Source organism: Emydura macquarii, unplaced genomic scaffold, assembly GCF_026122565.2.
Source record: "Emydura macquarii macquarii isolate MOO-44397 ecotype Brisbane River unplaced genomic scaffold, CSIRO-AGI_Emac_v2 contig_1933, whole genome shotgun sequence".
Lineage (NCBI taxonomy): Eukaryota > Metazoa > Chordata > Testudines > Chelidae > Emydura > Emydura macquarii.
Genome location: NW_027132070.1, coordinates 16,452 through 74,624, shown reverse-complemented (window position 1 = coordinate 74,624; position 58,173 = coordinate 16,452). Strand labels below are relative to the sequence as shown.

Sequence of the window (58,173 nt, the reverse complement as noted above, 5' to 3'; positions counted from 1 at the left end):
TTGCTGTCACCTCTTCTGCTAATTAGCCTCACTAGTTAATGACCTTATCTCCTCTATTCCTTCTTTATGTCCTGACAGTTCAGGTGACACCCCACACGACCCCTCTTGTTTCTGGGAGGAATTTGGGGAGCTGACAGCCTATTTGTATTTTACCTGCCACCTTTGTCTGAAGGAGTTTCTCTACCTGCTCTTTGCTTTGACATTCCACTCCTGGGTCTGCAGCAGATAGTGTCTGAGCTCTTGCTGTAGCCCCAGCACTTATTTGACCCACTCTGCCATTCTCAGGGGGTTGATAGCCCCTATCTTTATGTCCTTATCTAGGGATTTTACTAGTAGGTCATTATCCCCCATTTCCCCTTCCTGCCCTCCTATGTGCTGCTCCCTCTTCTGGTTCCAGAGAATCTACCCTTTTCTTTTTCCTTGCTTGTATCTGGCCTTCCTCAGTGCTTTCCCTAGCCTCCTACTGTAGCCTGGCTTCAGTTTCCTTTCTCTCTTCCATCTCCCCGTGCCTAGCCAGCAGTCCCTCTCTCACAGCCCAAAATCACTGCTGAGACAGCCTCTCTTGAGCCACCAAACACTACCCCTGGACTTATATAGGGTCAGGGAGCCAATCAGGGATCACTAAGACCACCGTCTGTCAGATCACTTAAGGCAGAACAGCCCCTGCTGTTCAACCACTGCAGATTGTGTGTTAGTTGGTGTAGTCAAAACATGAGTGGCTGTGGGGGCATGTGGGTGGCTTGCTTACCCTATAGACCTGGGTTCAACTCCCCACTTGCCTTATATTACTCTTCTTAATGCTGTTCCCCACCCCAGTGCCTCTGTGAGTGTTATTATGTGCTTAGCTGATACGAGAATCTTGTCTTTAAAATCCAGCATAACAGCCACCCACAGACATTCTGAAGATGTTAGGGGGATGAGGGGCTCCTCTTCAGTAACTGACTAGATAAAAGGACAGGAGACTATGGGGCTTGAGGATGCACATCAGCTGATTGTGGTGAGGGTCAGGAGCATTCCCCTTTTTGGAACAGGGCAATGGATGCGTTGGTCTGGGCTCCCGGCTAATAGGTGGTGGTAAAATTAAAGTGTGTGAACAACGGGGCCATCAAAGCTGTCTTTGGTTCAGCACCTTTGCCCTGCAGAGATACTCCAAGCTTTTATGATCTGTGTATACCTGAACTGGGTGTCAGACACCTTCCAGGTGCTGGTGCCATTCCTCAAAGGCAACTTTGATTGCTAGAAGCTCCTTCGTTGAGGTGTGTGTCCGAGAATAATAGCCACAAGGGAGCAGATGCTGTCGTGGACCACATCCTTGGTCCAAATTTCAACACTACCTGCACCGGTCTCACCAACAGAAGCCTGCATTGACTCAGGATTGGTCAGGACTGGAGCAGTGGTGAAGGCCATCTTGAGTTGGTCAAACACTTGAGTCTCCGGAGAGCAGATGAAGAAGGACATGCTAGTGGAGGAGCGTTGTCAGTGGGGCTATCTGGTCTGAAAAGGCTGTCATGAAGCGCCTATACAAATTAGCAAACCCAAGGAAGTGCTGCAGTTCTTTGATGCCCCAGGGTGGCTGCTCTGGTCCAAACAGCGTTCACCTTCCTGGGGGTCCATTTGGAGGCCTTCAGAGGACAAGATGCAACCCAACTCCTCCATACAGTGCTGGTGTAAGCTGCCCCGCTTGGGAAGGTCCCTCTAGGGGCTGTCAACCCATGTCAGGTGTGTCTCATGCTCCTCCGAACATGCTGGTTAGGGGGTAACTCTCTGCCTCCATGCTCCAAATGTCCGGCCTTCTACAAGTGTTAGGGGTGGTCCAGGAAAGCTGTCAGGGTCCTGGGCAAAGGTAGCCGGGACGAGTGGAAGGAGACTGGGGGGTCAGAGCCTATATCAGATTCAGAGTGAAACCCAGGGTCAGAGCTGAAGACAGAGCCAGGTATTGGGCCAAGAGTCAAAACCAGGCATCGGCGTCCCAGCTGGGATCCCAGGGGGTCAGCATCCAAGTCAAAGCGGAGGTTGGTACCTGCGATTTGGGCACAGAGAGGCAGGGCGGTAGCAACAGCTAGCTGGGATCTGTCTTGTTCCTGCGACACTTCGTGGTGTGCCCCATGGGCATAAATAGGGTCCAGGAGCCAAGACCACCGTCAGGCCAATCACATGGGGTGGAATTTAGTGTGGTTTACAGCCTCTGCAGATCACAGGCAGTAGAGACTCACTCACTGGTGACTGTGTGGTGCTGCTATCTCCCTAAACAACCCCCACCCCCAGGCCTGAGTTCAAGTCCTGCTGATGCTTACAGCCATTTGGGGTGACTGTGGTATCGCTTGCTAAAAGGTGAGGTAAGAATAAATTCTCCAGGAGCCCCTGGTCGCTATAGAGAGAACTCAATGGGCTGGTGCTTGAAAGGATAATCCCGGGCAGTCCCTTGGGAGATATGCATGAAGTGTTGTATTAGAGAGACAAGCTTTCTGCTACTACATGTCATGAACCAGTGAGGTCAGGTTCAAATGCCCTTCTCAAACACGAAGAGGACCTTTGTGCAGGAACCATGAACTAAGGGACTGTGGTGGGGATAAACAGACAGCCTGTGGCTAAAAGGGTTAATGTGATGCCTAGCTATATGAACAGGGTAACCCGGAGTAAAGCGGCTATTTTATCTCTGTATCTGACACTGCTTCTGACCACTGCTGGAACCCTGCGTCCAGGTCTGGTACCCACAATTCACAAAGGATGTTGATAAACCAGAGAGGGGTCAGCGAAGAGCCATGAGGGTGATTAAAGGATTGGAAAACCTGCCTGTTGGGGATAGATGCACGGAGCTCAATCTGTTCAGTGAAGTGGAGCAGAAATAGGAGTGAGGGAATGAGGCAGTGAAGAAGATGAAGAGAGACACTCAGGTGGGGCCGTCTAACAACGACCATGAGATCCCTGCCCTGCCTGGCCCGGTCTCACTCAGCAGTGATGGCGGAGTTGGGGGAAGTGATCTGGTTTGGGTGAGCCTGACCTAAACGCAGCCCTTTTCCTAGTCAAGGGCTTATCTACATGGGGAATGTTACCAGCATCCTGACACTGCAGCGGTTACACCGGTGTAATGCCCCATCTGGATCCTCGCATGCTGGATGAAGCTGGCTTTTTCCCAGTGTAGCCGGCAGGACTTTCAAAGCAATATAAGCTGAAGCAGAAAATAGCACTCTTGGTCCAGAATCAGTGTTTCCACATGGGGAGTTTTCCCAGTCTAGTTATAGCGGTGCATTTATACTGGCTTTATTCCCTGTGTAGACAAGCCGGGCAGTGTCCCCAGCTAAAGCTAGCTTATGGTGGAAGAACCTTGCTCCGTGAATCTGTTCTTGTCCCAGTAAATGGCTGGTGGGGCCCCAATAACTGGTCTGGGTGACGGGGCTGCACGGAGGGTGAATGCACTGGGAGGCGGGACTTTCATCCCGCCTGGCTGTGGTTACTGTTTGAGCTGGAAGACTCATCCCAAGAGGAGAGAACTGTAGCCTATAAAACTATCCTGCTTGCTTGCATTCTATAGGGATTCTATAGTGATATATCTTTTCTTATAAGATTTAAGTATGATTGTGTGATTATAATAGAGTGATGTATTTTATTTGTGTTGTAACACAAGGTAACATACAGGCCATATCCTGTGTAACAGCTGCGTAATCATCATACACACATTCGGGAATAAGTGTTGAAAATATAGCAAAAACAAGACATATATGGTATAAATAATTAAGCAAGATAAGTAGATTTCCTCAGGACCTTTTGACCTAGATGTTGAAAGGGGTGATGTCAGGTATAAACCAATACATCACAAGACTCGGGACCCTTTTCCTGTCAGAAAAACAAATATACCACAAAACCCACAGAGGGTCAAAAAGGCAAAGGTGAGATCATGGAAACTTCTGATAAGTGATGAGGATATCTCATTAATATACATGAACCTGCCAGCCTATGACATGTGGGTACCCCACTATTCTGGGGGTAGGAATCCAAGTATGGACTTAGAAGGAGAACCCATATTCTCAGAGTATAAGAATGGAAAGATGGTGCTATTTGAGGTGATCGTCATCTATTCCTGCTTGAAGCTTCTTTACTCATAGCTCTCTGCATTGCCTACTCCCCCCCCCCCCTCCAGTGGTGAGATATCTCTCAACCAGGTCATCAGGGAAGGTGTGAGTATATTAGGCTAAAGAATATCATAGATATATATTATATAAGTCTCTATAATTAAGATTGTCTTATCCATTATTCATTTGATTGTTCATCTACTTTATATCAGTCATTTGTTAATCTTAATAAATTATAAAATTATAAAAATTTGGTTATCATTGAAATATTCCTGTGGTATCCCCAAGATTCCTTATAAATTCTTCTGGAGCCTGGTTAGGATGTGAACCTCATGATCCTCTAATCAGATCAATTGGCAAACCAATAACCCTCTTCAATACTGATACAATTAAAATCAGGCTACAGAATTTAGAGCCAAGCAGGCAGATTTCATCAGGACGAGTGTTCGTGCCATATGTGTGGCACCCCTCCCCAGACTCAGCCTCTCAGAAGTAGCATCAGCTATGAGGGGACAAGTGCCCTCTGTCAATAGAAGAGAACAGGTTCCTGGGGAGATCTTGGCACCTGCTCCTCTCTTCAAGGGGACATGGGAAGTTTAGTTTGGGGTGGAAAAGAACAAAGAATTGTGAACAAATATGATCAAATGGTGAGCAAACCTTAGACATGAAAGTTGGTGCATTTTGTCAGTCAGGGGAGTTTATATCCTTTATAAGTGTTTTTAACTTTCCTAGTGGAGATTTTAATGGGGATTTTTATCATTCAGTTTCAGAATCTCACTAAGCCATTTGAATCAATAATAGCCATTGGCAGAGAAATCCAAAAGCTAATACAGGCTTGTGTGACAATAAGGGGCCAGACACCTCAAGGGTAAAATAGCTGTCAACCCAACTGATTCTTTTGTGGTGTGTGTATATAAACATTTGTTGAGTAAATTCTCCTCTGAAATCTTGTAACACTCTATAGTTAACTGAGCTGTGCAGACAGACTGTCCTTGTGGCTGTGGATATAGCTCTAGGTTATGAACACTGTTTATTACAATGTCAGCTCCACTTTGCAGTGGCCAGCCTGCTAGGGCAGTGCTGCTCATCACCAGCAGGTGAGACCAGCTCCAAGCCCCTAGCACTGGATAGCCCAAGGAATGCTGGGCTGTTACAGTTAAAGGGAAGACACTGTGACACATCCTGGTGATCAAGTAGAGATGGAATTTCCCCTGCTCTAAAATAGCAACGAATCACAGTAGCCTGAGATAAAAGGATGGGGAACCAACCTGCCAATCCTGTCTAAAAGGGAAGGGGTTTGAAGTGAAATCTGCCCAGTAACTGAGGGACAGCTGATGAGTGGGTGCTGTCTGGGAAATGCTCCATCCCCCAACGTTTAGATAATATGCTGGGAAAATCTCATTAGAAGAGGGATTTTGATCTAATTTGCGACTATAAAGCTTGATTTCTGTTTCCCGTCGCTTGTATGCATTTGTGTCCCTTGCTATTTCCTCTATGAATCCACAGTCTCTCTGCTAAATAAACATCATGTTTGTTTTTACCCCAGCAGGTCGCTGTTGTGCAAACTGAGAAATGTAGCTGTCAAGAAGGGGGAAGGTGCCTCTTAATCTCTGGGTTTGGGGTGGTCACTTGCCGGGTGAACCCTGCAAGCAGTAACTAGGCAGCTGGAAACCAGGGCAAGACCCTTATTCTCGCAATCTCATTACTGGGACTAGGGCTCCGTGCCATCGCTGCGGCATCCAAAGTTACAGGGAGGGCGGGATAGAGGGACTCTGTCCTGGTCTGTGTGATCCGCACAGTGTCATGATGATAGTCCCACAGCAGCATAACAACTGATCTGCCTGGTACAGCACAAATGAAATCAGACACATGTCTGCCTAAAAAAAGGTCTGAGTTCCGGTTTTGGACTGGAAAAACCCCCTTCCAGGGTGTTTGGTTCTGCTGGAGAACAGGGAGGCTGTTGAAGTCCAAAACAAACTAATATTCAGCTGTTGGGCTCCTTCCAGCTCTGGCGTCTGACTTCAGCGTGGACCTCCCGCCTTCTAGGGAGGCTATAAAATCACTGTCCTGCTCCCTCCCCATCCCAAGGACTACCTGCTGTCATTCATAATGACAACTCATAGTCAGACATGATGAGCATGGATACTGCATGGGGCTAGGGAAGCAGGGTGAGAAGAACTCTATAGCCTGGTCCTTGTCATCAACCTCCCCTGTGCAGATCCCACAACCCCCGCCTGTGTTCTCAACCCACCATTTGGGCTGGGATCTCTAGAAGAGGACGCATTTGAATATTAAACTTTAATCGAGTTATTGACGTTTGTGGAATTTGATTCTCATTGTAGTGTACAGTTCATGTCATTGCCCCAGATACATCTCATGGCAGACCCAGAGAGGAAAAATGAAACGTCCATCACAGAATTCATCCTCCTGGGATTTGGGAACATCCCTGATCTGCAGTATTTTCTTTTCCTGCTGTTTCTAGTGGTCTACATTGTGACTGACTGAGAATATTCTCATCCTTGCGCTAATTGTGGCTGATCGGCACCTTCACACCCCCGTGTACTTCTTCCTGGGGAACTTGTCCTGCTTGGAGACCTGCTACACCTCCACCATCCTGCCCAGAATGCTGGCCAGCCTCCTGACGTGGGACAGAACCACTTCTCTCTGGGGCTGCCTCACGCAATATTACTTGTTTGGTTTCTTGGGAACCACAGAGTGTTGTCTCCTAGCAGCAATGTCATATGTTTGGTATGTAGCAATATGCAAACCAATGCGCTGTGCAGCCCTTATGAAAGGCAGCTCATGTCTCCAGCTAGCAAGTGGTTCTTGCGTATGTGGGTTTTTTACTTTTCCCATAATAACATTTCTTATGATACAATTCACTGTCTGTGGTCCCAATGAAATTGACAACTTTTTCTGTGAATCGATGCAAATAATAATTCTCTACTGCAGTGACACATAGCAGATGGAGCTTGCTGTTACCTTCCTGGTAGCTTTATTCACCTTGCCCGCCTTTGCACTGATGCTGGCATCCGATATTTGTATCATCGCCACCATCCTGCCAATCCCTTCCACCACCCAGAGGCAAAAGGCCTTTTCCACCTGCTCCTCCCACCTCAGTGTGGTGACCATTTTCTTTGGGACCCTGGTCGTTGTGTATCTGCTACCAAAACCCACAGGTGAGAGACCTAAATGAAGTGTTCTCCATCTGCTATTCAGTGCTGACTTCTCTGGCCAACCCCTTCATCTACAGCCTGAGAAACAAAGAGGTCAAGGAGGCCCTGAGAAATTGTCAGTAAATGCCTAGATGTTACAATGATTCAGAATCCTCAATCTGTTCTGAAGGCAAAATGCTAATGAGCAGAGCTGATTTACTGTTCAATGCGCAGTCGCTGTGTAGCCCTTATTTCTCACTCCATTTTTGGTCATCTGCATTTATAACCCTTGAATACGCAAAGATTTGGAAGATCTGGTTGTCATAATCATTGTGAAATGTGTGGCTGGATAATATTGAAGGGGTTGCACATGTCTACTGAAAATGTGGTTATGGCGTTAAGCCAGGTCGCAGGAGGGGACGTACCTCAGAAAAAACTTCCTGAGGGTAAGAACAGTGGAGCAGACTGCCCTTGGGAGGCCGTGGAAGCTCCTTACTTGGAGGTGTTCATAAAAGAGGCTGGAAACCACTTGACTTGATTGGGTCTAAACCATCCAATCCTGCCTCTTGACAGGGGGTTAGACTAGGTGACCCTGGCATCCTTTCGAACCTTGTGGTTCTATACCCCTGGGATGCTCTTTTCAGGCAGGAGAGAACCGGATCTTACCTCTCTGCCTGGTCATTTGTGTATTGTAGGCCTCTGCTGTGAGTCCTACATCTCCAGAATGTGCCAGGTGTAAGCTAAGAGTCTGCAAAATTTAAGAGAGAAACAGAAATGAGGGCTTGTAATAAAGATGATGTATTCATTATTTAATGACAGACGTTGAGCTTCAAAACTGAGTAACTTAAAACACAAATTGTCAACATCACGTGTCACACTATACCCAGTAAATATCCTTACATCCAAGGAAGTTCTCAAGCAGCATTTTTCTTTCTTTGCCTACCTCTAAATTTCAATGATCATCACTGGAAATATTTTTGTCATCAGTGTGTGTTGGGTGAAATCAATGCATACTGATAAAAATCTAATTCTTCCAAGCCTAAATGCAGGTGATCCTTTTCTTTTTTTAATACCCTCTGCAGAATCCTCTCAGCTCTCCCTGCTGGCTTCTGGCATCTTGCTCAGTATCTATTTTCCCCAAGGCTCCCCAGATGTCTCCCTTACACTGTGCTGCTATCTAGTACCACATGATATCTAGTAGCCACAGACCCACTGCTGCTTCCTTCCCTGGTTCCTATCCAGGGGACATGGTTCTGTAGGTGCCCTTTTCTCTTGTATTGCTCTCACCTTGTGCCAATAACACAGCAGAGACGCCCTTATTCACGCAATGGCAGCAAATGTAGAGTTACAGCTGCCCCTTTCTCATAGGTCGTATCTTCCACTCTCATCTAGCAGTCATTACACAGTATAATATACTTTTGCTTTCCCCCTCTCATCTAGGGAAGGTCCTAAAGTGAAATGGCCCTTTCTCCTTTCATTACCATCTGCTGGTACAACTGTATTATACCAGGGCTACTGGGTATCTTTGGTCAGGTGGAGACAGGAATTTTTACCAGTCTAGTATGATTGGATAGGCTTTTTTATGATTCTTCTACCCCAGCAAAATCCTAGTATAGATATGGGTATACTAACCAAAAAAGTGCTCCTTCTACTGTCCCTTACTTCATTCTGGGAACCCACCCAGATAAGCTATACCAGCAGAAGCACTTTTTTTCCTGGTAAAAGCCATGCCTACAGTAGAAAGACGGTGGGCATAGTTCCACCAATGTCAGTGGTGCAGCAAGCAGGGTTTAATCAGGGAACAATCTGGACTGATGGACAGCTGTGTTCCCTCAATTCACCAACCTGGGGTGTCTCTTTACACAGCTTTGCTGTGAGAGTAGCTGCTCCCAGTCTGCTAGCATGTGCTGGAGGCTGTGTAAATCACTCCGGGATATATTGTAGTAGGGCCATAGCCAGCCACACATGAATTACATTGCAGGGTAACACCAGCAGCCTCCAGGCCCCAGACTTCCCCCAGAAATGTGTCTTGTGTTGGCCAGAAGGGGCTGGTCAGCACAAGCCCATATGAAGTCTGTCATTTCATAATAGAACATCAGTGTCATAGAAAATGAGGGTTGGAAGGGAGCTCAGCAGGTCATCTAGTCCAGCCCTCTGCTCACAGCGGGACCAACGCCAACTAAATCATCCCACCCAGAGCTTAGTCAAGCCACATCTTAAAAACCTAGGGATGTGGTGGAATCTCCACATCCTATGTATCCCATCCAGTGCTTCAACACCCTCCTAGTGAAAGTTTTTCTTAATATCCAACCTAGACCTTCCCCATTGCAATTGAGACCATTCCTCCTAGTTCTGTCACCTGCCACCACTGCGAGCAGCCTAGCTCCATCCTCCCTGGAACCTCCCTTCAGGTAGTTAAAGGCTGCTCACTCTTCTCTTCTGCAGACTAAAAAACCCCAGGTCCCTCAGCTTCTCCACATAAGTCATGCTCCTGCCCCCTAATTGCTTTTATTGCCCTGTGCTGGACTCTCTCCATTTTTTCCACTTCCTTTCTGGAGTGGCGGATACAAAACTGGACACAATACTCCAAATGAAGCCTTTTCTGCAGAACTGCTGTCTAGCCAGTCGGTCCCCAGTTTGTAGCTGTGCATGGGACTCTGTCCTTAGCGCAGGACTCTGCACTTGTCCTTGAGGAACCTCATCATCTTTCTTTTGGCCCAGATCTTATGCAGAAGATATTATATGCACAGATCTTATCTCAAATGGCGTTCCCCAACCCTTCCATCCAAACAGACATTGATTTAGATAAAACAAGCTGTAGGAAGGTGCAGTGGCCTCTCTCCGAGCTGGGGCACGAAGAAGGGCCACAAATGCGGGGATGGACAGAGAAGGGGCCGGCAGCCCAGTCTGCCTGGCAACCGGGAGGCCAGCTCACGATAGGACCTGCTGGCCGACCAATCCAGCTCCAGAAGGGCAGAGTCTCAGCCAGGGCTGAGAATACAAAAAGCAGGCCCCACAGCTCAGAAGGGAGGAAGCTGCCGCCGGAGGCAGATGTGCGGCCCCACTGGCTACAGCGGAAGCCTGAACCGGGATGGGCTGCTGACCCAAGCGAGCACCTCCCGGGGCACAGACCCCGGGAACGGCCCAAGCAACCAACCGCTAAGGGTTGGGTAGGGTCCCCGGAACCCTAGACTGGCCCAGGCCTACAGGCCCCCAGGATGGGGCCAAGCCCCTAGGCCCTAGTGATTGGACTGAGTCCCGTGAGCCAGAGGGCTGGGAGACCCACCCGCCCCCCAAGGCCGGACCTGACCTGGAGGAGCTGCCTGAGGCCGAGCCATCCCCCGATCCCTGGGACCTGGAGGAGCTGCCCCTCGCCGAGGAACTTCCTGCAAGCCACCTGTGGACGCCGAGGGACTGGCGAGCCTGCTGTGGGCGGTCTACCTCAGTGACTCCGAGGAACCCACAGCTGCAAGGTACCTAGGGATACGGGGAGGAAGTAACCCAGGGGCAGCCATAACCGTGGCTGAGACAGGGGCAAGCCCCATCAGCGTGTTGTGACGGGAGCCCCGCCGACTTAGTGGCAACGCCTTTGCCACTGCTAGGGCCCTGGGCTGGCAGATTCCCTGCAACTTGTGTATGAGAGCGGAACGGAGCCTCTGCACGTAGAGGGAGGGGCCCGGGCCTTGCCAGCTGCCACAGACGTAGGCAGGGAGGGAATCTCAATGGTGGAAATTCAGAGGCTGAGGAGATTTCCCTGCTGGACCTTGTGGCACAGTGGGAGGTTAGGCAGCGGCTGAGCAGGGCTTTTGAGGTCCTCTCTGCCATCACAAGGTTAGATTTAAGCAGCTGGAGTGACAAACATCTCCGTCCTCTGGTGGATCTAGCCCCTCAATCTCCTATTGAAAAGGAACTGAGGCACTTGGGAACAAATCTCATCCACAGTCAGTGAGACGTGAAAAAATGGTTTTTGGCTCCCAAGTCATGTAAGCACTGCAGAAATGCCTCCACCTTCACCCCCCTTCCCCCTGCCCCCCGCCCTGTCTTTTACAGCTACTAGCAAACAATAGATGGTAAAAATATGACACAACTGGCAGCTATACTGTGTAAGGGGTGCTAGGGGTAGCAGAAGGTGGGGGCACATATTGTGTAATGGGCAGTGGCAGGGGGTGCAGGAGGGGGCCATACTGTGTAATGGGCACGAGGGCGCAGCAAGGGTTTTCTAGCCAATGTTTTGTGTCCATTCTTCTGGTCTTTAGATGGCAGCTGACCATGGGAATAACCAATGGCCAGTGCTGAATATTCATACCGTGGTTTTAATTAAATGTTTAAGTGATTAAGAGTGGATAAATTAGGAATTAAAATTTGGAATTAAAAATGTCAAATCTTGTGAAGATTCAGGTCTATCCCTATATTACATCATATACTGAATATATTCTAGCCCTATTTTCAGCCTATCCTTCAAAGAGCTAAGCAATAAGATTTCATCTAGATTTGCTGTTTTGCTCAGATTAATTAAAAAACAAAATAAAAAAGAAACCTTTTTTTAAAAACACGATTATGGGATCCACAAATATTGGACATTTGGTGTTATGAAGAACAAATATTTGGAGACCATTATTCACACTGGCAATAAAATCAACTGAGCCCTCATTAAGTGGTTAGGGAGATAATTCTGCTAGACAAAGATTGGGAATAACCCAGTTTGTTTTGCATTCAGAAATAAGTGGAGATTTGCAATCGTCTGTAAAGCCTGCAACAAACATTTCCTTCAGGGCAAGAAGTGACCGTGTGTCAAACTTCATGTTGAAAGAAGGCACTTCTAGACTCAAGTTGTAGAATATATTCTAATGCCCCCAGATGAAATTATTATTCCCTGTACCCATATATGCCTATGAACTGGCTAGTGGGAATGTGTGGCGCTGACCTTTACGGGAGGGAATCAGTCCTGTGCTGTTGGTTATCAAACACTCCAATAGATCAGCTAGTGGCCCACAGGATTATCTCATTGTTATTATTGCTGTGGCACTGAAGATCCATGTGAGGCTGAAACTTTTCCGGGTCTTGGAAAGGAACTATTTGCAGTTTTCTAATTTCAGGTTCTTGGACTTTGATGCTTCCATGCTCTGGGCTGTTCCAAGAAGCATAAGGGAGTTAGGTGCCAAGCTCTCATAGCAATTCAGTGGCAGTTGACTGTGTGTGTTGTGTACATTACGTCCCTTTTGAGAAGTCCAACGAAACGTGTAAAACACCTTGTTCTACCTGCCTTTTATCTGAGCAACGATTGGGTAACGTTTTCAAAAACACTGAAGTGAATAACCAAAGTGACTTAGGTGCCTGAGTCCTGTTGACTTTCAGTGAGATTTAGTTACTAAAGCTTAACATCTGAAAACCATTTTGAAAAATTGAGTTAAGCACCTAAATCACTTTGACACCTTTTCAAATGTTACCAAGCTGATTACCTGATGTTGTTAGGTATTCAGAGCAGCAGGAGGTTATTTTTGCTAACTATGTTGAGACTTTCAAACCTGCCTCAGGGAATTGAATGGGAACTCAGTGTCTAAATCACTTAGGCTGATGTGCAAATATCAGCCGTAAACTCTGTTCATAGAACTTGTGAATTATTTCTTCATAATCAGGATAACATCCACCCAGTAAACAGATTTGTTTTAGGATGAAGTACTTTTTTCTCTCCATGACTTTCCCTTTGAGACTACAAGTTTGACTCTACCGACACTGTCTTAAAATAAACAGTAACTTTCCCTTGCCTGTTATGTTCCGTTAGCAGACGTGCCTCAGGAGATGGCCCCTTCCCGCAGAAGGATATATAATAAACAGAAAAGACGTTCCCCATTTGGCTCAGAGTATGATGCACAGGGCACGTTACCAGACATAACAGCCAGGGGAGCCCATCTGAGTTACATTGTTCTATTTACCGGGGACAGGGAAGTATGTGACTGCGGTGGTGAGAGAAGATGGACTGAACAACCAAGATTCTGACCCCTGAAATGCTGAATGAGGAGGTGACATCCGACTCCAGCTGCTCACTGACCCGCCCTAGAGGTAAATCTACCTTTCCCTCTTTAGTCCTTGAGTCTTCACGTTTTTGAAGGCATGTAAGTTTGCTTGGTAACTAATCCTGTTGCAGTCCAAGGGCAATGGGGCAATGATCGCTCTCAAGTTCCCAACCCAAAGCAAAATGACTGAATTTGAAAAAAGACATCAGATCACTGCTATCCTAGCTTCCTATCTGGCTCCATGTGGGAGTGTATTATCCATACACTGACCTGATGCCTACTTAAGTGGAAAGTTACAGCAGGCCTGGTGGTGGACACCGGGTCAAGTGAGGCTGCCTACAGGGAGCTGGAAGGTGGCCACTTTCACTCAGGCGCCTCACTGGCGGCGAGTTCCGCGGACTTGGCCGCCATCCACTAGATAGTAGAAAGTATCCAAGGTCGTAAACAAGAAAGCTATGCAAGCTAAGAAGCTACCAATAATATGTAAGCTGTTCCCATGCTAAGTGTGTGAAATTATATAATAGCCAATCAGCAATTGTGTGACCATTGTATGCAAAGATGATAAAAAGGTATATAAGCTGGAGAACAAGATGGAATAAACGATTCTGCTTGCAATCATATTGGTTGTTGTGCTTTATCCGTCCCGCATCCTCTGCCATCAGCAGTGGAATCCTCCCTCGTCCTCTGCTATCAGCATTGGAACCCGACAAATGGTGACCCCGACGTGATTGCAATTCAAGTGGATTGGATTGTGCGTCGGGCAGGGAGAAGAAACGCGGGAGTTATAGCCGCTGCAGGAGGTACTGCGCTGGACGCAGCTCCTGGTCGTCCAAGAGGGACGTGTATGAGCTCACAGGAGATACTGCGGTGAAGGCAGCTCCTGGTTGCCCAGAGGCAGGCGTGGTCGCCCAGAGAGGCAGGCGTGGTCGCCCAGAGGCAGGCGTGGTCGCCCAGAGAGGCAGGCGTGGTCGCCCAGAGGCAGGCGTGGTCGCCCAGAGGCGTGGTCGTCCGAGAGAGACGTGGTCGTCCAGAGGCGTGGTCGTCCGAGAGGGACGTGTTTGAGCTCAAAGGTGAGCGGCTAATTAATTAAGTATGGGAAACGCTGCATCAGCTGAAGAAAAAACGGTGCTTGAATTTTTTATATGTATCGCGGAGCGCCAAGGGGAAAAGGTGTCCCCGGATAAATTATCTTGCTTATTGAAGTGGAAACAAAGAAAGGGAATTTTTGTAAAATCAAGTACTGTATTTGATAAGACTGTCTGGGAACACTTGGGCTCCGACCTATGGGAGTCGGTAGCCCATGGCAACAAGGAAGCCTTTGCCTTAAGTCAGACCTGGAATAAGGCAAGGAGGATGGTGAAGAACCTTGCGGCTGAAGCGGGGGTACAAGCGGCAGTGAGAGAAATATTTCAAGTGGGAAATGAGACGCCTCATGTATTGCCAGTAGGGAACGAAGTGAGTGTGGAGACCTGGACCGCAGTTCCATACCTCCGCGAGGAGATTGGTCGGTGACGGCCAAAGCGTGTGATAAATACTGGCACATAGGAAAATAAGACTCCTAAAGAGACCTCTACCATGGGAAATGAAAGAAATACTAAGTGGCAGGTTTCTCTGAAGAAGTACAGAAGTACTGAGTGGCAGTCAGACTTCTCTTATGTGGTATAATAAGTGTGTGAAAAGGATCTTAAAAACAGTGTGTAATTAGGTGCTACCTTAAGTGTTTCAAGAGAGAGAGAGGAGATTTTTTTTCCTTTCTTTTTCTTCTCTGTTTCTCTCTCCTTATCTCTCTCTCCGTTTCTCTTCTCTTGTTTCTAAAAACCTTTGAGAGAGGGGGAGGGAGTGGGTAAACATAATGGGAAATTGTAAAAAATAAGGATCGGGCCCTTAAGCATTTTGGTTCGAACAACATGGTTTATGGCCAAAAGGAGAAAGGGGGGCCAAAGATAAAATGCAGACAGGGTGAAAACTCTAAAGAAAGACTGCATAAGTCCCGGGTAAGGAGTCTAAAGGACTCCAAAAAGGAAAAAGTGAAAATTTAGATAAAGAGTATATAGAGAGGTTGAGGCCGGGGTTGGGGAGTAGGACGTGGTACCTTTTTGGCCCCAGGAGATTCCTCCTGCCACTATTGTGGACAGTTGGGACACTGGAAAGCAGAATGTCCAAGACGATCTGGCCAGTCGGAGTGGACATTTGGGCCACCACCACCTCCTCCCCGAGACCAGACTCAACCTTTATATTAGGACAGCCTGGGAAATGGTAACTTTATTAATGCACCCTTTTTGTTAATAGATTAATCAGGTTTTTATGTGTTTTGTTTTATTGATGGAAAACCAGTAAAATGTTTTATAAACACTTTCTAGACACTGAAGTCAGCAGATCCACCTTAAAAGTTTAGGAGTTTTCTCTATTCCCTTATCAAGGAAGAATGTAAACCAATTAATGCCGCATCTAGTGTCTAAACCACTATCTGTTTCTTTGAGACCTATTTCTAATCAGCATGTCTTTTTTCTTTTTTTTTAAGTTCTTATTCTCCAGTTAACCTGGTAGGTAGACATTTACATTGGAAAATTTGATTGTATTATTTATTGTTTACCAGATGGGATTAATTTGTTATTTTCCTTGTGAAAATGAAAATTCTATTTTGGCTGTATTTCTTTAATAGGGACAGGATTTTGAAATATCCAGCATACAAAAGGAATATGTCCTGTGATTACATCTCTCCTTAAACAAGGAATCATTGTGCCTACTTGAATCCTCTGATACACCCCAATTTTTCCTGTTAGGAAACCTGGAAAATATTTATTGTTTTGTGTAAGATTGTGTGGGGATAAGCATAAGACCATTGCCTGTTATAGTAATGCCATGGACCCTGTAGCTGCAGGGCTTCCACCTTGTCTCCGTGCCATTGCAGCTGTAGCTGCCTTGGGTAAAACCTCGGAAACTTTGATTTTTGGTTCTCCACTTATTATTTTTGTACCTCATATTTGTTTAACAAAATATAAAATTCTTTTGTTGTTTGCAGGTCATATTATACTCACCCGATGTCCAGTTTTTGATCCTGCCTCATTGTTATCCACCTTTTGTAGAACCCAAAATTGATCTTCTATGTTATTGGCTCCTGTCAAAGAAATTTTAAAGGTATTCTTGTGGCTGATTATGCTGTTTGTTTTTAACATGAGGTAATTAAAAGTAACCCTTTCCCTTCTGTGAACCCTGATCAAGAAGCTAATTTTTTTCCTGTAACTACAGTTTGTATCCTGACCGAAGGTAAATTTGTTAATGATTCCCATTATGCCTTTGGTGTTGTTCATAATTATGGTTAACTCTAAAAACAAAAAGGCTTCCCCACTTTGGGAGGCTTCCATATTAAATGAATTTTATGTTGCTGCTTTATAAATGTTGTATAGTTATTTTTTATTATTGTTGTTGTTAAATGTTTAGTTTATTGGTATGTTGTAACAGACTCTGCTGTTAAGGCTGCAGTCCTTTCTGCATTTTAGGCCATATTTATGTTGTTTTGTGTTTATATTGGTCCAGTCTAATATGTATTAGTAATTGTATGTTTATTTTTGAATGGGTAAAAGTTTACCCATGTGCAAAGGCTGATATTGTTATAGTCAGCAAAAGGCTTGTGAAGGAATTTATCCCTTGCTTTGGGATCCCTCTGTCTACCAACAGTAACAGGTCAAGTTATAAAAGAAGTTTGCAAGGCTCTTGATATCCAACAGAACTTTTATTGCCCACATCACCCTCAGTCTGCAGGGGCAGTGAACAGACAGAATGGTGTTCTGAAAAAATAAACTAGCCAAAATTTGTCATGAAACCAGCCTCAAATGGCCAGATGCCCTGCCTTTAGCCCTTATAAGTATAAAATCATCATGTAATAGAAAGACTGAACTCTTACCACACAAAATCCTAATGGGCTGACCCGTGAGGCTTTCTAGCTCTCTACCAGTATCAACTCACCTAATGGATATTAATTTAGCTGATGAAACTGACTTGACTTATTGTCAAGCATTAATGAAGTGTGTTAAGGCTTTTCGTTCACAGGTCCAAGAAGCCCTTCCCCAAGACCCTCAAAAAGCATGTCATGATCTACAGCCCGGTGATTGGATTCACGTAAAGGTCCACCAAGACAGACAGCCCTGAAACTGCGTTGGAAAGGCCCACTCCAGGTACTTCTCACCACTAACACTGTTGTAAAGTGCCAAAGTTCCCAGTCCTGAATACATGCCTAACACTGTAAAAGAACTTCTGCACCTGTAATGACAAGGTCAGTGGAACAGGGTGCAAGTGCTTGTAACCTCTCCCCTGCTCAAGAAAAGGATTTGCCACTCCAGAGCGAAGAGGATTTGAAACCACTCCAGAGCGAAGAGGATTTGAAACCACTCCAGAGCGAAGAGGATATACCACAATGTCATCCCTACCACCTCAAAAGGAAAAGACTTAAAAACTCCCCAGATCACTGGTTCCCTAAATGGGTATGGCTAGTGATCTTTTGGATGTTCTGTATTGGCCTTATCTGGATGACTCTCTTTTGATCCAAGTTCCTGATTAACGGTACACCTGTCGAGAAAATCCCCAAGGTCCATGGGGAAGAAGACCGACAACCTAATGACTTTGAGGTACAATTAAAACCCAAGCAACTAAACCATAAAAGACAACGCTTCTTGGACTATACTGACACATCTTTATAATTAATTAATCAATTACAAACAGATTTAAATGTGTCTAACTGTTGGATTTGTAGTCATGTTCCCTTGCATTTTGAAGAAGGTATACCCGTGGTTCTGATTGTGTTAAACACCATGTAGTAAAAGATTAAGAAGTTAACACTACAAAGTTTGGAGGGACAGTTAAAAGTGTGAAAAGTGTTATAGGAAAAAAAACCAAAAAACAAAAAACAAAAAAACCAAAAAAAATTTTTTTTTTTTTTTTTTTGCAGCCTTCTGAAGAAAAAACAGGCCCTTCTCCCAAATAATTGGTCTGTAAATATGTAAATAATCAATTGTAATTAATTGCTGCAGGCTCATAGACAATCTGATTTAAATCATTTGAATATGGACAATTCAGTCAAAATTACTAAAAGAACTACTAATTTAATGCACATGACATTTTACAAATCGCATCATTATTCCATACCATTTCCCAAGATGATATTTCATGGGGTTTCACAGATTTATTTTATGCCTTAACCTCATGGCTACCAAATTTATTTTGGCTTAAGTAATTGTTTGTGTGTATAATTTGTTTTATTGTTATTTTTACCTGTTGTTGTTTTTAGTGTCTGGGTATTTTGCCCTCTGTTTGTTTTGCTTTTAGTTGGTTTGTTAAGGCCAGGGTGCCTGTCGTGCAAATGTTAATTTAAGTTGCAATTATTAAATTTAAGCAATGGCTAGCTCAGGTTTATAAGTGAGCCACACTGGTATTACAGTATGGCTCAAAGGGGGGATTGTAGGATAATAATTGTCTGTTTGACCATAGTCATTTTATTTTAGTTTTTTGAGTGTTCTGCTTTTTGCTGAAATCACCCCCCTTCCTTTTCCCATAGTGTTTGATTTTTTGCCAGGGTCAGAGAACGGGCAAGGAGAGAGCCAACTAGTTTTAATTAGTCATATAGCCTTCTGAGAGAGAGATTAGACAACTTCAATAGAAAAGTAGAAATCTTTTGTTAATATGTTATCTGTTATGTATATTTTTAAAAATAGAAACGTATAAGTTAATAGTAATAGTAGTAATACTTTGAATATACCTATAAGCATCAAAAATTTATGCATATGTAATTTTTTTTTGTCTTGTTTGTATAAATATGTAAAAAAGCATGTCTTCAGGGTCTCACACTGACCACATGCTGGGAAGTGTAAAAGAAAGGGGGAGCTGTGGGGGTATATTATCCATATGCTGACCTAACGGCTGCAGAATCGTGCAGCTATCGATTTTTTTGTTGGCACAGGGACACGGTTGTGAGGATTTTGAAGGCATGTGTTGTATGAATTTATCAGATTAGTTATATTTTGTTCATGCTTTATTGCAATGCCTTGCAAATAATATGCATAAGATTATGCAAACTCATAATCCCTTATGGGAGTGGCTTAGCAACTTTGGCTGGCCCTCTTGGCTTGTTTTATTTTGTTATACGGGGATAATCATTTTGGGAATTGTACTCCTCTTCCTTATTTGTGCCCCCTGTTTTATTTGCTTATTGCAAGGTAGTTTGGAGTGTTTTGTTGAGCGCATATTTAAAAGAAAGGGGGAGATGTGGGAGTGTATTATCCATACACTGACCTGATGCCTACTTAAGTGGAAAGTTACAGCAGGCCTGGTGGTGGACACCGGGTCAAGTGAGGCTGCCTACAGGGAGCTGGAAGGTGGCCACTTTCACTCAGGCGCCTCACTGGCGGCGAGTTCCGCGGACTTGGCCGCCATCCACTAGATAGTAGAAAGTATCCAAGGTCGTAAACAAGAAAGCTATGCAAGCTAAGAAGCTACCAATAATATGTAAGCTGTTCCCATGCTAAGTGTGTGAAATTATATAATAGCCAATCAGCAATTGTGTGACCATTGTATGCAAAGATGATAAAAAGGTATATAAGCTGGAGAACAAGATGGAATAAACGATTCTGCTTGCAATCATATTGGTTGTTGTGCTTTATCCGTCCCGCATCCTCTGCCATCAGCAGTGGAATCCTCCCTCGTCCTCTGCTATCAGCATTGGAACCCGACAGCTCCATCAGCATGGTATCTGGGCACCTCAATCTCTTGCATGGATCTATCCTCCTACCACCCCAGTATAGTGCTGTTATCCCTGCTTTACCGATGGGGGACCTGGCTCACAGAGGGACAGATGGATAGAGGGATTTCAGCTCCTAATGACAAAGAGACCCTTAGAGGGAGTTGAAATCGACGGGCGTTAGCCACTGACCCTACTCAGGCACCCGGGTGCAATTTTAGGTGCCCACCAGCCTTTGGAAATCTGACCTCAAGTCCCACATGGAGCTCTTGACAAAGGAGGGAATTCAACAAAGTCTGCCAAGTCTAAGGCAAGCTCTTCAAACACTGGCGTATCCTTGATTCCCCTTTCACATTCCCTCTGTTTTACTTTTCTTTCTGGCACTGACCTCGCTGGGGTGCTGAGGGGGTGAATGAGATGACGTGGGGAAAAGGGAGCTGATATTTGCTGTTGTGCTGGATGCTAGGGAAGGAGACACTGGCAATTACCTGGCTTGGCAGAATTCATGGGTGGAGGGGGGTTGGCTGCACTTTTGGGGACTAATTCTAATTTTTGTTGCTTTTTCCTTCAATTTTTAACAATTTCAATTTGTACATTTGCAGAAAATTTGGTGCAGGGGCAGGGTTGGGCTCAGGATTAGGGCAGCGCTGACAGCAGGGCTGTGGGGGGGATCCCAGCCACAACCCTGGAAATACAGGTGGCTCCCTGCACAGCTGAGGGGTCTTTAAGACCCATCTTGACAAAGCCCAGGCTGGGATGATTTTGTCAGGGTAGGTCCTACTTTGAGCAGGTGGTTGGACTAGATGACTTCCTGAGGTCCCTTCCAACCCTCATCTTCTAGCAGTCTTTCCTAGAAGTCCGTTTTCCTTACAATTCACTTGCAGCAAACTTCCCCCTGCACCCTTCTCCACTTCAATTCCCAGCTATATTTGCTTGGTTTGTTTCTTTGTTGTGGCTTCCCTTCAAATGTAAAATTGTGACCAATTTCAGCCGTGGTGCACCAGCCTGTTTTGTGCTGCTTATAGACACTAGGCAGTGACAGATGTGATTATCTGAAGCAATAGCTATCTAGTCAGTTTGCTAGAGCTGTCTGCACTGCTGTGTCTGAGTCCCATCACCACAGCATTTGAGTGCTTGGTGCCATCCGCCACGGTACTGCACAGCTTTCCAGAGAGACCAACGTTTTGTGGAACCTGCAGTCTGCCTGGATAGGAAATATCTCCCAGAGACCAAGAGAGATGGCGTTTCCCCTCCCCAGCTCAGCTATTGTTCCAGTACCCAGCAAAGGGAGACCATGAAAACAATGTTGACATCTTATGGAGTGAATGTTGTTTGTTTATATCCCGTAGATACACCGCATGGTGGCCCCAGAACAGGGAAATCAAACGTCCATCACAGAATTCGTCCTCCTGGGATTCAGGACCCTGCCTGAACTGCAAATCCTTCTCTTCCTTTCGTTTCTAGTGATCTACATCACTACCATGGCTGGGAATGTCCTCATCATGGTGCTAGTTGTCACTGCTCAGCATCTTCACATCCCTATGTACTTCTTCCTGGGGAACTTGTCCTGCTTGGAGACCTGCTTTGCCTCCACCATCCTGCCCAGGCTGCTGGCCAGTCTACTGACTGGGGACAGAACCATCTCAGTCAGTGAGTGCATCTCACAATTATACTTCTTTGGTTCTCTTGTAGCTACAGAATGCCTGCTCCTATCGGTGATGTCTTACGATCGGTATTTAGCCATAATCAAACCACTTCACTATGCAGCCCGTGTGAGTGGCAGGTCTTGCCTCCAGCTCACAGCTGGCTCTTGGGTAGGTGGCTTCCTAGCTAGTAGCATAACAGCGTTGTCAATATGACAGTTAACTTTCTGTGGTCCCAATGCTATTGACCATTTCTTTTGCGATTTTATTCCCCTTGTAAAACTCTCCTGCAATGATCCTCAGCTGATGGAAATGTTGGCTTTCACAGTCAGCTTGTTTTTCTTAATGTTCCCATTCCTACTGACCATGATGTCCTACATCTGCGTCATCACCTCCATCCTGAGAATCCCTTCCACCACGGGGAGGCAAAAGGCCTTTTCCACCTGCTCCTCCCACCTCATCGTGGTGTCCATTTATTATGGTACTCTGTTCATAGCCTACATGTTCCCCACAGCCCACATGCCGAGGGACTTCAAGAAAGTGCTTTCTGTCGTCTACATGGTCCTGACTCCCCTGGTCAATCCCCTCATCTACACCCTGAGAAACAAAGAGGTCAAGGAGGCGCTGAGGAAAGCTTGCAGGAAATGCATGTGTGGACAATGGTAGCCAATCAGTTGCCTTAGGTAAAGTAGCTATGCCAGAGCCTGGCTTTGGGTCAGAACTGAAGTCTGCTGTAGACCAAGACTGTATTTACATTAGCTTCATTGGGCTGTGTGTCATACGTTTAGAGTCACAGCCAGGGGAGGAAGTGGAGACAGACACACCTCTTGGAACCTGTGACCTGTTCTTGTTAGGGCCTTTATCAGATGCCACAGCTGGGTGCGACTGGGCTGGTGGGAGATTTGAACTAGTGGCTCCTCTAAGTTCAGACAATGAGGGGAGAGTGTGCTGAGTGAGATGGTGCAGGGAAAACAAACACAGCTGGGAAGCTGAGCATCCGTTTCTTGTAGGGTGAGAGATTTAGATAGATACACACACACATAAATCTATGATGCCTCCATTATACAAATATACGGTGGCAATGTCAGCCTCGGACTCCCAGCGGTAGGAAATGGTGTAATTTTTGTTCCTTGTAATGTATTTCATCCTCGGGCTTCTTTCCAAAAGGACAGGAATCTAAAGGAAACCATCTAACCTGTACTGCAGGGCCCAGCACTGACCTATTACTGTCCCATTCTTAGCAGTGATATAGGGCCAGTTTCTCAAGATATTTGGGTACCCAGTGGGATTTTTCAAAAGCACCTGGGCATGTTACCTGCCAGAGGAGCCTGTAGGTGAGCCAGGAAGGGGAACATCTCCCGTCCCCAGGTCCCTGCATCGCTCTGGGGCCTCGGCTGCCTGGTGTGAGGCTGCAGAGGTCATGGCCAGAGGCAGAAACACAGGGGCTATGCCCTTTTTCCTGAAAACACATCGGCACCTACACGGTCACAGGCAACTGAGCAGGGTTTTGTGAATCCCAGGTGGGCCAGATTCTGAGGTTCAGGTGACTAAAGTGGAATCTTTGTGACTCCAGCCCTAGGCCCACATCCTCATCCTCGTGTTACAGCTGGGGAAACTAAGGCAGAACGAGGTGCAGTTACCTGCCCGGAGTCACTCAGCGGGTGAGTGGCAGAGAATAGCCTAGAAACCAATCGCCCAGAGTCTTAGTCCGGTGCAGTGTCTGCTCCACCATGTCCACTTGTAACTGACAATGGCACCCAAGGGTGTTAGGTGTCCAACTCTCATTCACTGGCTGTGGGATTTAGGTGCCTAACATCACCTCTTACGGGAAAACCCAGCCTGTACATTTATAGCCACACCACTATCCTGAGAACTCCCCCCACGCCTAGAGGATGTTTTCCACCAGCTCCGCCTCATGTTTTACTATTTTGTAAGAGACCCGCATAACTGTGTGTTACCAAAAGCATAGCACAATAAAAGAACTAAACTAAGACTTCTTTCTGTCGTCTTTGTTGTCAGAGCTCCCATTATCTGCTCAGTTCATGTCTCGTGTGAGGAATACATGTCATGGCTTGACTGCACGGAAATGCAACATTTGGGCCTCATGGACAGCAACGCTTTGGTGACACAAAATTATTCACACTAGTGATAAATTGGAATGAGACCTTATTACATGCTTAGGGAGTCAATCATGCTAGGAGAGGACTGGGAAAAACAATATTCTAGATAGTTTTGCATTCAGAAATATGTGGATATCTGTATTCTTTCCAAAAGGCTGGATCTTTCCTGGGAGGTGACAAGAAATGTTGATTTTATAATCTCACGTCTCTAACCTCCATGCTTCCATGGTCACTTGTTACCTGGCAGCTCTGTGTTCTTGGGGAACCAGGGTGCAAAACCCCAACTCTCTCTGGCTCACCTGAATATCCCCCCACAACCCCTGCTTGAACCAGAAACCAAAGGCATCTCAATATGAAAAGGCAGTGGACACAACTAAAACCCTCCCATCAAGGGTGATACCATTCCACATGCCTCATCTACATGAAAGATGTAAAAAGGAGGCATCTCATTTAGCACATCCCATGGAGAACAGAAGCCTCATCTACATCAAAGATGGAACATGCACTGAACTCTGGGACTTCCAAAGCAGGGACGCACTGCATCTTGGGAAATCTCTGCTCTTGATGTAAATGAACTCATACCTGTACACATCCAGCTCCACAGTTATCAGACCTTTCTAGTTATTGATATGTAAAACACTGAATCCTGGTTGCATTGTGAGCTCTCTCTTAAGGAAAACTGCCCATAGCCAGGAATGATCAGCTCCTTTTGTCCAGACATTGTTTATCCATAAACAAACCTGGTGTCTACAAAATCCCCCATCAAAGTTCAAACCCCTGTTCTGATGCTTGGATCCAAATTCTGCAATAGTTCTACTGTAACTTCCCCTCTTCCTGACTGATTGTGCTGGGGGCTCTGCCTGACTCAAGCACCCCAGACCCTAAGCTGAGCAGCCTGTCTTCTAGGAAACTCTGAGCTGCACGGAGTGGTGAGACCCCCCCATTTTCCCTTCCCCCAACACACACACACACACACACACACTCTCTCTCTCTCTCTCTCTCCACTTTGTAATCAAACCTGGGCTAGCTTTCTCCAATACCTCAACTGTAATTGTGTAGTATTGTAAGTGTGTGATTGTGTTTCTTCCTTGTATGATATTACTGTTAGTATCATAAGTTTTATACACCTGGCAATAAAATAACTGTTGTAATCACGCTGGTTGCCACTTTCTCTCTCTCCAAACTTCATTTACTCCTTTCTGTCCTTGGTCCCTATCTTGCTCTGTAGTAACGCTTCTTTTACCTAAGCCAAAGATCTCTGGAGTGCCCCAAAATCCTATGGGGTTTGCTCATCAAGGGAGTTCCTGCTAGAACAATTGTGGTGTAAAGGGCCATATGAAGGAGACAGCTGAGAAGTGCTGCTCTGCCTAGCCTACGGAGTCCAGGGGCAAATAAGGGTGGCGGCTGAAGGTGCTGTTTGACCCAGCCTGATTGAGTCCAGGGGCAAATAAAGGGAGTAGCCAAAAAGTGCTGTTTGGACCCAGCCTGCTCAAGGAGTGCGCTCTATTCTGGTGTGTTGCAAAGGGGCATATAAGGGTGGCCACTGAAAGTGCTGTGTCACCAGCCTGCTGAGTTCAGGGACACATAAGGGATCAGCTGAGAGTGCTGATAGCCCGGTCCGCTCAGACGCACTCAGTTAGTCTGGAATGTGTGTGTGTGTGTGTGTGTGTATCTGTGGGGGGTTTATTTGAATCTGGTGCTGGAGGAACCCAGCCCTGAAAACCTTACGTCCTGCAGGATAGCTACATTGGGAGGGGACTTGTAGCCCTATGAACACACAAGTAACACAAGCACTAAATTAGTAGAATCACACCCCATTCCAGGAAGGTAACCCCAATCACACCCCTAGAATCACACCCCCTTCCAGGAAGGCAACCCTAATACATGAGCATATCCCAAGGTGACGGGCAAATCTGGTAACACATAGTAACTGCAGTTCTGCCCTCAGTGTCTAACTGATATCAGTAGGAACTGAGACTTCCAAGCAGCTATAGGATTAAGCCCTAAATAAGGGAGCAGGTCATGGCTGGGCTCTATGTCAAACATCATTTTGATTGAATGTCCTCACAAGGTTCTTATCCAGAAGAGAGGCTTCCGATTACGCTCCACCTTCCCCTTCTCCCAGCTGGTTTCCTTTCCTGAACATCCCCATCACATTCCGTCTGCCTCAGAACCAAAACCGGTGCTAGCCCGTTGGGGGCCCAAAGCAGGAATATTTTGCCCCCCAACCTCCTCACACACACACACACAATACTAAAACTAGCAAGTTCTTTTAATAGCGAGTGAATGAGGACCCCCTTGAGCTGCTTGGGGCTCTAGGCAATTGCTTAGTTTGTTTGTGCCTAGCGCCGGCTCTGCATGGAAGAGCTAATGACTGTTCTTCCCTATACCCCACCCCCAAAATATTAATACAAGAAGCATTGTGTGGCTGTCCCCCAAGAGGCACTTTGAAAGCAGGCATGCTACGAGCAGACAAAGTCAGATCATGGACAGTTCTGATCATATATTTTGTCAGATTAGACAGATTAGATTAGATTAGATTACAGATTAGAACTGGTGGAACAGCATAAAACATGATTCGTGGAAGGATAAAACTTTACTTGATGGAGAAAAATTTGAGTGGCCATTTACAGAGTCTCAGAACTTGTCATGGTGAAGGTGGAATAGAGAGACAGAGCTTGTCATGGCGAAGAGAGGGAGAGAGACAGAGAGAGATAGAGATAGATTAATCTATGTCATTATTTGGCCATTGAGAAAGAGAGTCAAATAGTGATATAGATTCATGATATTGATATAAATGATACCAGATATAAATATTTCACTATTATAGCTATCTTCACATATATTCTCTCTGTCTTTATTCTAGATAGAGAAATAAAATTATCAAAGAGAGAGGGATTCAAACAGTAATATAAAGATACAGATCTATCTAGAACCGATTAAAATATATATTCCCAAATAATGGATAGTTGATGGATAAAAATGATCACATAAACTCTCCACCAAGAATGCGTCATCAAGCTGTCTTCCAGATGAAACACACTGAAGAAACATCATGAATATACGGAATCGTATTATGGTCACAGAATTCATCCTCGTGGGATTTTCCAATCACCCCAACCTGCAGGTTCCACTGTTCCTGATCTTCCTTGTTGTTCATACCATAACCCTGACAGGAAGCCTGCTCATTATCCTAGTCACATCCATGGACCGCACTCTCCATAGCCCCATGTACTTCCTCCTCCGGAACTTGGTCTCCTTAGAGATTGGTTTCAATTTGGTCATTGTCCTGAAGATGCTCATAAATCTCTTGGTGGAAAATAAAACCATTTCCTATGCCGGCTGCACAGCTCAGCTCTTTCTTTTTCTTCTCTGGAACAGCTGAGTGCTGTCTTTTGACTGCTATGGCCTACGATCGCTACGTGGCTATATGCAACTCATTGCGCTACCTGGACATTATGAATAGAAGGGCTTGCTTCCAGTTGTCCAGAGCCTCATGGTTCTTGGGATTTCTGGTCGCCACTGTGCAGATGACCTGGATATTCAGTCTGCCATTCTGCGGGCCAAATGAAGTCAACCACTTCTTCTGTGATGTTCCCCCCATGCTGGAGCTGGCCTGTACTGACACCGATTTGTTCGAAATTGAGGCCTTCGCAGCAGCTGTACTTTATGTCATGTTCCCCTTCCTCATGATCCTGGTCTCCTACGTGCAGATCATCACCAACATCCTGAGGATGCCCTCAGGAGAGGGCAGACACAAAGCCTTCTCCACCTGCTCCTCTCACCTGGTGGTGGTGACGCTCGTCTACGGCACAGCCAGCTCGACCTACTTCTGCCCCAAATCCAGCTACTTCCCAGAAACAAAGAAGCTGCTCTCTCTCTCCTACACGGTCATCACCCCCATGTTAAACCCCATCATCTACAGTCTGAGGAACAAGGAGGTGAAAGGCGCCCTGAGAAGAATACTGGGCAGGAAACTATTGTTACAGAAAATGTAATTACTTCAGGTTTATGACTCCATTTGTTTAAATGCGCCTTCCTCTCTTACATACACACGTGTAAATCAGCAGTAACTGCCTTGAAGTAAATGGGTTGAATCTCTTCTCTCTCACATTGGTGTAAATCAGGAGTGACACTTCCTGAAATAAATTCCCATTTTCTCAGACTAATGTAGGGATAAGGGGAATCAGTTTTTGATTCAGGAAGGGTTATTTTTACCTGAAACTCTGATATACGTGAATTAATCCTGCAAAATGTACCTGTTTTAAGTGCAGTAAAATACCAGAATTTAATTTTGTTCTATTCCCTTTGTTGTGTGTGTATTTTCTGTGCTTAAATTCTCTTCTTTAAGAGATTCTCTTCCTCACCAGAGTGTACTATAGCGAAGGGCTAGCTCTGTTGTATTTAAATCTGTTTAGTCATTATTCTAAGTACTCTAAATCTGTCTGCTTACCTGCATTGACTTTGCATTGGATGTGTCTCATGATGATGAAGCTACGGTTAGTGATTTAAATTCAGCATTATTTGAGCAAGGGACACCCAAGACATAGCTCCCTGCCCCCAAACAAAATTGCATTTCAGATGGTTGGCATCTGTTAATACAGTGTTGGGTTTTTTGTTGTTGTTGGGTTTTTTTGGCACATCTGGGAGTCAAAACATGGCTCTGATCATGCCCCAAATGGTCTCAATCAATCAATATTTACCGCATCTAGTGCATGTCTCCTACAGCCTTTTTGGTGAAACAATATTGAAAACATTATTTGAAAAAGCATTAAGCTCTCTGGCTGGACTTGAGCCTGCTGCCCATGGCCTCAATTGGTTAGGCTGTTCACATGCAGAAAGACTAGCCCCAGGGCTTGCTAGCCACCCAGTTTTCATGGGTAGTTCAAGGGAACATGTGTGCTGCACAGGTCAATGTCAAAAACATGTGGCCTAAGTTCAAAAACTACCCTTGGCAGAAAGCTGCAATGAAATGCAGGCATATTGCTACACTCAGCCTTTGTCAACGGCTTTTGGTTTGTTTTTATTTTGGGGAAACATACTCTGAATACAGCAGAAAAATCCAGAAGGTTCTCAAACTATGTTCATAATGACAATAAAAGTCACCTGAATGCTTGCAGGTGAAGGAGGAGAGGGGGAAATACTGAGGAAGGCTTTGGAGCTGTGGGGGATCATGGGCAGGGGATAAGTGGAGTGGATGGTAAAGGGATTGGATGATAAACGGAGTGGGTGGTAGGGGGTTGATGTCAGGAAGGAGGTGGGAGAATAGTAAATAACTGGAGAGTGGATTTTTCAAGCTCTTTTATCCTTATTATCTGCATTAGCAAAAAAAGGGAAGAAAACATTTTTGAAAAAATGACCATTTTGCTATTTCTCTCTGTTTTGACAGATAACAAAACCAGTTTGGATGGAAACGTTGCAGCCAGCCCTAGCTCTTCGGTCCCGATGTGCAAGTGGCCCCATTGACTTCTCTGTGGGTCCACGGGGGGGTTTAGGCTCTACCCGCACAGAGCCGTCAGTAGGATCAGGAGCCTGGTTTGCAGCAACACAGACAGTCTGCCGCAGGGGGTTAAAGATAAAGCAGCTGATTCCAAACTGGAGAGAGCTTCTCCATTGTGCCTGCTGTAGAGAGCCCCAGCAACACGGCATATATAAGTGAGAACCATTAGGCACAGGTCACTCTGCAAGCACTGGCTGGAATATCAATTTTTTGTCCTGAAGCAGGATGAAAACACGTGTTGAACTATTGGAATTTCCTGTAGGCTGGAAATTTCACTTTTTATCAGCTCTACTGAAATTCACTGGCCTGTGTTGTAGATCAGAGTAGCACTGGTTACATGTTAGAAAGGGGATTTTCAAAAGAGTCTAAAAATTGAAAATCTTAGAGACGAGCAATTACTTCCACATTTCAAGAGAAATATCTTCTTGAATGACATTATTAATATGTATTTATGACCTTTTTTATGGATCCAATCACTCAGCACTTCATATGTATGACTGAATTTATCCTCAGAAAGCCCTGTGAGATCAGGAGATGTTATTATCCCCATTTTATAAACTGGGAATTGAGGCACGTCAATGTTACAGATCAGATTTTAAAATGTATTGAGGCACATAATGTGATCATAGAATCATAGAATCATAGAATATTAGAGTTGGAAGGGACCTCAGGAGGTCATCTAGTCCAACCCCCGCTCAAAGCAGGACCAACCGCAGCTATATCATCCCAACCAGGGCTTTGTCAAGCCTCAGCTTAAAAACCTCTAAGGATGGAGATTCCACCACCTCCCTAGGTAACCCATTCCAATGCTTCACCACCCTCCTAGTGAAAAACTTTTTCCTAATGTCCAACCTAGACCTCCCGCCCTGCAACTTGAGACCGTTGCTCCTTGTTCTGTCATCTGCCACCACCGAGAACAGCCTAGCCCCATCCTCCCTGGAACCCCCTTTCAGGTAGTTAAAAGCTGCTATCAAATCCCCCCTCACTCTTCTCTTTTGCAGACTAAACAAGCCCAGTTCGCTCAGCCTCTCCTCATAAGTCCTGTGCTCCAGCCCCCTAATCATTTTGGTTGCCCTCCACTGCACTCTCTCCAAATTGTCCACATCTTTTTTGTAGTGGGGGGCCCAAAACTGGACACAGTATTCTAAATGCGGCCTCACCAATGCCAAATAGAGGGGAATAATCACTTCCCGTGACCTGCTGGCAATGCCCCTCCTAATGCAGCCCAATATGCCATTAGCCTTCTTGACAACCAGGGCACACTGCTGACTCATATCCAGCTTTTTATCCACCGTTACCCCCAGGTCCTTTTCTGCAGAGCTGCTGCCCAGCTCGTCGGTCCCCAGTCTACAGCTGTGCAGCTGTGATCAACAAAAGTTTAGTGTTTTGCTTTGTTTGTTTGATAATGTAGAGTCATTGTCTTTTGATAATGTCAAAAGTTTCTTATGTAATATAAAATACTATATATTATACATAATATTAAATATTACATATATAGAGATATAAAACAATACTAAAGGTAAAATTTTAGTATAAAAGTTGACAAAAGAATTGTAATGATCAATAGGATAAAAATATTTCATTTCAATTTTAAGTGAAATTTTTCAACATTAGGTAAATGATATGTTTTCAGGTAACCAAAATGAAATGAGAAACCCCAAACAAATTGTTTTAATTTATTCCCATTTAAAACATTATGTCCAAATTGGCATGTCCATGCAAAATGCTTCAATTGTGATTAACTCCATTTTCTAAAGGAAAACTTCTCAAGCAAGCAAGCTTCAGCAAGCTCTGCTGCTATGTCCTTTGAAAGATGTTACTGTAAGAAATATTTCTCTCTAGAACTGAGATATTCCTTAATTAGAGCCAGTCAAACAATGGGGGAAAGAGGTGAGGAGTTGAAAATCTTCTAATGGCATTTGAAATATCATTGAGAAGTTTGAAATTCCAAAATTCTGATATCTTTCATGAGCTTTGTAGATTTGTGAAAAATATTTGCAAAAATATTGGCTCTTTTCACATTTTTTATAATCATTCAGAGAAAATTTCAAGTTAAAATTGAATCTGAGAAAATTACAACAAATTCTATTTTTAATAGGGACGTAGAGCTGTGAACAAAAAATGGGTATAAATAATAGCAGATGGTTTTGTAAAAAAAATAAGTTTTTATTGAAATTCAAAATCTCCATAAAAATCATAGAAATTTAAAATTCAAAATATTTGAACTAATGCAATATTCAATATGAAGGATTTATCCTTAAAGCATCCCATTGGGGACATTTCCTTCAGTAGCTGAGATGTCTCTCAGTGAATAATTCAATAAGGGAGATTTCTCTTTATAGCTGAAGCTATTCCTCAATGGATTGTCCAATTGAAAGAGAATTTCTTATGTTTTTAGAGGACAGATCTTGATTCCCATTCTCCAAATTGCTCCTTTAACATCCTTGTTCCTGAGGCTGTAGATAATGGGGTTCAGTATTGGAGTCACCACGGAATAGAACAGAGAGAGGAACTTGTCCACATCCAGCGAATAGCTGGATTTGGGCGTACGTGGATGAAAACGGCTGTCCCGTAGAACAGAGCCACCACGGTGAGGTGTGAGGAGCACGTGGAGAAAGCCCTGTGTCTGCCTTTTGCGGACTTCATTTTAAGGATGGTGGAAATATTGCGGATGTAGGACACCAGTATCAGCATGAAGGGCATCATGATGAGGAAGGCAGCGGCCACAATGATTTGGACCTCATTCCAGTAGGTGCCCCCGCAGACCAGCGTCAGCACTGGCTGGATCTCACAGAAGAAGTGGTTGATCACGTTGGACCCACAGAAAGGACGTGTGAAGATGAATGTTGTGTGCCCCAGGGCTGCGAGGATACCACAGATCCATGAGCAGGCAGCTAACTGGGTGCACACTCTCTTATTCATGATGTCCGCATAGCGCAGTGGGTTACAAAGGAAATCATTTTATCCTCGGAGAGGAGGTTGGCCAGCATCTTGGGCAGGGTGACGGAGGTGCAGCAGATCTCCAGGAAAGACAAGTTCCTGAGGAAGAAGTACATGGGCGTGTGAAGGGCTGGGTCAACCTTTATAATGAGGATGATGAGGATGTTGCCCAGCATTGTGATGAAATAAATACACACAAACAATAGAAAGAGAAGATGCGCCATATGCAGGTGGTTAGAAAAGCCCAGTATGACAAACTCAGTCACTGAGGTGTCATTTACTGTGGTCTCTTCCTCAGGATATTTTATCTTGAAAAATAAAACGAGAATCTAGTCATTATTTTGATACATCATTTAAGTTAATCAAATCTATCGATCCATCTATCAAGGCTTACGCCATTTTGGCCAGATTATGTTCTCCTAACACATGTAAATGCCCAGTAACTTCACTTAAGTCAATGTCTCTCAGCTGCCTCAGTTACATCAGATTTAGACTTGTGTGTCTCCAAGCCATCTCTGGAACGGCATCTGTTTTATACTAGTCTCAGTCAGTACATTATTTATACCAATTAAGTTACATTTGTGCAACGCTGAACCCGGCACAGTGAATTTACAGTGATGAAAATTGTCTCTCAGAGAGTGGATGTTACACCGTAGATACAAAATGAACATAACACTGTTTCCCCAACTCTCAACTCACATGTGGGCTAGGCAGTGGAATGATGTAGATTTGTCAGTTAAGAATACAGCCTCTTCCACTGTACTTCCCACCACATTGTAATTTGAACTATAAACTAATTAAGCACATGGGTAGAGCATTTTTAATCAGTGTGCTACAGAAACGGCCTGATTCTCATCACACTTACTCCAGATTTACAGCAGTCGTGCTCCAATCACTTCAGTGCACTCAGTCCTGATTTCTCTCTCTTCCTTCCCTCCTCTTTTATGCATCTAATTCTGTTTCTGCCCTTCTTAATCTACCCTTTAACCTCTCTCTTCACCCCGTACTAACCTTCATAGCCTCTCCCTTCTCCTCACTGCTTGGCAGCATGTGACCTCCCAAAGAAAGAGAACCTATGTGCCCACTATGCAGATAGAAGTAAGGAATCGTTTTCATCCTCTCTGCACAAGTACTACGGCAGAGAATGATTTGGAGGACCCTTCGGAGGGAATGGATCAGAAGGAGACCCATTTGATCAGAAGGCAAGGGATGCATTCTCCTAGGGACCATGACCACCATTCCCAAGAGGAAGAGAAGGGTGATGGTGGTCGGGGACTCCCTCCTAAGGGGGACGGAGTCATCCATCTGCTGTCCGGACCGGGAAACTAGAGAAGTATGCTACTTGCCTGGAGCTAGGATTAGGGATGTGACGGAGAGACTGCCAAGACTCATCAAGTCCTCAGACCGCTACCCCTTCCTACTTCTCCACGTGGGCACCAATGACACTGCCAAGAATGATCTTAAGCGGATCGCTGAGGACTATGTTGCTCTGGGAAAAGAGATAAAGGAGTTTGAAGCGCAAGTGGTGTTCTCATCCATCCTCCCTGTTCAGGAAAAAGGCCCAGGTAGGGACCGTCGCATTGCTGAAGTAAATGCGTGGTTACGCAGGTGGTGTCGAAGAGAGGGCTTTGGATACTTCGATCATGGAATGTTGTTCCAGGAAGAAGGATTACTAGGAAGAGATGGGATTCACCTAACAAAGACAGGGAAGAGTATCTTCCCAGACAGGCTGGCTAACCTAGTGAGGACGGCTTTAAACTAGGTTCAACGGGGGATGGAGACCTAAGTCCGAAGGTAAGTGGGGAAGAGAGACACCACAAGGAAGCAGAAGGAGGAGGGTGCAGCAGGGGAGGCCTCCCGATTCATACTTTGAAAGTAGGCCAATCGGCTACTTATCTCAAGTGCCTGTACACAAATGCAAGAAGCCTGGGAAACAAGCAGGAAAAACTGGAAGTCCTGGCACAGTCAAGAAACTACCACATGATTGGAATAACTGAGACTTGGTGGAGTAACTCACACGATTGGAGCACTGTCATAGATGGGTATAAACTGTTCAGGAAGGACAGACAGGGGCGAAGGGATGGAGGAGTTGCATTGTATGTAAGAGAGCACTGACTGCTCTGAGCTCCAGTATGAAACTGGAGATAAGTCAGTTGAGTGTCTCTGGGTTAAGACCACCAGACCAGGAGGATGAGGTAGATGAGGCTTTCTTTACTCAAATAGGAAAAGTTTCCAGTTCACAGGACCTGATTCTCATGGGAGACTTCAATCACCCTGACATCTGCTAGAAGAGCAATACAGCAGAGCACAAACAATCCAGGAAGTTTTTGGAGAGTGTCGCAGACAATTTTCTGGTGCAAGTGCTGGAGCGACCAACGAGGGGCCGTGCTTCTCTTGACCTGCTGCTCACAAACAGGGAAGATTTGGTAGGGGAAGTAGAAGTGGGTGGTAACCTAGGCAGCAGTGACCATGAGATGGTCGAGTTCAGGATCCTGACAAAAGGAAGAAAGGAAAACAGCAGGATACGGACCATGGACTTCAGAAAAGCGGACTTTGAAGGGGAACAAGAAGGGTTTCTACAGGTATGTTGCCAACAAGAGGAAGATTAGGGAAAGTGTGGGCCCAAAAAAGAAGCTTAGAGAATGAGGGAGGAAACCTAGTGACGGAGGATGTGGAGAAAGCTGAGGTACTCAATGCCTTTTTTGCCTCTGTCTTCACAGACAAGATCAGTTCCCAGACTGCTGTATTGGGGGGCACAGAATGGGAAGGAGGCGAACATCCCGCAGTGCTGAAGGAACGGGTCCAAGACTATTTAGAAGGATTGGACATACACAAGTCCATGGGGACGGATGCAATGCACACGAGGGTGCTGAGGGAGTTGGCTGAGGTGATTTCAAAGCCATTGGCTATTATCTTTGAAAGCTCGTGGCAACAGGGGGAGGTCCCTGAGGACTGGAAAAAAGCAAATATAGTGCCCATCTTCAAAAAAGGGAGGAAAGAGGATCCAGGGAACTACAGACCGGTCAGCCTCACTTCAATCCCTGGAAAAATCATGGAGCAGGTCCTTAAGGAATCCATTTTAAGGCACTTGGAGGAGAGGAAGGTGATCAGGAACAGTCAACACGGATTCACCAAGGGAAAGTCATGCCTGACCAACCTGATTGCTTTCTATGTTGAGGTGACTGGCTCTGTGGATGTAGGGAAGGCGGTGGATGTGATATACATTGACTTTAGCAAAGCTTTTGATACTGTCTCACACAGTATTCTTATCAGCAAGTTAAAGAAGTATGGGTTGGATGAATGGACTATAAAATGGATAGAGAACTGGCTAGAGCATAGGGATCATTGAGTAGTGATCAATGGCTCCATGTCTAGCTGGCAGCTGGTCACAAGCGGAGTGCCCCAGGGGTCGGTCCTGGGGCCAGTTTTGTTCAACATCTTCATTAATGATCTGGAGGATGGGGTAGATTACACCCTCAGCAAGTTTGCGGATGACACTAAGCTGGGTGGAGTGGTAGATACCCTGCAAGGTAGGGATAGGATACAGAGTGACCTAAACAAACTGGAGGATTGGACCAAAAGAAATCTAATGAGGTTCGACAAAGAAAAGTGCAGAGTCCTCCACTTAGGAAGGAAGAATCCCATGCACAGCTATAGACTGGGGACCGACGAGCTAGGAGGCAGCAGTTCTACAGAAAAGGACCTGGGAGTAACAGTGGATATAAAGCTGGATATGAGTCAGCAGTGTGCTCTGGTTGTCAAGAAGGCTAATAGCATATTGGGCTGCATTAGGAGGGGCATTGCCAGCAGGACGCGGGAAATAATTATTCCCCTCTATTCGGCATTGGTGAGGCCGCATTTAGAATATTGTGTCTGGTTTTGGGCACCCCACTACAAAAAGGATGTGGACAAGTTGGAGAGAGTCCAGTGGAGGGCAAGAAAAATGATTAGGGGGCTTGAGCACAGGACTTATGAGGAGAGGCTAAGGGTACTGGACTTGTTTAGTCTGCAAAAGAGAAGAATGAGGTGGGATTTGATAGCGGCCTTTAACTATCTGAAAGGGAGTTCCAGGGAGGATGGGGCTAGGCTTTTCTCGGTGGTGGCAGATGACAGAACAAGGAGCAACAGTCTCAAGTTACAGGGGGGAGGTCTAGGTTGGACATTCAGAAAAAAAATTTCACTGGGAGGGTGGTGAAGCACTGGAATGGGTTACCTAGGGAGGTGGTGGAATCTCCATTCGTAGAGGTTTTTAAGCTGAGGCTTGACAAAGCCCTGGCTGGGATGATATAGCTGAGGTTAGTCCTGCTTTGAGCAGGGGGTTGGACTAGATGACCTCCTGAGGTCCCTTCCAACTCTAATATTTTATGATTCTATGATAATCCCAACCCATCTTTTTTGCCCTTCCCTCTGACTGGATTCATTAAAATTGTGGCAAAGAAGTACAGATCCAAATCATTTCTCACTTTATATGACCTCTAGATCATACACATGAAAGATGACTGGTCTTCTTGGTTGTATACTTTAAAAAGGAATCTGTATGATTTAGGTCAGTTTTGTTTGTTTGTTTGTTTTTAGTCTACATGGAGCTGGATGCACACTGAATTCAAATTGAGCGTCTAACTCTAAAAATCTAGCCATAGGTTAATATAAAATTAAACACCTCCAAACTTTATTAATATAGAATTAAAGTTGCCCAATGGCTCCTTTTTACACTTGCAGAACATGGAGAATGGTTAAACTTAAACCTCTGAAAACCAGGAAATGACCAATTTACCCTGTGACTTTCTTTCCTTTCATCACACTCAGATCCATTGTTCAGGAACCAGATTACATTGTCCTGTCTTTCAGCTTTCCTCTATGAACTCAGTGCTGATTACCTTGACAATGCTGTATAAGTAAAATCAAACATGAAGCGGTTTACAACACTTTAAAATATTGTTCTTCAACCAGAAATCTTGGTATAAGGGAAAAACATCTAAAAGTAGCTCCACCAATCACAGGGCTCTAACTCCCAACATGGGAGTTTACTCTCAACTTCAGTGACCACCATATATACCTTAAGTCATCCTGGAACTCTGACAGCAAGCTCCCTGAAAGCCCTCATGTTTCAACAGAGCCCTAGACTTTGCTGCACATGGGCACTTCAATCTCTTCAGCACATGCCACCTTGGAGATCTTTTCTCTTTCCTTCCAAAACCTTTTCCAGCATTGCAACCCCACAGGGGCAGAGAGTGCCGTGCAGTAGCTGAGGCAAAGGATGGATGGCTGATTTTGGATGATCAGAGCTATAGTTTGACCCCCCCCCAGGTATCTGCATATTAGAAGAATGAGAAGGTTTTGTACAATGCTGTGTTTAGAGGGCTGTGGTTCAGGAACTCCTCGGTAAAATGACTACAGGTTTTGACCACTAACACTACAGAGTACCCAGACAAGACACGAAGAAATTGAAGCCAATCTGAGTAGACGTGCAGATTTTTGATAATTTATTAAAGGTGACATTTAAATATAAAGTGAGGCTCAACCTAATTTGTAACAAAATTGGCACTTGGCTATAATGGATATATTAACAGACTCCAAATTGTCTTTGTCAAACTATAATTACTTAGGACATGGCTATCCTTTCTCTTAAACTGAAGTAAATCTGGAGTCATTTCTGTGAGGTCACGGGTGGTACATCCATTTAAACACAATGTAAATGAGATCAGAATAGAGCAATTCATATGCTGTTTTCAGAATATTAACGTCCCTGGGGTTAATTTCTGTCTTCACACTCAGTATTCGATGAGAATCAGGACTTGAAATGTTAAAGCCGTAAGAAAGACCAGGCTTCATATGATGTCTAGGGTCTTGGTACACAAAACGTTTGTTTTGAGCACTGACCCAGACCATTTCTGTCTCTCAGAAATTAAAATCTAAGTACCCCTGTCCCTGGCTTGAATGATACCATTCTTTCCCTTTTGCAAGCACACCGTGAAATCTTGGCAAACAGGGAACCAACTTTACTTGGAGATAAAACTGAAATTGAATGGATTAACCCATTTAATCTCTGGTTCACTGTTTCCATATCTGTAAAATAAGAATAAAATCTCTCTGTTTCACTATATGCGAAGTTGACATTTTAATAGGACTATAAAATCTGTCAAGAAAGATGGAAAATGCTCTCACTCTCTGAAACCAGGAGTTCTACCTTGATTGGTTCCAGATCCGTAGGAGCCGAATGGGTTGAGGAGTATTTGAGGTTTCTTTAGTCATCTGGGGTGTGCGGAACAATCCCAAAGACTCTGTGAAGTTGCTCGGCATGTTTTCCTTTGATACCAAAAACTGCTTTGTGCCCAGGCCCTATATGGCCACACGTGGGAGTCGGAGCCAGTGAGAATTTCCCACCTCAAGCCTGGCGGCATATTAGCTAATTGGGTCTTTGCTCCACTTGTTGGGGGAGTGCAAGGTCTCTGTGCACTAATTGCTCGTATCTCCTGGGAGCAAATGGAGGAGGAGTAGGTGAGACCGGGTGTGGAGTAGAAGGAGTGTCATTTCCTGTGTCAGCTAAAAAAAAGGACAGTAATGTGAAGAACTGGGCATAGCTCCCCCTGGGGTGATAAAATGTCAAAACCCAGGCAACATGGGTTGAAAATTGAGGGGAAAAATGGTTTGGGGGCATTTTTCCCATCTGCAATATGGGGATTATGCCATTAGCATCCTTTGAAAAGTGCATTGACCATCTGTGAGTTATCGATGGAGCTGATTAGCATTAAGCTTGTTGGAGCTGACTGTGTCTTATTGTCATGTAGAGCGATTTCTGTGTTAGCATTTGAAATAAATAGATAGAAAGCCAAGATTCCCTGAGTCTCCAATCCATCTATCTATCTACCTATCTATCTATCACTTTAGCCACCGTGGTGAATTATGGCTATGTAAGTATTATGACTGTGTACTGCGCTGTCTGTTGGCCAGGATAGACGACACTTGTGTGACAAAATAAATGTAGCGTGTCACAGAGGGGTCACACAGACTGTGCTCTCTCCTGGAGACTTGACTTGACTTTTTTCTTGTTTCCTTTATTTTTTAACCCTAGTCTAAAGGAGAAGACAATTCAAACTCAACTTGGTTTATCTTTATGCGGCTTTGAAAACCGTAGCCTAAATTTATAAAACTGACTAGGGCCAGGGGTGGAAGCTGTGTTTCAATTTTGCAAAACAAAATGCCAGAACGCGTGTGTTTTCTACCCAAGTGCTATTTAGCCCATACCATCGAAGTTTGGGGGCAGTGCTTTCCAAAGGCTAGTTTCGAAGTTGGAGTCAAGGGTGTTCAGATTTATTCCTGACTCCACTAACTCATTCACTGAGGGACTTTACACAAGTCACTTCCCTTCTTTGTGTCTTAAATTCCCCATCTGTACCATGAGATAATGATAGTTATCCACTTTGGAGAAGTGCTTTGAGATCTGTTGAGAGAAAACGGTAGAGTATAGAAATGTTACGTTAAAATAACGCAATGGTGTATCTGAAATCTCTCTAGGTAGTTGTGAGGCCACAGCTACTTCCAAGGCAAAATCTTACTCTATCAGCAATGGATTTAGCCTCTCAGTATCCCTATCCGGTAGGAAAATATCACTCCAAGCATGAGTAGGGAACACACCTACAAGTACAGGTTTGCTTGGGACTGCTAGCATGAGTTAGGGATACGCACATGAGTATAAAGATACATCTGCACTACAGCAGCATGGCTGTGGCAGTGCAGATCTATCTGCAGCACCATGGTGCAGCCACTTCTTACACCGATGAGAGGGGTTTTCCCATCAGTGCAGTGACTCCATCGAACGAATTCTTCCATCAACCTAGCTGCCTGCACCTATAGGGTTAGGTCAACCTGACCATGGCACTCAGGGCATGACATTTTTCACAACCCTTAGGGACATTGCTCAGTCGATCTCATTCTTTAGTGTAGACCAGGCCTGAATTTGCAAGGAATGACTCGGTTGAATTAGGAAAATAGACAAGAGTAAAATCTTACATCAAATTCCTCTCATGAGCAAGGACTACCAACGTGAGTAGAGGTTGGCATGGGACTACTCACATGGATGAAGGCTTGAAGGAGACTCGAGGCAGAAGTAAAGTGAGTGAATTTGCGCATGGTGAATTAAGAATAGTTCATTTTTTAACAGGACTGCAAGCATAACTGAGGCATACTCAGACAAGTACTGATCTGCGAGGGACTGCAAGCAAAAGTTAGGGATGCTCACATGAGCAAAGGTGTGCATGAGTAAGGAATATAGGAATAATGGTTTGCACCGGACCACGAATATTAATCAGGATTTACACTCGTAAAGGTTTATATTAATGAGGAATATCTACATTAGTAAATGTTTGTTTGAGTAAGGCTCCTCACATGAGTAATGGTTTGCTTGGGAATGAGGAGGCTACTCTCGAGTTAGGAATTCTCACATGAATAAAGTTTTCTATGCAACTATTTGCAGCAGTAAAGAATACTCAGATTGATTCATTTTTTCCTGGATTTACTTGCTCAAGCAAGGAATGCTCACATGAACAACAGTGCCTGGGATTGCGCTCATGACTCATGAATATTCACATGGGTAAAAGTTTGTGTGGGCCTTCTCACGTGAATTAGGAAGACACACATATAAATAATGGTCGGTGCGGGACAAATAGCTGGAGTTCGGGACGCTCAGATAATTAAGAACTTCTCCATCACTATTCACAGGAGTCAAAGTTTTTGTGACTGATGACAACACAAGTCTGTTGTGTTGTATCAAAAGAACAAAGTTAATCACACGTATCAAATTTCCTGAAACCCCTAAGGAGCAGGATCATAGAATCATAGAATCATAAAATATTAGAGTAGGAAGGGACCTCAGGAGGTCATCTAGTCCAACCCCCCGCTCAAAGCAGGACCAACCGCAGCTATATCATCCCAACCAGGGCTTTGTCAAGCCGCAGCTTAAAAACCTCTAAGGATGGAGATTCCACCACCTCCCTAGGTAACCCATTCCAATGCTTCACCACCCTCCTAGTAAAAAATTTTTTCCTAATGTCCAACCTAGACCTCCCGCCCTGCAACTTGAGACCGTTGCTCCTTGTTCTGTCATCTGCCACCACCGAGAACAGCCTAGCCCCATCCTCCCTGGAACCCCCTTTCAGGTAGTTAAAGCTGCTATCAAATCCCCCTCACTCTTCTCTTTTGCAGACTAAACAAGCCCAGTTCCCTCAGCCTCTCCTCATAAGTCCTGTGCTCCAGCCCCCTAATCATTTTGGTTGCCCTCCGCTGCACTCTCTCCAAATTGTCCACATCTTTTTTGTAGTGGGGGGCCAAAACTGGACACAGTATTCCAAATGCGGCCTCACCAATGCCGAATAGAGGGGAATAATCACTTCCCGTGACCTGCTGGCAATGCCCCTCCTAATGCAGCCCAATATGCCATTAGCCTTCTTGACAACCAGGGCACACTGCTGACTCATATCCAGCTTTTTATCCACCGTTACCCCCAGGTCCTTTTCTGCAGAGCTGCTGCCCAGCTCGTCGGTCCCCAGTCTATAGCTGTGCATGGGATTCTTCCTTCCTAAGTGGAGGACTCTGCACTTGTCCTTGTTGAACCTCATTAGATTTCTTTTGGCCCAATCCTCCAGTTTGTTTAGGTCACTCTGTATCCTATCCCTACCCTCCAGGGTATCTACCACTCCCCCCAGCTTAGTGTCGTCCGCAAACTTGCTGAGGGTGCAATCTACCCCATCCTCCAGATCATTAATAAAGATGTTGAACAAAACCAGCCCCAGGACCGACCCCTGGGGAACTCCACTTGTGACCGGTTGCCAGCTAGACATGGAGCCATTGATCACTACACGTTGAGCCCTATGCTCTAGCCAGTTCTCTATCCATTTTATAGTCCATTCATCCAACCCATACTTCTTTAACTTGCTGATAAGAATACTGTGTGAGACAGTATCAAAAGCTTTGCTAAAGTCAATGTATATCACATCCACCGCCTTCCCTACATCCACAGAGCCAGTCACCTCAACATAGAAAGCAATCAGGTTGGTCAGGCATGACTTTCCCTTGGTGAATCCGTGTTGACTGTTCCTGATCACCTTCCTCTCCTCCAAGTGCCTTAAAATGGATTCCTTAAGGACCTGCTCCATGATTTTTCCAGGGATTGAAGTGAGGCTGACCGGTCTGTAGTTCCCTGGATCCTCTTTCCTCCCTTTTTTGAAGATGGGCACTATATTTGCTTTTTTCCAGTCCTCAGGGACTTCCCCTTCGGTCCTTTCTGAAACCAAACCCGTATTGAACTTGAAGTGAGCTAGGGGGTTCCAGGGAGGTTAGAGCTAGGTTGTTCTCAATGGTAGTAGATGACAGAACAAGGAGGAATGGTCTTAAGTTGCAGTGGGGGACGTCTAGGTTGGATATTAGGAAAACGTTTTTCCCTAGGTAGTTAAAGGCTTCTATCAAATCTCCCCTCATTCTCCTCTTCTGCAGACTAAACAAGCCTAGTTCTCTTAGCCCCTCCTCATAAGTCTTGTGCTCCAGCCCCCTAATCATTTTTGTTGCCCTCCGCCGGACTCTCTCCAACTTCTCCACATCCTTTTTGTAGTAGGGGGCCCAAAACTTGACACAATACTCCAAATGTGGCCTCACCAATGCCAAATAGAGGGGAATAATCACTTCCCGCGATCTGCTGGCAATGCTCCTCCTAATGCAGCCCAATATACCATTGGCCTTCTTGGCAACCAGGGCACACTGCTGACTCATATCCAGCTTCTTATCCACTGTAACCCCAGGTCCTTTTCTGCAGACCTGCTGCCTAGCTCATCGGTCCCCAGTCTGTAGCTGTGTATGGGATTCTTCCGTCCAAAGTGAAGGACTCTGCACTTGTCCTTGTTGAACCTCATCAAATTTCTTTTGGCCCAATCCTCTAGTTTGTTTAGGTCCTTCTGTATCTTATCCCTACCTTCCAGGGCATCTACCACTCCCCCTAGCTTAGTGTCATCTGCAAACTTGCTGAGGGTGCAATCTACCTCATCCTCTAGATCATTAATGAAGATGTTGAATAAAACCAGACCCAGCACCAACCCCTGGGGCACTCCGCTTGTGTCCGGCTGCCAGCTAGACATGGAGCAACTGATCACTACTCGTTGAGCCCTATGCTCTAGCCAGTTCTCTATCCATTTTATAGTCCATTCATCCAACCCATACTTCTTTAACTTGCTGATATGAATACTGTGAGAGACAGTATCAAAAGTTTTTCTGAAGTCAAGGTATATCATGTCCACTGCTTTCCCCACATCCACAGAGCCAGTCACCTCTTCATAAGAACATGGTTTTATAAGAACAATTAAGCTGAATGGTCCCTGCTTGTCTAGAGGCAGGGTGGGCTAGTAGCTATAATGTTAAACTAAGACTGAGCAGCAGAGCTGAAAATAGAAAATAGGTCTTCTAATGCCTGGATGACCTGGGCCAACTCACTTCACCTCACCAGGACTCAGTTTCTCCATCTGTAGGGCGAGGCTAATGATACTCATCTCCCTTGTAAAGTACTTTGAGATCAGTGGATGAAAAGTGCTATAAAAAACCACAGGGATTCTTATTAAAATGGCCTATATATACGAGATATTTCAGAACAAATGAAAAGTTGCCTGCCCGGAAGCTCCTATTTTACCCTACTAAAAGAACAGGATAGGCATTGGGGCCTGGTTTCCAAACGTGCTGCTGTCCTTTTTTGGTAGGACCCCCTCCAAACCCCTGCCCACACGATAATTCTCTCGTTAGGTTGATAACCCGGCTCCTGAGCTGATGACCTGGTAGATTCTAAACATGGTTTGTGCCTGCGTGTTCGCCTGGGATTCTCAAGGAGCCTAACGGGGTTAGGAACCCAGCTCCCACTGGTGTTCAGTAAGAGAAAAGCTCCTGGCTCTTTCTGTCCTTTTGGAAAATCCCAGCTGAATGTTTCAAAGGTGACACGTGATTTTGGATGCCCTCCTGAAGCCACCTTTAAGGGGCCTGATCCACAGAACATCTTGAGCGCCCCGCCACTCTGACGCTCAGGCCCCTTTTTGGGTGTCTCACCATGGGCTCCCAATAAGTGCTGCTGGCCAAGATGCAGGCTGGCCAGTGCTTCTCCTCCGGTAGGTGAGCTATCACCCGGATTTTCTGCAGTGGAGAAAGCATCCCCTAACCTAGCCAGTGTTGCTAATTTGTCCCATCTTCCTTCCCCCCAGCTCTCTGTACTAGGACAGCTAACAGAGGTTAGGCCCATGTGCTGATCTGTCAGTATGTCCTCTGGCACTCTCCCCCCGCCTCAGGCATCATGGGTGAGCTGCCCAGGTTTTCCCAGAATACACTGGTACACACACCTCCCCTGCATAAATACAGTGGCGATGGCTGAAGTGTGGACGCAGAGTGATTAGGGTGACTGCACAGTGGAAGGGCAGCTGCACGCTGGCTAAGCCTACACAGGACTGTTTAATTAGTGTTAATTGTGATGTCCCTTTAAAGTGGGATTTTCCAAGTGGCCTAAGGAAGTTACGCACCTGCTGTCATTAAAAAACAATGGGGGCCGGACACTGAACTCCCTCAAGTTCGCTTGGAAAAGCCAATTGTCTTTCCATTGTGAATGAGTTTATTATATTATTCATTGTATATTAGAAAGACAATTATTTATTGTCTTTCCATTGTGAACGAGTGTGAGACCCGACAATTCATCTCACATCAGAGACGGTACAAACTTCACTCTGCATCGCTGCTGCCCTGTCTGTTCAAACCACAAATTAGCTTTCTCCAGAGTCACTCAGCCTCAGAGAGTATAACTTTAGCTTTGCAGTCAGCTTGCAACTGGGATCATCGCACTGGAAAAATGATCCATATCTATGCACCTTAGGTATGTCCAAGGTGCCCATCACCTTGGTATCTAAGCAGCTTGATAGCTACCTGGTCTAGTGCCCATATGGACTTTTATTATCATAATGTTATTGATCTGTTATTTGTATTGATTTATCGCTTCACAATTAAGCTCAGCTAACAACAAAAGTCACTTCAGATTAATGGGTCCCACTGGGCATTATTAAAGGGACTTTGAAATGACCATGAAAAAGATTTTCAACTCCACACAGGTCACAGAGGGGATCGTTAACATTCAATGGGCTCAACTGGTGTAACGACACTGGAGTCCACCGAGTTACATTCAGGATGAATTTGGCCCATTGCACTAAACGCCCTAGAGACGGGAGGTGCTTGCTGACTTCTCAGTCGTGGTTAAGGCTGAAACTAACTTGATGTTAAATTATAGCAACTCAATGAGACCTTGCGGGATTCACCAAACAGGAGGAACAAAACTTTCTGGGTTGGCAGCTGGAGTAAATTGGCATCGCCTCATGCAAGTCAATGGAGCTTTCACCAGCAGAGGCTCTGGCCCCATTACATGCAGCAGAGTTGGTGGATGACTTCATTCTCACGAGACGAATTTCCCCAACGCTCATCCCCACTGGGTCCCAGAGAAGCAAGTGGTGGAAATGTCTTTGGGGCAAAGGCTAGAGACAAAACAGATGTTAACTCCGAAGGGCATCGAGGGGAATCCAGCCGGTTCTGTGTAAACATCAGGGGGCCAGATCTGTTCCAGGAGTAACTCCTGTCTGGGCAGTGAGATTACGCCCTGGGTGAGTTTGGCTCCTGTGCTGTTAGCAGTTACCATCGGAACAGTTAAGCGCTGCCCGGCTCAGGAAATGGGATACAGATTGTGTTTATGTCCATATCCCACTGGTTAAAATCTGCCCCCTCAGGTGCTAGTGACCAGTTCTGGGTGCACACTGAGGGCCAGCTAATTAACCCCTTGGTCACATTAGTGAATGGTTACGCACACGAATAGTCCCTCTGAAGTCGAGGGAGCTACTAGGGGCCTTTTTGTTGGACTGATTCAGTCTTCTGTCTCTTCTTTGCACCTTTCCCCAGCACCACTCGTCGTTGTAGGTTACCGTGACATTCTATGAACTGCCGCTACCTTCTCACCACTGAACTCACAATGAGGGTCAGTTCGTAGGTCGATTATTGCAGACCCGTTGGGACTCGTGCCCTTGGCAGGATTTTGGAAGGCAGTTAAGTGCTGAGCATCCTTTGAAATCAGTGAGTTTTAGGAGTCTTGGTGCTTTAGAAAAACCCACTAGGCACCTAAATACCTTTAATAATCTGTCCTGAAGTTCCCCTGCCACAACTGAAAAACCCATCACAAATAACCAGCGTAACTAAAGTGCAGTTCAGGCTCTCCCCTTCTGCTACCACAAACCCCTTGTCCATCAAGTGCAGGGCTCCCCCCCTGAGCCAGCTCTAGCTCACTGGCACCAACACTTTGGACTTGAAATTGTGCATGGCGCTGGGTCCAGCACTGGGCAGGTTCTCTGGGAGAAATTGTGGCAGAACTGAGGCCTAAAATCATTGTTGTCCAGTTTCCTCCCATGACTGTCATGGCACACGCACAGAGACGTGTCTCTAGCCCTACATACACACTTCTGTCCTTGGACAGTATTAACGTATTGCACAACAGCGCACACTACGTCCAGAAACCCAGCCAGGGGATCGTCTTACGCCAAAAGTAACAGTTTGAAAATCTGTGTGGTTCACCTCCAGGGGTAGAAATGATATTATTGGGTGCACGATTCTCCTGTCGTTATTTAAAAAACAAACAAAAAACCCACACATTTGATTTTAGCTGGAAATTTACCCTCTTTTGCATGAATACATTCGGTATGAAATTGGTCAGAAATGTGTTGATTTTCTCATTCTTAGAGCTGGTCAGGAAAAGAATTTTCATTTCATAGGAAATTGCGTAAGTTCCAGTTTTCGTTTTCAGTCCACTTCTGACTTTTCAAAAATAGAAGTATTTTAAATTTTATTCTGAGATTATTTTATTTCATTTCTTATTACTTTTATGTCATCTCTTATTTTATTTTATTACTAGTTTATTTGTATATTATATTTCATTTTGTATTGTTTTATAACGTATACAGTAATTATTTTTTCCCTAAACAAAATTTTGTAAACATTTCCCATGGAACATTTTGATCTTGACAATTTGGCATTTTCTGATGGAAAAAACATTCCATTTGAAAATTATTGATCAGCTCTGTATTTTCTCCCTTTTTTTGGTTAAAAAATATTAATTCTCTCTCTGTTTGTGGCTGTCCAATCTGCCAGTCCATTCTGTCTGTTTGCCAGGCATTACTTAGCCTTCTTAACTGCTAAGCAAGGACTTGATCCTGTGCAGAGTTACGCAAAGTTAACTTTTCATCTGGGAATAATTGTCTTGTGTCTGAGCCTTAGTTTGCAGAGATCAAAGATAAAATTCCCACTGACTTAAAGGACTGGATCCTTTGATTTCAGTGGGATTTGGACATCTAATTCCTTTAGCCTTCTTTGACACTGATTGTCAATGTGTGAACCCCTAGAAATAAGTGGAGCAGCAGCAAATATCAGCTCTGTGTTACCCACGTCATCTCACCAGCTCGCTCAGTACCGCAGGGAAGAGGATGCCGCTCTTAAGAGTACAATCTTCAGTTCCAAAGGCGTAGCTGCCTGTCTCACTGAAAGTCAATGGGTCTTTGGAGCCTTTTGAACTTTGCTCGTGCTTTTCAAAATGTGACCCTTAGATCAGGGCCTCCTGGTCAGACGTTCCTGAAAAGAGCAAATTAATTTTGTTGCTCAGATAAAATGCAGGTGCAACAAGGTGCTTTACACATTTTGACGGGGATTTTCAAAGCGGGGTAATGTATACAAGCAGCACCCAGCGCCCACTGAATTGCTGGCAAGCTGAGGTTACAAAAGGGCAAATGGTTTCTTCACATATCCCAGAAAAGTTTCAGGGATCTTCAGTGTCCCAGCAATTATAGGAAAGTGATAATCTTGTACCAGAACTAGAGGCCCCCACGTTGGTCTGTTGGTCTGTATGATAATCATGACAACTTCTTGATTACTCTCCTGTATGGGGTTGGTTAGATATTCACACTAAACTGTTCAGGGTCCTGTCTGGGTACAGTGAATATGATCCTTTCATTTCTGTGTATTACAGTAGGCTCTGTAACTTGACTCAAAACCTGTGCTTTTTCAGCATGAAGTTTCTTACCTACTGTCCCTTCTTCCCCTGAAGGAAAGGTTCGTTCCAGATTTTACGGAAGAATATAAATATCCACTTAGTTCTGAATGCAAAACAAACTAGAAGATTGTTAGTCCCAGTCCTCTGGTAGCATAATTTGTTCTCTAGCCATGTAATGAGGTCTTAGTCCTTTATCATCCGTGGGGATAATTTTGTTTTGCCAAAGCTTTGTTTTCATAACACCCAATATTGAATATTTGGGTCTCCTATAATTGCATTTTTAAAAGCCGGGGGGGGGGGGGTTGTTTGTTTTTTTCAATTCATCTCTGGCAAACATATTGCAGATAGGGATGAAATCCCATTGCTTAACTCTTTGAAGGAGACAGATCTAAACTGAAAATGGGCTATAACCCCGGGATGGCCCTGAATCGTCACACTGTGGCTTTCATTTTTAATTCTCAGTTAATTGACTATTAATCACTTAGTTTTTTGTTACTGAAATTGTGGTTTAATATTTATTACTGTCCATTTGTCATTCCTGTGGTCAGCTGCCATCTAGAGATTGTTAGAAAAGACATGAAAAATCCTGGGCACATTAACCTTCTCTTCCACATAGTGCCCATTCTACACCCTAATCACCCCTTTACCAGACTTCACCCTCCGTTATCCACCATACTCCCAGCGGCAGCGTAGATGCACCCAAGCGTCCAGCTGTGGGTTATTCACACCAGCCTCTCTTTCCATCAGTCGGCCCTTTTTGACTTGGGAGATTATCAGCACTCCATGTTAATGCAAAAGCCCCTTTCCTTGGATTATTGGGGTTCCTTTCAAAGCCAGGAACGTCCTGACGTATTTCCACAGGGGCTCACTTGTTGGGCGAGGTCTCCACCCAGATTTTGCACCGGTATCACTATTCTGGTTAGTGGTGTGACTTTGTTATGTCAGTACAACCTCTAGTGCGGCCACAGTTTCCCAATGTGGAAGTCTCTACCATTGGTCTGGCTTATTGCCATGCCCGTATGCAAATGAACTATAATCAATATAAGCACCTTTACATCACTATAATTGCATCCGCTCGCTGTGGATGAGTGGGTCCCGCGTGGCACCGCCAGAAGGCCCCAGAGTAGCTTAAAATTCAGCCCCTCACCTCAGTTTCCCTTCCTTGTTCCCCAATAAACTCCACACAGGTTTTCTCCAGTGCAAATCACAACAGCCCTCCCATTGGTTTCATACATTAACTTCAAGTTCAGAACTAAACCCAGAAGTCTTACCTGCAGCTGCAAACACCCCAAACTGCCCTCTGGGCAGAATCCTTCCTCCCATAGCAGGCTACCCCCAGCTCTACCGGGCTGGAGCAATTCACCCAGTCGAAGGGTTTTCTCTCACTCACTCCCTGAAATTTCACTTCAGCTTTCTGAGCTTGCCTCTGACTCTAGCTCCTTCCAGCTCTTTATTGCAAATTGCCAGGATAGCTAAAGTGGTGCAACATCTACATGTAGACAAACCTTTCCATATTGATTTCTCACACCAGACACGAAGGGGACAGACAATGGGAGATCTGACAACAAAGATGAGAGAAAGAGACGATTTTAGCTTTGTTTAGTTTTTATTGATCTAGGCTTTTGGTAACAGACACAGAGTTATTGGCGTCTCCTAGATAATGGTAAAACATGAGAAGGAGCTGATGGAAAACATCCCCTGGGCGTGGGGGGAATTCTCAGGATACTGGTTTGGCTGTAAATGTACAGGTTGGGTTTACCCATAAGAGGTGATGTTAGGCACCTAAATCCTACAGCCAGGGATTGGGAGTTGGGCACCTAACACCCGTAGGTGCCATTGTCAACTACAAGTGGACATGGTGGAGCAGACAGAACACAGGACTAGGACTCTGGAGGTTTGGTTTCCATGCCTGTCCCAGCCACTTGCCCGCTGAGCGACTCCGGGCAGGTAACTGCACCTTGTTCTGCCTTAGTTTCCCCAGCTGTAACACGAGGATGTGGGCCTAGGGATGGAGTCACAGAACTTCCCCTTTAGGCATCTGTACCCAGAATCCGGCCCTCCTGGGATTCACAAAATCCCTGCTCAGCTGCCTGCGACCCTATAGGCGACTAAGAGTTTGCAGCAAAATGTCCACAGCCCCGTGTCTCTGCCTCTGGCCATGCCCTCTGCAGCCTCAAACCAGGCACTCAAGTATTTTGAGAAACTGGCCCTATGTCACTGCTGAGAATGGGCCAGTGATAGGCCTCTGCTGGGCCCCGCAGCACAGGTTAGATGGTTTCCTTTTGATTCCTGTCCCTTTGGAAAGAAGCCCAGGGATGAAACACACTACAAGCAACAAAAATTAATTACACAATTTCCTAATGCTGGAGTCCCAGTCTGACTTTGCCCCCATATAGTTGTATAGTGTAGGCATCATAGATTTATGTGTGTGTGTTGTAGTCTAAGTCTGTTTGCCCTGCACCGTCTGACTGAGCACAATGTCCCGTCACTGTCTGAACTCTGAGAAGCCACTAGTTTAAGTCTCCCACCCACTCAGTAACACCCAGCTGTGGCATCTGATAAAGGCCCTAACAACAACTGGTCATAGGTTCCAAGAGTCTGTCCGTCTGCACTTCTACCCCTGCCTCTGACTCTAAGAGCATGACACAGCCCAATGAAGCTTCACTTCAGGCCCTAAACCAGCTTCTGGCATATCTATTTTATTTCAAGCTAAGACACCTGGTTGGCTACCCTTGTCCTAACATGAATTTCCTGCAAGCTTTCCTCAAGGCTCCCTTGACCTCTTTGTTTCTCAGGGTGTAGATGAGGGGATTGACCAGGGGAGTCAGGACCGTGTAGACGACAGAGAGAACTTTCTTGAAGTCCCTCAGCGTGTGGGCTGTGGGGAACATGTAGGCAATTAGAGTTCCATAATAATGGACACCACGATGAGGTGGGAGGAGCAGGTGGAAAAGGCCTTTTGCCTCCCGGTGGTGGAAGGGATTCTCAGGATGGTGGCAATGATGCAGATGTAGGACATTACAGTCAGTAGGAATGGGACCAGGGAGAATATCAAGCAGAGCATGAAGGCCAACATTTCCATCAGCTGATGGTCATTGTAGGAGAGTTTTACAAGAGGGATAAAATCACAAAAGAAATGGTCAATAGCATTTTGGCCACAGAAAGTTAGCTGTGATATCGACAATGTTGTTATGCTGTTAACTAGGAAGTCACCTACCCAAGAGCCAGCTGCGAGCTGGAGGCAAGCCTTGCTACTCATACAAGCTGCATAGTGAAGTGGTTTGACTATGGCTAAATAACAATCATAAGACATCACCGATAGGAGCAGGCATTCTGTATCTACTAGAGAACCAAAGAAATAATATTGTGTGATGCAGCCACTCACTGAGATGGTTCTGTCCCCAGTCAGGAGACTGGCCAGCATCCTGGGCAGGATGGTGGAGGTGTAGCAGGTCTCCAAGCAGGACAAGTTCCCCAGGAAAAAGTACATGGGGATGTGAAGGTGCTGAGCAGTGACAACCAGCACCATGATGAGGATGTTCCCAGCCATGGTTGCGATGTAGATCACTAGAAACAGCAGGAAGAGAAGGATTTGCAGTTCATGAAGGATCCTGAATCCCATGAGGATGAATTCAGTGATGGACATTTGATTTTCCTGTTCTGGAGCCGCCATCAGGGTGTATCTATGGGAAAGAAATTCATTCACTCCTTAACACGTCAACGTTGTTTTCTTTGTCTCTCTCTGCTGGTTATCAGAACAATAGCTGTGTGGATTATTGAGGTCAGGAGAGGGGAAGTGCCATCTCTTGATCTGTGGGACAGATTTCCTATCTGGGCAGGCTACAGGTTCCACAAAACGTTAATCTCTCTGCACACAAGTAGTAACTTGACAGAAGGAACCAACACTTTCATATACGACATGTTGGAGCTCGGGTAAAAGAGTACACGAACACCGACATTGGTCCAAATCATCACACCTTGCACCTTCTGGTGCACCAGAGTAGAACCATGTCCTTCATAGATCAGAGTTCCTCTGGCAAAATTGGTCAGGATTTTATATTTTCCAAGAAGCCGCAATAAAGAAACAAACCAAGCAACTAAGATATGTAATGATTGGTCAGCCAATTCAAGTGAATTGCAGTGGACATGGGCCACCTAACTCTTTTAAAGCCATTTGAAAAATTTTATCAACCAAATACCTGCGCTCCCCTCGCTCGATATTTCCTTGTCCTGCCGTGCTATACTTGAATAAAGTGAATAAAAAGAAAAACACCAACTGGAAAGCACCATTTTGCCTAGAAATATCTCCTCTATTGTAAAAAAAAATTATGTATAGAATTTGAATTTTGTACGAACTGTGCTATTTCATATTATGAGAGTGGGGTGGGACCCAGATTTCCATTTAATCAGCAATTCCACGATTTGTAATGTTGATTTTCATTCCAATTTGGACATTTAAAAATACATTTATATATTTTAATTTCATTCTAGGTTATTTTTACATTACATTATATTTTATAGATAGCATAAAACAAAATAAATAATAGATTTAATAAAATCAGATACAATAACTCTTGTCCAAATTGATATGTTCCTATGGGACATTTTGATCTCAATCAACAAAACATTTCTCCCTGAAAAACGTCTGTCAAATTTTTATCAGCTCTATATTTTCTTTTTTCTTTGATTAAAAATATTAATTCTCTGTTTGTGGGTGTCTTATCTGCTATCATTCATCCTTATTAACCACTATATAAGGATCCGATCCTGTACAGAGTTATGCACGGAGATAATTTTATACTCCGTGAATAATTCTGTTCAGGGAGACGTTCCTCTGCCTGACTCGCCTGCAGGCCCCTCTGGCAGGAAGGTGCCCAGATGCTTTTAAAAAATTCCACTGGGCACCCAAATGTCTTGAGAAACTGGTGCTATGTCACTGCTGAGAATGGGCCAGTAATAGGCCTGTGCTGGGCCCTGCGGCTCAGGGTAGACGGTTTCCTTTTGACTTTTGGTTTTGACTTTCCTTTCCTTTTGGTTTTCCTTTCCTTCCTGTCCCTTTGGAAAGAAGCCTGGGGATGAAACACACTACAAGGAACAAAAATTAATTACACCATTTCCTAATGCTGGACTCCCAGGCTGACGTTGCCACCATATATTTGTATAATGTAGGCATCATAGATTAATGTGTGTCTGTGTGTGTGTCTAAGTCTCTCAACCTACAGGAAACAGATGCCCAGCAGAGTCTGTTTTCCCTGCACTGTCTCACTGAGCACAATCCCCCATCATTGGCTGAACTCTGAGCAGCCACTAGTTCAAATCTCCCACTCGCCCAGTAACACCCAGCTGTGGCCTCTGATAAAGGCCCTAACAAGAACGGGTCACAGGTTACAAAAGCTGTGTCTGTCTCCACTTCCACCTCTGGCTGTGACTCCAAGAGCATGACACAGCCCAGTGAAGCTAATGTGAACACAATTTTGGTCTACAGCAGATTTCAGTTCAGGCCCAAAACCAGCCTCTGGTCTAGCTACTTTACCTAAGGCAACTGATTGGCTCACCATTGTCCAAACATACATTTCCTGCAAGCTTTCCTCAGCGCCTCCTTGACCTCTTTGTTTCTCAGGGTGTAGATGAGGGGATTGACCAGGGGAGTCAGGACCGTGTAGATGACAGAGAGGATGGTTTTGCAGTCCCTCAGCGTGTGGTCTGTTGGGAACAAGTAGACAAGAAGCAGAGTTCCATAATAAATAGTCACCACGATGAGGTGGGAGGAGCAGGTGGAAAAGGCCTTTTGCCTCCCAGTGGTGGAAGGGATTTTCAGGATGGTTGTGATGATGGAGATGTAGGACATCATGGTCAGTAGGAATGGGACCAGTAAGATAGGGAAGCTAAGTGTGATAGACAACATTTCCATCAGCTGTTGGTCATTGCAGGAGAGTTTTACAAGGGGGATAAGATCACAAAAGAAATGGTCAATCGCATTTTGGCCACAGAAAGTTAGCTGTGATATCGACAACGTTGTTATGCTGTTAACTAGGAAGTCACCTACCCAAGAGCCAGCTGCGAGCTGGAGGCAAGCCCTGCCACTCATACGGGCTGCATAGTGAAGTGGTTTGACTATGGCTAAATACCAATCGTAAGACATCACCGATAGGAGTAGGCATTCTGTATCTACTAGAGAACCAAAGAAATAATATTGTGTGATGCAGCCACTCACTGAGATGGTTCTGTCCCCAGTCAGGAGACTGGCCAGCATCCTGGGCAGGATGGTGGAGGTGTAGCAGGTCTCCAAGCAGGACAAGTTCCCCAGGAAGAAGTACATGGGGGTGTGAAGGTGCTGAGCAGTGACAACTAGCACCATGATAGGATGTTCCCAGCCATGGTTGCGATGTAGATCACTAGAAACAGCAGGAAGAGAAGGATTTTCAGTTTAGGGAAGGTCCCGAATCCCAGGAGGACAAATTCTGTGATGGACGTTTGATTTCCCTGTTCTGGGGCTGCCATCGGGGTGTGTCTAGGGAAACAAATTCATTGTGTGATGTAAACAACAATGTTCACTCCTTAACATGTCAACATTGTTTTCATGGTCTCCCTTTGCTGGCTACCAGAAAAATAGCTGAGTGAATTATGGAGGCCCGGAGAAGGGAAATGCCACCTCTCTTGACCCCTGGGACAGATTTTCTATATCTGGGCAGGCTACAGGTTCCACAAAACGTTAGTCTCTCTGCAGACACGAGTGGTAACTTGAGAGGGCACCAGTGCATTCCAATACGTCATGATGGGGCTCGGGTACAAGAATACACAAATACAGATATCGGTTCAAATAGTCACCTCTTTCACTTTCTGGTGCATCGAAGCAGAAGCATGTCCTGCTCAGTTCAGAGTTCCTCTGGAAAATGGGTCAGGATTTTATATTTTGGATGAAGCAACAACAAAGAAAGAAACGAAGGCCCAGAGATCCAATAATTGGGCAGCCAACTCATAGTGAATTGCAGTGGACATGAGCCATCTAACTCTATTAAAACCATTTGACATTTTTTATCAGACAAATACCTTTCCTTCCCTAGGACAATATTTCATTGCGCTGCAGTGAAGGACTCTACATAGAGATGCAACCTTAACTGAAAATGAACAAAAACAAAATCTCCAGCTAGAAAGCACCATTTTGGCTAGAAATGTCTCTTGTATTGCAAGAAAAAATTCTGTATAGGATTTGAATTTTGTACGAACTGTGCTATTTTCATATTGAGAGAGTGGGGTGGGACCCAAATGTCCATTTCATTGGCAATTCCATAATTTGAAATGTTGGTTTTCATTCCCATTTTGACTTTAAAAAAATGTATTTATCTATTTTAATTTTATATCTAGGTTAATTTTATTTTACATCACATTGTCTTTTATTGTTACATTTCTATTAATTTATTTATGTTATTTTATTTTGTTTTATGCTGTTTTATAAAACCATAGACAAAAATCGTTTTTCCTAAACAAAATTGTCATGTTCCTATGGAATTATATCATGTTCCCATGGAACATACTGATCTCAATCAACAAAACATTTCTCCCTCAAAAATGCCAATCAGATTTTTTATCAGCTCTACATTTTGTTCTTTAGCATTGATGAAAAAAATATCAATTCTCTGTTTGTGGGGGTCTTTTCTGCCATCACTCATCCTTATTTACCACTATGGAAGGATGTGATCCCATAAAGAGAGTCATGCAAAGTTAATTTTACACTCTGATTTACTCTGTTCAATTTGAGCCTTCTCTCTCTGAAGCATAAGATAAAATTTCCACTGACTTCAAGGATGGGACCCTCTGATTTCAATGTCATTTGCACAGCTAACGGCTGGAGCCTTCTTTAAAACTTACAGCTCGGCTCGGCAGGATTCGATTTCAATCACTGGACATCGGTAAACATCGATATCAGCCGAAACAGCGAAACCAGCAACAAAAATGGTCAGTAACTGTCCGAGTTACTGCAGCCTCCCACCCCCTCCGGCACCTCGTGCCTGCAGGGACAGAGTCACCGCTCTCACTGCTGTGCATGAGTAAAACTGAAACAGTTAATAAATGAAAGCTCACAAAAATCAATATTAGCTGTCAAAATTGCAGCCCCAGTTTTGCCAGGCCTCCTCACAGCCAATGTCTGCTCCCTTCACACTCAGCACTGCAGCAAATATCAGCTCTGCTTCACCCACATCATCTCCCTGATTCTCTCAGAGCTCCTTGTGTGACTTTCAGGGGAGATTATTAAAAGCGGGTGGGTTCCTAAGAATGCGTCCGGGTGCCTGAGCAGGGTCAGAGGCTGACACTCATTGATTTCACATCCCATCTGGGGTGTCTGTGGATTTAGGTCTTGAAATAACTCTATCGATCTGTCCCTCTGTGCACAGCCCTGTCTGTAAAGCAGGGAGAACAGCACCGCACCGGGGTGCTGGGAGGATAGATCCATGCAAGACAGAGAGGTGCCCAGATACCGTGGTGATGGAGCCAGATAGGGAGCTAGGATAGCAAATGCAGTCATTTTGCTTTGCGTTGGGAGTTGAGAGATCATTGCCCCATTGTCCTTGGATTGCCACGGAATTAGTTACCTAGCAAACTTACATGCCTTCAAAAACCTCAAGACTCAAGCACCAGGTAGGGAAAGGTAGATTTACCTCTAAGGCAGGTCTATGAGCAGCTGGAGTTGGATGTCACCTCCTCATTCAGAATTTCAGAGCCCAGGACCCTGGTTATTCAGTCCATCTTCTCTCCCCACCCCAATCACTTACTTCTCTGTTCCCAGTAAATAGAACAACATAACCCAGACGGGCTCCCCTGGCTCTGTTATGTCTGGTAACGTGTCCTGTGCATCATACTCTGCGCCAAATGGGAAACGTCTTTTCTGATTCATTATCTATCCTTCTGCGGGAAGGGGCCGTCTCCCGAGGCACATCTGCTAATGGAACATAACAGGCAAGGGACAGTCAGAAAAATTGTTCTCCTGCACCTGTAAGGATAGGACAAGACGTAATGGGTTTAAATGGCAGCAAGGGAGGCTTGGGTCGGCCCTTAGAAAAACTTCCTAACTGCCAGGGCAGCGACGCCATGGAATCAATTGCCTGGGTAGACTGTGCAATCTCCATCCTTGGAGATTGGTCTAACCTGTTCTGAACTACACCCCTAAGGGATGGTCTAGGTATTACTTAGTCCTGCCTCGAGTGCAGGGCAGGGACTTGATGACCAAATGAGGTCCCTGCCAGTCCTCCACTTCACCCAATGTAAAAGACATTTTGCTTGGGTTATTTGAGCTCGTTTTAAAGCCATGAAGCTGTTGATCTATTTTCACAGGGACTCACACGGTCTTCACCCACATTTGCATGAGTGTAACTAGACTTGGTTGGTGGTGTAAAATAGTTCTCCGGGTACAAGTTGAGGTGTGGACAAAGTTCACCAATAGATTGTGTGTTCTCCTTCCCATGCGGACATGATCCAGCCTGCCAGAAGCACCTTTACCTCAGTAGCATTGCATCCACTTGAAGGACTCAGGGCAGCCCCTCACCTCAGTTTCTCTCCTTCATTCCCCACTTAAGGGAGGAATCCCCCCAGCTCAGGGTTTTCCCTGCAGGAGCCTCTCTTACTCTCCCAAGTTTCACTTCAGCCTCCTGAGTTTGCCTCTCACCCTGGCTACATCTGCCCTAGACTGGAAAATGCCTGATTCCCCTCAGCTCCGTCTCCTTCTCTAACCAGGGCTGGCATGGCTCCAGGATGACCAGCCCAGTGGTGCTTGGCCCCATCACAGGAAGGTGTAGGCCGGTAATGTTAGAGCAGCCATGACACATGGATTCCTCACACAGGACATGAAGTGAACAGATATTGGGAGGTCTGACAACAAAGATGACAAAGAGATGACTCAGTTTAGTTCTTTTATTGCA

At 45.1% G+C, this 58,173-nt stretch overlaps 1 protein-coding gene and 4 pseudogenes across 1 annotated transcript; 2 read left to right on the top strand and 3 right to left on the bottom strand.

Annotated features, from left to right (window-relative positions):
• Positions 1–21,327: 21,327 nt before the first annotated feature.
• On the top strand, positions 21,328–22,278 carry LOC137159807 (olfactory receptor 11A1-like; annotated as a pseudogene).
• Positions 22,279–26,787: 4,509 nt separating this feature from the next.
• Positions 26,788–27,730, top strand: LOC137159810 (olfactory receptor 10A4-like; annotated as a pseudogene).
• Positions 27,731–31,413: 3,683 nt separating this feature from the next.
• Positions 31,414–33,189, bottom strand: LOC137159806 (olfactory receptor 10C1-like; annotated as a pseudogene).
• A 17,796-nt stretch (positions 33,190–50,985) lies between these two features.
• On the bottom strand, positions 50,986–51,932 carry LOC137159805 (olfactory receptor 10A7-like; annotated as a pseudogene).
• A 1,878-nt stretch (positions 51,933–53,810) lies between these two features.
• Positions 53,811–54,545, bottom strand: LOC137159813 (olfactory receptor 11L1-like; the record flags this gene model as incomplete). Its single annotated transcript, XM_067558276.1, has 1 exon — positions 53,811–54,545. A coding segment is annotated over one exon (735 nt), but the record flags the coding sequence as incomplete, so codon positions are not given.
• Between the last annotated feature and the right edge of the window lie 3,628 nt (positions 54,546–58,173).